This window comes from Rattus norvegicus, chromosome 11, assembly GCF_036323735.1.
Source record: "Rattus norvegicus strain BN/NHsdMcwi chromosome 11, GRCr8, whole genome shotgun sequence".
Lineage (NCBI taxonomy): Eukaryota > Metazoa > Chordata > Mammalia > Rodentia > Muridae > Rattus > Rattus norvegicus.
In genome coordinates this window covers 69,476,439-69,548,527 of record NC_086029.1, presented here as the reverse complement: position 1 = coordinate 69,548,527, position 72,089 = coordinate 69,476,439, and the positions used below count along the sequence as shown (strand labels likewise).

Here is a 72,089-nt window from a genome sequence, read left to right as displayed (position 1 = left end):
TATGGTTGAGGGTCACCACAACACGAGGAACTGTATTAAAATGACTGCAGCACTGGAAAAGTTGAGATCTAAGGGCTTCTTAGTACAAGCCTATTTCATTCTGCTCTGTTCTTGGTGGTTTTGCAGGTGTAATATATGGTGCTAAACATAGCCACTATCTAAAACTGTGGGTAATTTGAATTGTTAGTTTGTTATGTATGTGTATTTCTCTGTCACGAGTATGTATATACATATTTACTTGTACACATGTGAAACGGAGGGAGGGGGACCTCTTTCAGAAATCTTAGCAGGTCTCTGAAGAGAGCATATTTCTCCCTGTGCTGACTAGCAAAGGCTAGTCAGATAATTTAATAAAGAAAAGTTTAAGATGGTATATTTAAGCTTTGCCCATGGTTACCTATGTATTTTGATAGTTGACACCCACTTAGCCACACATCCTACATAAATACACAGACCAAGGAGTCCCTCGGGCTGCCTTCTCAGACGCTAGCTTTGAGTGTAGTCTGTACATCAGCTTGGCCGGGCTGTAGGAAAAATAAGCAGGCGCTCCCAGCCAGAGGAAGTCATTTGCAGCTCCTCCCACACTTACTGGTGGAATCTCCTTATTTAAAACAAACAGAGCTGGAAGCTGCAACTCCAGTGGCGGGCTATTAGCAAGTTCAGTTGTCAAAACACAGAGCTGGTCTTTAAACATATAAAATGGGACAGCCCAAAGCCAACTCCTGACCATTAGTGCCTGTGTAGCTGGAGCCTCCTCTGCTGTCTCTATGGGACCCATAACGGCCACATGTTCTGAACACCCATAAGCTATGTTCAGAGTTTACTTGACCCTCTCCTTTCTCTCCCTTCCTACCTGTCAGCATGAGCTCTTGCTGCAAAGACAATCCAGCTACCATCTTCTACTAGGTCCATGGCTAGTCAAGTGAGTTTTTGAGAGTCATAGGGAAACCAGGTTTGCTACCCAGCTTCACAGATAAGACAGTTCCTGTGGAGCCAGCTAAAATGGCCGAAAGAGGAAAGTGGACAGCTGCTTTTGGGGGATTGGGTTCATTTGCTGTTTCTTGTGTCCACAGCACGGCCCCATAGAACACAGGATGTGCAAGTACAGACCTGGTCACTTCCAAGCCGAGGAGGGAAGTGTCACTCAGTATCCTTTAGTTTGTCGTAGACATCTATCTTCACTTTGCTGCAGATGAAAACAGAATTTGTGGTAAACACAGATTGGATTCTGGTCATTAAGAGCACCAACTGCTCTTTCAGAAGACCCAAGTCCGGTTGGTTCCTAGCATGCACGTGTAGACTCACAACCATCTGTAACTCCAGTCCCAGGGTTGCTGATGTCCTCTTCAGGCCTCTCAAAGGCACTGCACACACAGGGTTCACAGACATACACGCAGGCAATATGTGTATATACAGAAACTAATTTTTTAATTAAAAGAATAAACTCGATCTCTCAACTTATTTGCTGTGGTTTACCTTCTCATAAGAAATAATATATTAAAGTAGAGTCTGTAGGGGCTGAAGAGAGGGCTCAGAGGTTAAGAGCATGTACTGCTCTTGCAGAAGACCTGAATTTGGTTCCCAGAACCCCACTAAACAGTTCATAACAACTTGTGACTCTAGTTCTAGGGGACCTTACGCCTCTGGCCTCTGAGAGCCGTGGGTAACTTTTTCCTTTTCTTTTACTCTTTGTTTTGAGCTTTTTAAAGAATATTATGCATCTATTTTGCTCATGATCCAAACAAAAGTAGGTATGCTTATCTTTTATAGCAACATATATACATATGCATGTTTCTGTACACATGTGTGTGTTCACATGTACACACATGTGATATATGTATGAATAGATTTTAGATATTGTGCTGTTTAGTGTAGAGGTTCTTTTCCACTTGACTTAACTCTCAGAAGATCTACCATTTTCTACCTATGTGATCTTGAGTAATTCACTGTGGTGGTTTGAATGAAAATGGTCCTCATAGTCTCATAGGGGTGACATTATTGAATGTGTGGCCTTGTTGGAGGAAATGTGTCACTGGAGGTGGGCTTTAGATTTCAGAAGCTCAAGCCAGTCCCTGTGCTTCTTTCTCTTCCTGCTCAGCCTGGTGATCCAGATGTAGAACTCTTAGGCCCTCTCCAGCATCACATCTGTCTGCATGCTGCTGCCTTGCTTTCCACTGTGATGATAATGGACTAAACCCCTCAATGTAAGCCAACCCCGATTAAATGCTTTCCTTTATGAGAGTTGCTGTGGTCATGGTGTCTCTTCATAGCTATAGAAACCCTAACTCAGAAACTCGCTCTTCAGATCTTAGTTTCCTCCTTATCAAAATGGGAACATTTAATATTTTCCTCTCTCAATGACTGTGTAAATGTAAAGTAGTGAATTCTCCCTGAAGAGCATCCAATATCAATACTCCAACATCTCTCACTACTCACAGGAGAGACATCCTAAGGATCCTGGTGGAACTGGTCTAGAGAAAGGGAGTAGCTTCATTTGCTGGAGGCCGCTGTCATAGTGGGCCACAGCATGATTTCTTGCTATTCTTCAATTATGCCTGAGAACTGCTTGACCCAAATTTGAGATTAATGCAGTCCTAAGGGCAGTAAACGAGTGTAAGTAATGGACCGATGTGGTAAAACACAAACACATGTGCTTTGGATTTGGAAAGACCAGAGTTTTGCTAATTACTAACCGTGCGACCTGAGGCAAGTGACTTAGGTTTCTGGAGTCTTGATTTCCTCATGTTTGATAATTCTAACATCCGTGGAGCCCTTATGACATGCCAAACTCGGGCTCAGGATTTTGTGTGTGTTGTTTATTTCAACAGCATAGCAATTCCATGGCGTGTAATTGTGTAATTACTGCCTCTTCACAGGTGAGGAAGGAGTGACGTTAGCTACAGTCCTACAGCCATGTACTAGGAGAACAAATTTCCTCCAGCCATCCCAGAGTGGGAGTGTACCCTCTTCTTCACTCTGCTGTCAAATAGCCATTCCTAGCTTTTCAGCTCAGTGGGCTTCTTGTTTTGTTTTGTCTTGTTTTACGACACATGGTTTTGTTATGTAGCCCAGGCTGACCTTAGAACCACGGTTGTTGACTCAGCCTCCCAAGTGCTGCAATTGCAAGCAGGTACTGCAGTGATATAAGCACTAGGAAGGTACTTTGGGATGGTTGTAGAGCTGCACATATGCTGGGGGTTGATCTAGTGCCACGATGTATTCAAATGCTAAATTCTATGTCCCAAGATCTGGTTGCCCCAAGGCGAGCAAATTCTCACATACACCATCTTTTTTGGGCAAACCTTCCTCCTCAATTTAAAACTATTGGTTAAAAAAACTGGCTACAGCCAATTACTAGAGGGAATAGAAGTAGGCTTTCAGTTACCTGGCTGGGGTTGCAGGTAGGGGAGAAAAGGGAAGGACAGAGGAGAGAAGAAACTCAGAGAGAATGGGAGGTCTCCATTAGTCTTGATGGACCAGCAGCACACACCAGAGTGAAATGCTTCTCCTGGACATCAGATTCCTGGAGCAGAAACAACCTGGGAAAACTCACGTGGCAAGTATTTGGGGAGCCCAGTTGGAGAAATAGCCATTAGAGAAATAGATTAGGGTTAATTCCCCAATAGTCGTTCAGGGTCCAATAAATAAATCACAGTAATACTAATTAATTTACACACATACACAGTGCCCCTAAAGGCTTATGTGGGGAAGCGTGTTCCAGTTGCACTTGCATTTGTGGTCTCCAGTGCACATTACCTGGTGTGATGGTTTGTATATCCTTGGCCCAGGGAGTGGCACTATTAGGAGGTGTGGCCTTGTTGGAGTAGGTGTGTCACTGTGGGTGTGGGCTTAAGGCCCTCCCATTAGCTGCCTGGAAGTCAGTCTTCCACTAGCAGCCTCAAATGAAGATGTAGAACTCTCAGCTCTGCCTTCCCCATGCCTGCCTAGATGCTGCCATGATCCTACCTTGACGATAATGGACTGAACCTCTGAACCTTTAAGCTAGCCCCAGTTAAATGTTGTCCTTTATAAAACTTGCCTCAGTCATGGTGTCTGTTTGCAGCAGTAAAACCATAACTAAGACATCTGGGTCCCCTCTTCCCTCCATCCTTTTTCCTTTGAGAAATTCAAAGAGAGGCAACAAGTTGCAAAAGGAAAAACCTTTTAATTTGCTACATGATGTCTTTTGGATAATTGCACTGATATTTTTTTATTCCAAAGTGTAATGGTTACAGTCTACGGAGTCCTTGTCAGTCAGTGGATACTGGGCTAAGGAATTTACACATGAAAATTTCAGTACGGCTCAACAATAAACTAAAAATTCTTCCTTGTTAGTATGGTTTTGCAAACTAGGAGACCAAGACTCGGATGCAGTGAGAACTAGCTGGAGTTCCCATGGGTGGCAACCCCAGGTGGCCCATTACTGACGTCTGCATTCAGCCATCACCTTACACTTGCGTCCTACTTTCTTTCTCGTTGTCTGCGTGCTGCCCGTGCTCACAGAGTGACGTGAAGGGTTACTCGCATGCTGCTTAGGACTATTTTCATTCTGGTCAGCTTGACGAGAGCCAGGGTCATCTAGGAAGAGGGAACCTCAGTTGAAGAACAGACTCTGTCAGGTTGGCCTGTAAGCAATTCTATGGGGACATTTTCTTGATTAACGGTTGATACAGAAAGGCTCGGATCCATCCACTGTGGGCAGCACCACCCCTGGGCAGGCGGCCCTGATTTGTATTTTTAAAATGCTGAGGGGCTAGAAAGATGGCTCAGCGGTTAAAAGTACTGACGGTTCTTCCAGAGGTCCTGAGTTCAATTCTCAGCAACCACATGGTGGCTCACAACCATCTGTAATGGGATCTGATGCCTTCTGCTGTGTCTGAAGACAGCTGCAGTGTACTCATATACACACACAGACATACATAAATCTTTAGCAAACAAACAAGTTGAGAAACCGTGGGAGGGAAGCCAGGAGACAGAGTCTCTACTTTAGATCTTGCCTTCAGCTTCCTGCTCTGACTTTCCCTGCTGATAGATGGGGACCCTTTCCAAACCAACCCTTCCCTCACTAAGTCGCTTTGGTCATGCTGATTGTCTCATGATGATTGTCTCAGTGATCACAGACAGAAAGTTAGGAAACTCTGGACTCAGATAGTTCTGGAAAGATAGCTGAGAATAGAACGTTTCTTTTTTCTTTCTTTCTTTTTTAAGCTAAGGAGGTAGAATTCACTTTGAAGAGGTTGGGGTCATCCAGGAACACCTGAGAGAGGATGTCACACTCTGGAATCTGCCACCTACCGCAGTAGTCACTGGATCTACTTACCAGCTACTTTCTTCCACTTACTTCTAAGCACAAGGTGTATGGAATGTCTTAGAGTCCTATGATTGGGCGGAATGGACTCTTGTGGCCAGTTAAAGTCTCTGATTATTTTTTAATTTAATTGATTAACTTATTTTTGGTGGTGCTCACATTATGCAAGTTCCCTACCGCTGAGCCAAACCTCCCTTGACATTTGATTCTTTTTAGAAATGACATGAAATGGGGCTAGAAAGATGACTCAGCCGTTAAGAGCACTGGCTGTTCTTCCAGAGGTGCTGAGTTCAGTTCCCAGCAATGACATGGGCTCACAAGCATCTGTAATGGGATCCGATGCTCGTTTCTGGTGTGTCTGAAGACAGTGACAGTGTACTAATATACATAAAATAAATAAATAAATCTTACAAAAGAAAGAAAAGGAAGGAAGAAAGAAAAAGAGAGAAAGAGAGAGAGAGAGAGAAATGACATGTGACACTTCCAGGTTGCATCTTAGAGCCTGAGAATTTCCAAAGCTGTATTTTTCCTTCAGTACAATAACCAGTAGCATTCAAGATGCCTAGTTTATTGGGCTGGGCCACCCAAAGACTGCAAAGAATAAAAATTCTGCCAACTTCTGGTGAATATGTGGGTGGCTTCAGTGAAAAGTAAATATTTGGGTTTTGTTGTTGTTGCTGCTTGTTTTGCTTTGCTTTTTTTTGAGACAGGGTCTCTGTGTAGCCTTGGCTGGCCTGGGACTCACTATGAAGACCAGGCTTGCTTCGAACTCACAGAGATCTGCCTGCTTCTGCCTCCTGAGTGCTGGGATTAAAGGTATGTGTCAGTAGGCTCAGTTCAAGTCTTTGTTCCCTCCTCTCTGCGAGAAGTTTATTGGGGGAGAAGGGAGAAGAGAAAAGGACGAAGGGGGCGATGAAGAAGAAGGGGCAAAGGGTTGAGGGTCTTTGCCTTTTATTTGGGCCATGACATAATTGCATGTACTGCTTCGCGCAGGTAAATTGAAGTGGACACAGGCAGGTGAAGTGAACTCTGGGAATGTATGGTGGTTTCCATGGCTATATCTTTGTTCTTTTAAGTCACTCAGTTTGGGGTCATTTGTTACTTAGACGATTCTGACTGATACACTCATAGAGTGTTTTATGGATCAAAGCTGCACAGATTTCCAACGTGTGGCTGGTGTGAGGTTAATGTGAGAAAAGGAATGAAGGAGGAGGAAGAGGGGACTGAGAGAGGAAGGAGGGGATGCTAAGGTTTGGTTCTGTAAAACCCTGCAGGAAACTCTTCTATTTTGAAGTAGCTCCAAGGATGAATGCCAGCTAAGAGAAGCATGCAGCCTCAAAGTGTCAGGTTTGGGGGCTGAAGAGACGGCTCAGAGGTTAGGTGCACTTGCTGGATATAGATAGAGAGATCCCAGCACGCATATGCTGGCTCTCTGGCATATGTAACACCAGTTCCTGGGGGATCTGATGCCCTCTGCTGACCTGGGTGAGCTCCTGCAACCTCATGGTGCATATACCCACACACAGGCAAAACTCCTTCACAAACAATAAAATTAAAAACATAAAAGAAAGTTAGGAGTGTGTTATTTAGTGCCACTGGTACTTAGTAAGGCAACTATCACTGAGTATTGTTGACTGTAAAATATGTTGGTCTATTATTTTCTGAACAATAAAACCTTTAGAGATACATACACTGGGGACGTCTTATTTACTTTTGGAATTTAGTTTAGCCGAAATAAATATGACTTTTCTGGTTAGCTTTTTAAACACTGCTGGATTAATTCTTTGCTTTTCTCATCAGTCAAAGTGTCTAGGGGTTGGGGAGGGTGTCTTAGGAAACTAGCATACATGCTTTTCAAAAAAGATTAATAAAATCCTTATGACTTAAAATAGAGCGTCAGAGCACATTCATATTCCAATAAGGGTTTTTCCCCACCTCTATCCCCTCTTAAAACAAGTAAATATTTCAGCCCACACTTGAACTTACTCTGAAGACATGTTTCTCTGGCAGAGTGGGATGTGTTGCTGTGTATGGAGATTGCCTGCAGTGAGTCATCCTGCAGATCAGTGGCCATGGGTCTTAGACGGGGCTTCCTTCCAGACTCCGTCAGCCCAGAGGAAGGAGTAGGAGGGCAATGAGGAGGAGGTTAGAAGAGGCCAGTTCTTCTCCTGAGAAACAGCCTACGTTTGCAGGAAGGATTGCATGGTTGAATGCCTTTCCAGCTAATTTCCAAATGTTCCCTCTCCTTCTTGCTAGGCGTTACTCCATGACTCCAGGCACCATTTGCCAGCAAGCCACCATTTCTGCCATTACCAGATAGTTTCTGGTGTGCAGGCACCATATCTTATTCACCCTTCTCTCCCTTCCCCAGCTGTTGTCATGCCCACACGGAACCTGGGCACATTGGAGTCTACCAACAGGGGTTTGGTAAGCAAGTGATGCTTCAGGACCCGTGTCCACCTTGCACACTGCAACCAATAAGCTGGTTCAGAGAGGAAGGCAATGTCCTCATGTCTGCTGTCACCTACAGGCAGAGATGCTGACTTCTCAGCTCCCGTCTTCATACGCACCTACTTTCCTCACCTCTTATTTGAGTCTGTGAACGTTGAACAACCTTCTGTGTTATTCAGCAAATAAGCTGTTGTGCTAGTCAGTCCTATGTCAGCTTGATATAAAGTGGAGTCACCTTAGAAGAGGGACACTTAACTGAGAAGATGCCTTGTCTTAGTCAGTGGTCTATTGCTCTGAAAGGATGCGGTGACTAGAGCAACTCTTATAAAAGAAAGCATTCAGAGGTTTTGTCCATTATCCTCATGGTGGGGAGTAAGCGAGCATGCAGGCAGATGTGGTGCTAGATTGGAATTGAGAGTTCTACATTAGGATCCAAAGACAGCAGGAAGTGGGAAACACTGGGCCTGGCTTGAGTATTTGAAACCCCAAAGCCCACCCCCAGTGACAGCTGTCATCCAACAAGTATGCCGCACCTACTCCAACAAGGCCACACCCCCTAATTCCTGTGAAGCACCACTCCCCAATGACCAACATTTCAAGTGTATGAGCCCATGGGGGCCATTCCTATTCAAACAACCACATTCCCCCACCAGATTAACTTGTGAGCAAGCCCGTGGTGCATTTTCTTGACTGATGACTGATGGCAGGACCCAGTTCATTGTGGATGCCACCCCTAGCCTGATGATCCGAGGTTCTACAAGAAAGCAGGCTGAGCAAGCCATGAAGAACAAGTCAGTAAGCAGCACTTCTTTATGGCTCCTCTGTTCCTGCCTTCCCTGAACTTGAAGGTATAAGATGAAGTCAACTCTTTCACCCCCAAGTTGCCTTTGATTGTGGTGTTTTATCATAGCAATAGAAAACAAACTAAGATGGCGGTCCTCACTCAGGCGCAACAACTTTGAAGACAACGGTTATTCCTTTGTTTTTGTGTTTAAAAAAAAATCTATGCTTTTATCCATGTTTTCAAATATTTTTGACTATGGGAGAGCTCCATGGTAGATAGACTCTCTTTCCCACATATGAAACCCCTTATAGCCTCCCTACAGGAGACTAGTGTCAGTCCTTTAAGGCTCACGAGGCAGACCTGACGGACTGTTTTGTGTCTTAGACCACCCTATGAGCATTGCCATCCTAGCCAATGGACATCTTCTGTTGGAGTTTTTAGTAGGAGGGTGCTATCCCTTCTTGGCAGTCAGTTCACCCTACCAACATGTCCTCTGTGCCCACTGTGTGCATCTCTGGTCCCTTTGGCTGGAGGGGGGCATGCTTTTAGAGATGAAGAGGGTCAGTTTGTGGTCGTTGAAGTCTACGGAAGCGCCATTTTCACTTGTAAAGTAGCTCACAGAGGAAGGGAAGATGGTTCTGAGGAAAGGGCTGGAGTTTTCTAGGTAATTTCCACTTGAAACAGAGTGGCAGAAACAATCAGGACACAGCGGAGCCTCTAGGGACCTATTCTTCACCAAGCATTTTCCACCAGTGGCGTAGCTGTGGCTACATCTTTTGCTTGGCTCTCAAGCCTAGCCACATGACTTTACTCTCCCTGTGACAGCAAGGAGGAGGATCGGTGAAGGCTGGACTCATACGCAAACCTTTCATGAAGATGAATGAGGAATGCTGTATAAAGCTTCTCTGATGGCAGAACTCTGTGTTTTGATGGCTGAAGCTACTTAACATGAACAAGTTTGCACCTGGACTGGAAAGTCAGGCCCTGAATGTATCAGAGGTTTCCTACCCCCAAACTCCCAAGTCAGTGGTACAGCTCAGGGCTAGAAATCAAGAACAGCGAGATGCAATGACAGAAGACACTTCACACATTTGGGAAAGGAACATGGAAAAGGAACAGAACAGAGCACGTAAGAAAGACACGTCTCCATGGCTTCTTTGTGTTGTGGCCACAGGTATTATATGTTTAAAAGAAAAATACAATGTGTCCCATCTACTGGTCATGGCAGCTCAACAATGGTTTTAAATACTCCTACCTATTCCTTGGGGAGGAATTACCCCAACACGAATAACTGCATGTTTTATTTACAGACCTCATCTTGTTTTTAGACAAGACTTCGAAGCCAAAACTATTTGCCCCAGAGCTATTTAGAAATGTCTTATTTGAAGACCTCAGAAAAGAGCCGACAGCTCCAGCCTCTTCTTTTATGACTGGGCCCATTAGTTGAAATGCTGCTAATATCTTGCTCCTCTGTGTGAACTCATGAAAGCTCGCCTTTGGGAAGATGCCATTTATGATTAGCACAGGGCAGCACAAGGTCACCCGAAGCCAAACATGCGAGTACAAAAGAAAACAAAAACAAGTCATTATCTAATTTTGTGAGTCATTCCCGTCTTCGCGGACGCTTCCAGATAGCGCGTCAGCATCTGACAAACACAAAAGCATGGAGTGTGTCTCAGCTCACAGAAGGGCGTCCCATGCCTGACTTTCCAGGTGAAAAGTCTAGTATAAAAACAAGATGTGAGCTGTAAATAACGCAAGGAGTTTGTTGTGTTCTGTTAATGTCTTCCCAAGAAATAGTTAAAATAAGAGGTAAAACCACTATTGGAACTTGGGTGCGCTGGTGCATGTCTTTTAGACCAGCACTTGGGAAGTAGTGGCAAGCAGAACTCTCAGTTCGATGCCACCCTGGTCACCAAATCGAGTTCTAGGACAAACAGGGCACAGACACAGAGAAACTCTTGTGGGTCTTGAAACAAAATGAAGGAAAAAAGTAGAAAAGAAGAAAGAAAAAGCTTGCAGAGCTGGTCAGTTGTGGTGTATACTTTTAGTCCTAACACCACAGAGACAGAGGCAGTCAGATCTCTGAGTTTGAGGCCAGCCAAATGAATGAATGAATGAATGAAAGAATGAATGAATGAAAACATTACTGTCGAGTTTTCATGCCCAATAGATGTTTCTTCTTTTAAAATATAAAGTCTTTGGCTACAACCCATGGAGCCCAGTGAGATGTGTCTTTTCCTTGAGTTCAGCCATCATTCTTTTCTGTGTTGATCTTCTGACTTGCGTTTTATTGTCACTTATGGATTACATGGCTTCTGTCATTGCATGTTGCTGCTGACTGCTCTCCTGTCGCTTACTCCCATCACTACCACCTCAAGGACATGGACCACGCTACTGTTGAAGCTGACCATGTTATTTGGGTGGTATGCTATAAGGATAAAAAGCATCCATGGAAAACACTCTGATAAAATAGGGTTGTCATCCCAGTTTACTTACAAGATTAATACCAGAATATGAAAATTTTAAGATAAACTCTGCCTGACTAGACATGTTGGATTAGTGTATGGCCCCAAGCACTACTATGCCCTGAGATACATAAATTTCTTCAGAGCTGGAAAAGGTTTCATGCAGAAGTCCATGCAAGATTTTCCTTTGGATTTTCTTTTTTTTTTTTTCTTTTTTTCGGAGCTGGGGACCGAACCCAGGGCCTTGCGCTTGCTAGGCAAGCGCTCTACCACTGAGCTAAATCCCCAACCCCTCCTTTGGATTTTCTTAAAAAGTTTCTGGCTATTGTGATGATTAATCTTCAGTGTCAACTTGACTAGATTTAGAATCATCATGGACTAATACTTCTGGGTTTATCTGTGAAAGTTTCCCAAAAGGGTAAAACTGAACTGGAAAGACCCATCCTTAATGTGGGTGGCACCATCCCCTAGGGTGGGATCCTGGACTGAATAAACAGAGAAAGTGAGCTGAGAAGCATTCCTCTCTCTGCTTCCTGACTATGGAGTCAACGAGACCAACCGCCCCACACTGCTGCCACCATGCCTTTCCCACCGTGATAGACTATACTCAAACTGAGAGACAATATAAACTCTTCCTCTCTTAAACCACTTTTCACCAGACATTTTGCCTCAACAAGAAGTGTGAAAAAGACCTTAATTGAAAAAGAAAAATATGAACATACCTAGAACCTGGCCCATAAAGCACTGTTAAATGAAGATCTTCTATGATCATATCAGCTCTAACTCTTCAGTGCTCTGTCATGTGTCTTCTTTCTGTTTTCCTCTGAAATATGTGACTTTACAGTCTTGTGTGTGTGTGTGTGTGTGTGTGTGTGTGTGTCTGAGAGAGAGAGAGAGAGAGAGAGAGAGAGAGAGAGAGAGAGAGAGAGAGAGTACAGCCTCCCCCTCTGCTGGGGTCCTAGTAGGCTCAGGCCTCCATAGCAGCTTGCCTGCTTTGCCAAGAGAAGCTTTGATTTTCTTTGTTCTTCCTGCTGGAACATCCCTGCCTGATTAAGTCAGAAGCCTGACCTAGGTTTTGTTGGCTGGTGAATGGAGCCTCTTCATTGCTCACTGGAGTGCAGTATCATTGATACTTCCTCCCCTGCCTCCCTCCCTCCCTCTCCCAGTGCAGCTGAGCTGATGGGTTAATCCTGTTGTGTACTTGGAATTCTTATAGGCACAAGTGCAAGCTGGGGTAGAAAAGAAGGCTAGGGCTGGAAAGGACTATGGAGACCTTTCTTCCTATAGTCTAATCTCTGCATTTTCCTTAATTGGGCTTAATTGGGGCCCAGGGCAGAACAGTTAAAAGGCCTAGCCCACATCTCGGAGGGGGTTAGAGTGAGCCTTGACTGGACTTTCTCATCTTCTTAGAGGAAAGGCTGCAAGAGCTCTGATTGCTTTGGTATAGAACAATAACACTGCACCTACTTTGAACAGTAGCCTGGGCTCTAACCACAGGGCACCGAGACTACATATCAGCACAGAGCAAGAAGATACTGTGTCTGGATGCACAGGGGGTAACTCCTGACTCCAATGCAGCAATAACACTGCATCTAGGTGCATTTTTCTCATTATTAAAACAAAATGCAAAACCGGAAGATAGAAATCCTGGGTCTTTCTCAGGGATCATCACAGAGATCTGGAGTCCTTTCTAGTAAGGGTCAGGAAGCTGTTGGCCCAGCATCCTCCAACCTCATACCCAGACCCCAAGCCCTTAGGTTTATGAACCATCTGAATCTTCTTCTTAGAGACAATTTGTAGCATTCCTTACTTCTTGAAGTCGTACCTGAGTCTGTTGCATCTCATTCTTTAGGGCAGAGAGCATTGATTCATTAATCTTTCCCTCTCCGATGCTGTCCACATCATGCTAAACATGCAAATAATACAAAGAGTGGATAAATAAAAACAACCTTCTTGTGTGTCAGCACTGAAGGGAAGAGTGTACTTTAGCTGCCATGGGATGGGAAGGACGCCCAGCCCAACTCAATTGATGCTGCACCTGCTGGCTTCCTGGTCTCTTTCTGATCTGTTCTCCTCCCTGGGACTCCCTAAAACTCTAGTTCTTGCTTTCCTTTCTTTCTCAAAACAGGTTCTTTCATCTTCTCGATGGTGTAGAAATAGCCAGTAGCCAGGACTGGACTTATAACCTCGAAAGCTCACAGCCTGAGAATTCCACATTTCTCAAAATGGAATTCCTGGGAAACTTTGACCTTGACTCTTGTATGATTAACAGAAAACAGCCAGAAGCAACAATAATGAAGCGAAAATAATAAAGGGTGTTAAGAAGAAATGAGGTAAAAGATAGAAAAAAGGCTCATGCTCAGGTTGACTTTAACCATTTAAATTAGCAATGCACTTTGAGATGTTATTTAATCACACATGGAGACTTAAGAACATTTTAACTACTAAATCCAAACATTTTATTATTATAAAATTTATTTTTAAGCAAAAATAAATATATCAAAATTTTTTTTTAGCATTTCACTTTTGGGAATAAAAGCCTTAAGAAAAAACCAGCATGAGGTACATACATACTGGTGTATAGCAAAACTGCTACATAGGTCCAAATTTTAACAACTCCAGTTTTCCAGTTCTTTTTCTGTAAAATTCTATTTCTTTCAAAAGAGCACCCACTTTCTTAGTCTGTAAAGACTAAAGATCATTGCAGAGAGAGCTCAGTGACACCATGGCTACCTCCTAATATTTCAATAGGAAACATTACACTTCAGTCTTGTTGCACAAATATTGGAAGCACCATGGAGAGGTACAAGGCCCAGTTACAAGTTCATATTTTCTCTCAGTATGGGTTTTGGATCTGATTCTAAACAAGCCCTTCCTGAAAGTCCTTTTTTTTGGCCTAGGGGTTGCTTCAGCTCTTCTTTCCCAATTAACCAAAAATTACTTGGCTTTGAAGAAAAGGGTGGCTAATCCCTTTCTTTCAACTGTTTTGTCTGGGTCCATTCTGTGGAGGGAGGAGAACTGTGGGTGGAGGGGAGAGTGAAGAGGTAAAGAGGGTCCAATTAATGAGACCATTTTCCTTCCCTCTGGCTTTTGAGTTATTTCTGAAGTTCTTTTTAACTGTGGAGCCTACAATGATTTTACCTGTTCCCTTTCTCTCTCAAGTCCTGACTCAATACTCTGGACCACAAAAGATTAGATATGATGCTCTCAAGTCATGCAGGTCTGGAACCCCTTAAATAGGGGTAGGGAGGGGTTTTTTGGGTGGGGGAAACAGTGCCTAATTGGAGCAAGTCTGAGCCATCATTAGCAAGTGCTCTGATCTGGGACCTTGAAAAATGAATGTATTGACTCTACTTGCCAGGCTTCACTCAGGCTCGCTCCTCTCTCCCTTCCCCCTCGCTCACCTACTGCAGACTGAATCTCAAATTTGGGGTTTTCCCCTCATTAACTGTTCATGGGATGGTAAGTTGACCCTGGCTCTTTATCTATTTGGTTGTATTGTTGGGAAAAGGGTGTGTGTGTGTGTGTGTGTGTGTGTGTGTGTGTGTGTGTGTGTCTTGCACACAGTCAGTGAAGTTCTTTGGGTTGTCCTTGATACTTTGCAATTCATACCCATAAAGAAGTTTACCCACATAATGCTAGGGCTACAGCTACTGTGTGTTGAATGTTTATTTGTTTTAGATACATTACAGCCACTTTTGTGTTAACTCAGGAGACCAGCCTTTGAAGAGAGGCTTATGTTTCTGTCCTAAGGGTTTCTAGAGTGCTATTTATTGCTCCACATATGAATGGAAGGAGAGGCTACCCTATGGAAGGATTGCAATTCCACCCTTACAGGGTCCAGACTATTTCAGAAAACACATTAGTACTTTCACAAGTATTGGGTTTTCCTCTGTGCTCTGCCCCGTCCTCCCTAAAAGCATTAAACATTACCCTTTACAGTTGATTGATATACATGATAGTCCTGTAAAAATTTAGGCAGGATGAATTCAAATGTTCCTAAGTCCTCAGGATTGTGAGCTCCTGCCTAAGGTGTTGGGACCTGGAGCTGGGATGTGGTTAGATATAGAGACCGTGGTGGTGAAGCTGCTCTAATATCCTTCCCACACGTGCTCCACAGTTGTGGCCTTCCACTTTCAGTATCCAAAAGAGTAGGGGGTTTTCATATGAACCACGGCTGCCATTTTTTTTTTTGTTACCAACAGGAAGAAAATCTATTGCTGTGGTTAGGAGCACAGTTTCTGCAGCCAATCAGTCTTGGAGATGGGTTCCAGCTCTGACACATACTTGCCGTATGACCCTGCCAGTGCTAGTCTCTGAGCCTCAGATTCCTCATGTTCACAAGGGGGAAGTAGCGCATGCCTCATAGAAGTAGACTGCAAGGTGATGATGGCATTAGCCCCATGCTTGCCACATTGAAAAGGCATACACCAAATAACAAGCATTTAGATGCGTTTTTGATTTTCTATATGGGCACTTTGGTGTAATATGAATTTTGCACTCAACTCAGAGTATAAATCTTGGCATATACACAGGAGAGTAAAAGGTGGATAGTTCTTCCAGGAAAACTCCCTTGTTCCTGTGAGACATGCTGACTGGTTCCTTACAAACTCAACAGGCAGCGCTATGCTGGCTCCCAGCCTTAGCTGGCTAAACTTCCTGTTCACCCCTTAGCTGTAATGTACCCTGCTTTTGTGATAGCTCGAGACTCATCCTTTATTTAGAGCCTCCATCCTTCCCTGGATCCCACTTCACCCAGCTCCTCATCCTCTGACTCTGTGGTCCTTGTTCCTTGCCTCTCCCAATCTGACTCTGTGGTCCTTGTTCCTGGACACTCTTTAGCATCCACCCTTACATTGCCTTAAATTTCTCTCATCTCCTTTTCCTAGCTCAGCCTTGCTTTGTTCCACATTATTCCCTCCAAGTAATAGACACAGTTTGTATTTGTGACTTCTCTTGTAGTTTGGACAAAATACCTCACATAAACATAAATGAAAATTAGGTAGGGTTCACTTATTTGGGCACATACCTTAAGGGGTAGAGTTCATGATGGCAAGGAGGGTGGCACCTGGGACTACCTTGTTCGCCAGCTATTGGAACTTGTGGCACAACTTTCTTACATCACTGAGGATGAGAAGCAGAGAGATCGGGGAACTATCCTGGAACTCTCAAGCCTTATAGCCCTAAATCTTCCAGTTCTTTCCCTTGTCCAAAAAGTCCCACGACCTCTCCAAATGGTACCACCAACCAGGATGCCCAGTTCAAATATACAGGCCATAGTCTGTGAGGGTAGTTCAGTGCTAGAACACTTGCCTGCCTCCCACAAGGCCCTACATTTAGTCTCCCAATACCATAAAACAAAACAAAAACAAAATACAAGGACTGAGGCAATAGCTCTGTCAGTCAAGTGTTTGCCTTGCAAGCGGATTCAGATTCAGATTCAGATTCAGATTCAGATTCAGATTCAGATTCAGATTCAGATTCAGATTCAGATTCAGGTTCAGTCCTCAGATTCCCATTAAAAGAAAGAAGATAAGTTGAATGCAATGTTGTATGTTTATAGTGCCAGTTACGGGGAGGTGGAGACATGTGGATTCCTAAGACTTGCAGGCCAGTCAGCCTAGCTTACTGGGCAAGATGGGCCAATGAGAAGCTCTGTCTCTACTTGACTGCTTTGAGGATTTATTTATGTGTACGGATGTTTTGACTACCTGTAAGTAAGGACGTTGCATGCATGTCTGATTTCCACAGAGATCAGGAGACGGTGCCGTACGCTCTGAAACTGGAGTTTTGGAATGTTGTAATCCACTGTTGGTTGTAATCCAACCTGCAAGAGTACCAGGTGCTCTTAAATACGGATGTATCTCTCCAGCCTAAAGAACGACACCTGACATTGTCCTCCGGCCTCTACATGAGTGTGCATACACATGTATGTGTGCACTAGCACCCACCCACACACATGCACCTGAACACACATATGCACATATATACATCCAATACATTTGCACGGACCATTCCAAATCCAAACCATTATAGCCTTCTCTTCACTTAGCTTTTGCCAGGGGCTGCAGTGCAGTGCCTCAGCCTCCTAAACAATGCTATGAACCAGTATTGACAATGGTGAGAGACTGAACATCAGAGAAGTTGATCAGACCAAATGGGTTTGAATTTCCATCTTCTCATGTGCAAATGACTTTTTATTAATTAACATCATGATCTTTGTAATTTCTAAATGTAAAATGATCCCCAAACATCACCTTTCCCCTCCACTCCAAACACTTTTGATGAAGTACTTAGACTGTGCTGATCTGAGGCTGGCTGAAATGCCCATCTATTTCATTAATGTAATCAACAAAGTTAAGACTCCTGAGGATCCTGCCTTTCCTTCTATGGATAGTTTTGACTGGAAAGCTCGAATAAGTAAGACCAGTTCACTCCCCTACCAGATGAACGGTGCAGGGCCTCATGCATTCTAGAAGTTACCTTGCAAGGTAACTGAAAATAACTGCATATTAGAGCAGTGAGCCACTGTCTTGAACCTCGGGTGGACAAAGATTCCATGTGTACTGTTACTGTAGTTTCCCATCCAGGCTGATACTAAATCTCCCATCTAGCTCCTATCAGGCTTGATACTAGCTAGCTATGCAGTAATTCACACTAATCAAAGTTGACTTATAGAGGAGAAAAATAAATCTCCCAACTTGGCTATTGAGGGAGAAGAGTGAGTCCTGCTGCTGGAAAGGGGCCTGATGAGGACCAACTTGTGCAGGTCAAGAGAGCCAAGTGTCGTTTGCTTATAACATTGAGATGTTGGAGTTATATCTGCCTGGGTGCCCCTCGGCAACAACTCCTCTGACTCCATACAATACTGACATAGACAGAGGTGTATTGGGTGCTCAAAATAGAACTCTATAAACCCAGGGAACAGAGGAGCCTGAGAGACATCAGCTCCACAAACCTGAACCCAGAATCTGAGACACTGGTGTCTTCATGATAAGTCAAAGCTGACACTCAGCCAAAAATACATCTTCCCCAGGTCTCTGAGGTTTGAAAATCTGACAAGAAGTTTGCAGAGGAAGGGGCTGATATCTGTATGTATGTACTCAGAGTGAATGAATCCCCCATGAGGTCATAGACATGAGCACCCACTGTTGGTTCTGACAGCTGGCTGTAAGTCAAGCCAGTAGAGAGAATGGCAAGGGGAACATGGACGCTTCATCTAGAGCAACTCTCTGCTTCACACATCAGCTTCCTTCTTCATGAACATGATCTTTAAGTTCTTGGTTGAGCTGGATCACTTCCATCTTGACTTTGCCTTGGCGGAATGACACAGTTCCTCTCTCACTAGAACACCCCTCAGACTGGAACAGAGCCAAGGTAGCATGCTTTCTGCTTTGCTGAACTACACAGCAGATAATACCTTGGCTTTAATTTTGGAGCATTTTCTCCATGTTGGGGTTAAAGACCAAAGGGGAGGCTGACATGAACGTGAGCCTTGGCTACATTCATGTGGGAGCTAAGAATTGAACCCGGGTTCTCTGAAAGGGAACTCTTCACCGTTGAGCCATCTCTCCAGCTCCATTTTCACTATCTTGAAGTCCATGGAGTACTTGGATGCCTCTAAAGCAACTGCTATTGTTTGACTAAAGAGTAACAACAGCTAGAGCGATGATTCTTGGTAAAACAAGAAAGACAAGGCTAGCAAGATAGCTCAGATAAAGGCACTTGCCAACAAGCTTGTTGGGCTGAGTGCAGTCCTTCAAGTCATTCACTAGAGCAGTGATTCTCAACCTTGCTAATGCTGTGACCCTTTAATACAGTTCCTCATGTTGTTGGTGACTCCCAACCATGAAATTATTTTCATAACTCTAACTTTTGCTCTGTTATGAGTAGTAATGGTAAATATCTGATCTAAAGATGTTCTTAGGTGACTGCTGTAGAAGAGTCCTTTGACCTCCAAAGGGTTTGTGACCCACAGATTAAAAGCCACTGAGCTAGAGAATTAGACATTGGAAATATGACTAATCAGCAAAAGCTACTTCTTCAGTTAAGAGATAAGAATACTAATACCCAGAGATGCCAAAGACATTCTAAATGACTAAAGATATGTAGATTAGATGATACAGCTCGTCTACCTGGTCACAAAGGCAACTCTTGATAAAAAGGGAGTGGACTGTACCCACAGAAGCATCTCTTTTCTTATATGTAAAATGAGGAATTTGGATAATACTAAATGTTGGCTGAGTTGGGGATGTATAGGACCTGCTGCTGGTGGGAACATAGGTAGTGGAACTATCCAGAAGGGCCATCTAGACCTACTTAGTTAAAGTACTATTGTAAAGCTTGTGGCTTACCGACTCTTCTCCAAGGCATCTATAACATGTTGATGCTTACAATGTTCTGTGGCACAGGGATTCTCATTCCAGCATGGTTTGTGGTGCTAGGGAGCAGAGTCCATCTTGGCAGTCTTTGGAAGTAGATTGTTTGATAAAGGTTCACTTTGGAGCAGTGATTGGAATTAAATGAATATGTAGCAGAACTGATGGTCTTAAACTGGTCTTTCAGGAGGAAGAACCAAAAAAATCAGTTGTGTTACACACCAGAGTTCATCAGATCTAAATACTCTCGGTAGAACCAAACATAGTGATTTTATGAACTATCAGGCAAAACAGCAACTCTGTTGATTAAACCATGGCAGACCATTGATGATATCTAATTTCAGAAATTAAAATGTTTTCTCAGAATCTATTTACACAAACATAAATGTATACAGAGTAATATAACTACACAAATATTTAAATACAGATTGAATATATTACCCATGGTATATGTCTGAAATGGAAGTGGTGGTTGCTGGTGCTAGAGAACAAACAGTTTAAAGAGTTTCTCTTGAACCGATGACGACAAAGGTAAGCACCTTTGAGCAACTGTGGGTTAAAGAGTAGAAGGCGTATAGTAACATTGCTCTCGGCGGTTTCTGATGAGAAAACTCAGGTCCCATCCTCAGCATGAAGTCAAGCTTAGAAGATGTTTCTTCTCTTCTTGCCTTGTTTGTTTTATAAAGTGATGCACTGGGTTGGAGTTGAAGGTGAAGGGAAAACGTCAATATTCCAACCGTCCTGATTCGCTTTCCACCAACTTACGTTTGCTTTCCATTCAGGTTGCTGAACATTACCAACACAAGAAGAAAGTGGCAGGCAGCCTTCTGTTGCATTTCTGATGCCAGAGATTCATTTGATTAGTATTTTTGTAGAGCAACAGGCTGTGGATGCAGCTGTGCTAGTGGGTTGCTTGCCTAGCATGCATGAAGCCCTGGGTTTGATCCCCAGAACTGAATAAACAAGGCATGATGCTGTACACCCAGACTCCTAGTACTCTGGAGGTGGAGGCAAAAGGGTCATAAGTTCAAGGTCTTCCTCAGCTCCTTAATGAGCTTGAGGTCAGTCTGGCCTACTTAAGACTGTGTTTACCCCTTCCCCAATGGTTGAGGGTCTTAGGGCGGTAAAACTCAAGGCCCAAGAACTAGATTTATCCTCACCTTGTAGGCTACTGCCTTCCTCACTGAGTTGTCTCAAGCTGGTGGTCATTTCAGTAGCTGCCGACTTTCCGTCCTCTGCTTTAAAGAAAGCCCTCAAATAACAGCAACTTGAACCCCCGGTATGCTTTAAGGCTCAAGACTGGATCTGGCTAAGTAGCATTTCACTTGTTCACAGTTCGATTCCTCTCCAATTGGTTCCTGGAAAAGGAGGACAAAACAGAGAAGACAGTCTGTTTGTCCCAGCTTGTCACAGAGACAGCACTGGGTAAAATCTCAGAAGGAGATGCAGACATAAATGTGTTTCTTCTTTGTTTTGTAAGAATAGAGCAGATGTCACTCCCCACCTCAAACCTGAGATCTTGTCTCTCTCTCTCTCTCTCTCTCTCTCTCTCTCTCTCTCTCTGTGTGTGTGTGTGTGTGTGTGTGTGTGTGTGTACCAGGGTGTGGGTGTCTGTGAAGATCAGGTGTCAGACCTGCTGTAGCTGGAGTTATAGGTGGTTGTGAAATGCTTGACATGGGTGCTGGGAGCCAAACTTAAGTCCTCCGTGAGGGTAGTGCTTGCTCTTAACCAATGGCTGTCATTGCTTCAGGTCCAAGCCCTGTTTGTCTCAACAGCCTATTTCTGGGGTCATAAATGCTGCTCACAGTTGAGGGCTTTATAAACCTGTTACAAAATTCTGCGAGAATTGTGCCACATATAAGTTAATCATGTGTTCTCACAAGATAGAATGGAAATATCTGCAGAAAACCATCATTTCTGATCCTGGGACATTGTCTGTGCTAGCAGGTCTGTGTGCAGAAGCAGGTTCAGACAGAGAAGAGCAGTCAGCGGTGAAGAAGGAACACATTGCTAGATGTTTGTCCATTTTCAATCATCTGGAAAGCTATTTCTGTCCATTTACATGCCCCGAGCTTTTAGGGAAGAGAAAGTGTCCCACAAAGGTATGGCAAGGTTAACAGACATTAAAATGAAGCTAGTCAGTGTCTCAGTTCTTCCTTGATCCCTTGAGCTTCAGTTAGCTGGTCATATCTTTCAAAAGAACTTTGATTGAGCACTTTGCAGGTTGAAAAGTTTATAGACTCCTCAGAGAAACACTCCAAAAGATCTGAGCCATTCTTACAAAGACACCTCATTTCTAGGCAATCTAACCATCCTTGCCTTTACTAAGATTTCTGGAGCACTGGAAAACAGGTGCTGAGCAAAAGTATGTGTCCATGGCTACAGTTTGTGCTTTCACATTTGTTTTTCTGAAATATAACTCATAAAAAATCCATCATTTTACAGTGTACAAGTCAATAAATTCTAGTGCGATCACAAAGCCCAGACACTCGCCATTACCATCTAATTCTAGAACGTTTCATTCCCCCAGAAGGAACGCTATATTCATTAGCAGTCTAGTTGACTTGGATGTGGCCTTGCCTCAGAGAGACCTTGTTATTCATCCATTCATTCGGCAAACATTTATTGCTCACTTGCCAAGGCTTCAGGCTTGGCATAATTTACCTCTCCCCTTCCCACAGAGGCGTGCACAGCACCAATATTGAGGATCACCTGAGGGGTTACATAAAGTCTGCAGGTGTGGCATGGTAGGAGGCAGGGGTGGGCCATTTATCAATGGCCCAGTGAGAGGAAGGAGGATTGGAGTTGACAGAAAGTATACAGTGTGGTTGTATGTTCTTTGGGAACGTTCTTTTTAGGAATTGTTACCTCCCTATAGGAGGTTTTGCCAGCAAACTAAACCCTGGGCATTTTTTAAACTCCCATGCTCCCTGCTTAGTCTGTGCCTAATTACACCCGTTCCTGCCGTTTTCATTTCCTTACCCATTCTCCTCACATAATTTTCTTTTCCAATTATTTCTCCACTTGGATCTTTGGGTTCTCTCTGTCTCTGTCTCTGTCTCTCTCTGTCTCTCTGTCACACACACAAACACACACACACACACACACACACACACACACACACACACACACACATTTCTTTTTCTTTCTTTTTTCCCTCCTCATTCCTCATGTCAAAGACGTATAGATTGGGATGAGAGAGAGAAGGCACCTTTCAGGGTCAAGAAAGAAAGCATTCCTCCTGCGCGCATGCGCTGAAGTTCAGAGCCGCGTTCCGCCATTCTTTTCATTATATTAGAATAAACTTGCATCTTTTAGGCTTTTACTGTGAACCACACACTGCGCAGAATTGTTTTTCACAGCCATCCAACAAGGTGACTGCTATCGCGGTCTCCAAATTACAAATTGCTCATTTAAGCCTTGGAGTGACTAAATCAGTTGCTGAACTCCGTACGCTAAATGGTAAGTCACCCCAAGCCAACCCAGTTTGATAGCAACACAAGAGGGTAACTTTATAAGGCTTTACTTTGCAGTGTGTCTGTGTGCGCATGCGCATGCGCGTGTGCGTGTGCGTGTGTGTCCCTCTTTCTGCCTGTCCACCTCCTTCTTTAGCTGGACTCTCTCCCCAGAGTCAGCCTGCAGCCTGGCTGGCTCTTTTCCAGGTTTAGCAAACAAGGATCCTTGGCCTGCCTCAGCACAGATCTCTATGGAGTATTGTAATTGCTGGTACGAGGCAATAAAATCTTAACAGTCTCCAGAAAGGAGGGCTGTAAATTCTTCTGAAGCCCGCTTGGGGTGTAAAGGTTCACGCCTCCTCCTCTTTTTCCTCTACCCCCATCTCCATTAACTGCCCCCAGATTTCATGAAAGAGGCCTTGCATTAACACAGGGCCTCACATCCCCGCAGCCTCCAGCTGTAGCCAGGTTTATGTTTCATACTTTATAAAAAGAGAGAGAAATCAACTTTGTTCAGGAATGTAGACACGTGGCCTATTCTTTGGGGTGTGTGGGAGAGCTGGGGGTGAGAGAAGAGGCTGAGGGAAATGGCTAAGTACAGAACTAAAGAACAACAGGGGGAAGTTTACAAAACTAATATTCATGGGGGTTCTGTGGTTTTCTTTCCCTTTTTCTCAAATATTCATATTTTTACCTAGCTCCTGATGAGTCAGCAGTAGTTCTTTTGCAAAATTTATTTGGTTGTTTGGAACAGAACTGGGAAAAAATAGTAGCAGAGGTTTGAGAAGACTAGGGCTCATCTCAGGGAGCAAGTGAGCATGTCTTTGGACACACGACAGGGTGACAGCTGGCGCCCTCTAGAATCCCCTGCTCTAGCAATAATTAGATGACATTTAGAAGGGATGCAACTGTCCAATTGGGGGAAATGACATTGGGACGGACAGGAGGGAGCCATGTGAACTAGATATAGCCATCACTTCACAGCAAAGAGGGAAGTCTACAGGGTGGGGGCTCAGATGGAGAATGGAGGGCCAGCCCAGGGTGGGTGTGTCCAAGTGGGACTGGGGCTTTGATAGGCAGAACAAAAGGGTTTTCTGTGTCCTGCAGATACAACGCAGTGTGTCTCTGTCCAATCTCACCTCTCTCACCAGATCCTACACCCTTGTGCATTTCTCAGGAAATGGGATCTCAGTCAGATTTCTTAACCCAAAGGAGGCTAGAGTGGAGTTGGCATAGACTCCAGAAATTGAAAAGATTTGTTTCTTTATTAACTTCTAATACCTGTGTGATCAAAACTGAAGTACCAGGAGAGCTGGCAGTAACTAGGCCTAGGCTTCACCAACTGATTGGGCCAGCATGTGCTTGCTGGGGTGTGTGTGTGTGTGTGTGTGTGTGTGTGTGTGTGTGTGTGTTCTGTATATATGTGTGTCAAGGAGAGGAAGTGAATAGTTTATACTCCATTGGTTTACTGAACCCCACATCTCAAATTTAAGTGAAGAGTTAGTTGAGAAAGGGGGTAAATCACACTTCCTTCTCACATGTCACTTGAGGCTGGGGTCTCTCTGTCTCTGTCTTGTCTTTCTGCTTGTCTGTCGTCTGTCTGTTTCCTGCTCTCTTTCCCTCTCTTCCTCTCTCCCTCCCCACTTTCCCCTCTTCAGAGTCTAGTCGAGTGCTTAGTGCCCAAGAGGTTTGTTGAAGGTGACAGACACTGCTGTAGGGTTCGCTAGAGTACACAGACAATTACAAAGACCGGGGATCCCTCTCGGGCCTTCTCTGTCTTGCTGCAGGAGAGGGAGTCATGAAAGGCTTCTCTCAGCTACCCTTCCTGAAAGTATCCATAAGACTTCCATGGGAGAGGTATCTTCTCTGTGCCTGGAAAGAAGGAATAGAAACTGGAAGCCACCGGAAGAACCAGAACAAGCAGGCCTGGCTGGCGTCACCCAGCTTGAACCATTAAATTATAATCCAGGCACATGCCTACAGGATTGCACATTCCACATTAAATACAAATATTTAGATGGTTTTCCATGACTGTTGAGTCTTAATTTCTGAAAGTCCGTAATGCCAAGTTTAATTTATTAGAATTTTCTTTTCAGTTTGCTTTTTGTTATACGGTATCAGCGATGGTTTTACTTCACCTCCCTCCCTTGTTTCCTTCCTTCCTCCCTTCCTCCCTTCCTTCTTTCCTTCCATGTTGGGTATTGAATCCATAAAAGCAAAACAGGGCAATGACTATACCTTCAGGCTCTCTCTAAATTACTTTTATACACATGATTTTCAGCCTTTTAAAAACTGTGTTTTTATTTATGTGCATGTGTGTCTGTGTGCATGAGTGCCATGTATGTTCAGGTGCCCATGGAGGAAAGAAAAGTGCATCAGATCCCCTGGCTGGAGTTACAGTTAGCCGTGAGCCTCCTGGTGTGCATGCTGGGAACAGAGCGTGGGTCCTCTGGGAGAGCAGTACATGCTCTAACCACTGAAGGATTGCACCAGCCCCAACCAACTCCGGGTGGTCTCTCTCCTCTGGTCCTTAGAAATCCTCCTTGCAAGAGAGGGGAAATGCCAGATTCCCTGCTGGCAACTCAAAGCAACACAGCTTGGTCTGCTCTGGTCTATGCTTTCCCTGACAAGGGGTTCGTCTACACAAAGCCTAAGTGAGGAGCTGCTGAGTCTCTGCTTTTGCTGACAGAGAGTGCAATGCATACGGCTGGAGTCTCATGTTCAAAAAGGATCAGAGGTTCCTCTGGGCCTTAGAGTCTGGGTATGTGAGGGGACGAGGGGCTAGAGGTAGGAGAGAAAAAAGTTGCCCTGGGTCCTGGGCTGTAGTGAGATGCTGTCTGTGACTAATGTAATGATGACTACCGGTTGCCCTTCACCAATGTAATGATGACTACCGGTTGCCCTTCATCCGCTGTGATTCCAGATTCAGTGCTTTCACATTTCCTTTCTTCCCAGACCCCACCCTGTACTCTAGTGACAGCGCAAGTACAACCTCTCTGGTTACCACAAACCGTTTGCATTCCGAGCAGATCCTTGCTGCTTTCCAAGGTGTTGGCCTCCTGTTCTTCACCTACCTCAGTGGTTCTATAATTGCTACATGGCTAGGAACCTCTCGGAAGCTTTAAGATACAGGCTTCTAGGTCCCAGCCTAGTCTCCAGAGGTTCACTAACTCTGGGGTTGGGGTGGGTTTGTGTAGTGGTTTACCCTGGAGTTATCTGTATTTTGATGCTAATTCCACTGCCCCAAGGACAGCTGCCTAGTCACTACTCAGGAATCAGGTGACTTCACCAGAACCTTCTCCCCATTGAATTTGTAAAATACAGGTGGGGGGCAGGTACAGGATAGAAGGAGGCCTGTCATTGGAGGAGAAGGAAGGATGGGTGGGAGAGAAGTTTGAAGGAAGAGGAGGAGACTAGAACAGAAAAGAAGAGACAGGAGAGAGGAGAGAGGGAGAAACCGTGGCAGGACGATGGAGCCTGACGTAAAGATTCCGCTCTGTGTATTTACAGGTTGTTATTAATGTTTCTAAGGGATGGATGGTACTGGGCTTTGTATGTTTAGCTGGGCAATTATATCTTACCAATTGGATCTAAGATTATTGTGTTGTGTGTTCTTTTATGTGAGGGTTCGAGTGTAGGAAAGTGTGCGGTTGCTGTAGACACTGGGCCGCTGAGGAGTTGGGATGTGTTTCTGCCAAGATACCTAGCAGATATCTTGGGGCACCGCGATGCTGGACCTAGTGAGGTGAAAGACACCAATACTTTTTTTTATTTTTTATATTTTTACAACAACAGGTTTGCATGTTTAGAGTTCTGAGAGGTTACTGGTTGCTATGGAAGGACCAAGTCAGATCCAATGGTCATCCTTGCTCCCTCATTGACATTTATTTGGCTTGGTTCCTGTCAAGCTTATTGGATGCTTGAAGTCAATGGATCTTCACAACATCCCCGGGATGAAGGCACTGCCGTTCCAAGAGGGCAAAAATGAGGCACAGACAGAGCTTATGTATCTTGTGGGATGACAATGATGGGGCTGAAGAGCACTGACTCCAAAGCTTGGGTTTTAAGGTCCCTAGCATGCCTGATTTAACTGCTAAAGCGATCCACTCCGTCCCCCAGCCCCACCCCGGTCAACGCATGTCTCAGATTATCTACTTTGGAATCCTTGGATTTTGTGAACCTGGTGTACTTTCCTTCTGCATCGACCTCTCCCAAATTTCTCTTGGCTGCTGGCTAAATGTCTGAAGAGGAAACAGGTATTTCATATCCACCAAGACTTTCAGACCTTTGCAGAGAAAGCCTAGTCTGACTTGGGAAAGAAACCCGAAGACTGAAGATGGGAAATGTTTAAAGAAAGGCAGTTCTAGTGCATCCAATAATGGACGGTAATACAAATGAATCCAAGAGCTCCTCTCAGACTTCACGAGTAAACAAACGCGGCCTCATCTACTTATAAGCAACCAAGTCTCAGATCAGAGGCAGATCATACAAAAGAACTTTGCGGCTGATTCTTAGGGGTCTGAGAAGGGTTACAGTCCTGTGTTTGGATTCTACAAGTATTGGGAGCATCCTGCCTCCCTGACTCACAGTCCTTGACTTCTAGACCCAGACTTTGGTCTCTCAGGAGAGACTTGAAAGCCAAAACCCAAAGTAATAGGTGGGAACAAAATTCAGTGCATACCAGGCAACCTAAGGTTTGCTTTCTTTTCTTTTCTTTTCTCTTCTCTTCTTTCTTTCTTTCTTTCTTTCTTTCTTTCTTTCTTTCTTTCTTCCTGCCTTTCTTCCTGTCTGTCTGCCTTTCTCTCTCTCTCCCCCTTCCTTTCTTTCTTTCTTTCTTTCTTTCTTTCTTTCTTTCTTTCTTCCTTCCTTCCTTCCTTCCTTCCTTCCTTCCTTCCTTTCTTTCTTCTATTTGTTTGTTTTTGAGACAAGGTTTCTCTGCATACCCTGGCTGTCCAGGAACTCAATCTGTAGACCAGGCTGGTCTCAACTTCAGAAATTCTCCTACCTCTGCCACCTGAATTCTAGGATTAAAAGCATGTGCTTCTACTGACCGGCTAAGGTTTGATTTTCAATAAAATCAGCATATTGATCCGGTGATTTCTCTCTGCAAGAGTTGCTACACTCACTGGAAGTTTGCATAAGGTAGTTTGGTTTTTATTATTGTTGTTGTTGCTTTGTTTTATTTTGTTGCCCTCCAGAAACTTTAGAAAGAGTTGACTTGTAGAATCCAGTGGATCTCAAACATAAAAATGTTCTTGTTCTTAAGCTGAGGCCCCTCTCTCTTTCTCAGACCAATGTTTTGTTTCTGACCTTAATTCTATGTTTTAGGGTTTAGGAAGCTCTGGCGGCTGTGGGGAGGGAACGGGGCTTTTGGAAGTGAGGCTGATCTTTGAGAATTTGCCTACGAGAGGCCTTAGACACTCCAATAATTCCTACACTAGTTCAATGTCAGAGTCGCTTGTACTCTAGTCCAAAATGCTTATTTCCCAGGTTCTTTTAGAGACCACTTAAGAACCAGACATCAGCATGCAAAACAGAGTCAAACAAAACCGGGCTGTTTTTCCTGCGGCAGGGTGGTGCAGAAAACCACTACCATGATGATAGCTCTGACAAGCAACCCAGTGAAGAGTATATTTAGCTAAGGGAAAAAAAAAAGCGGAGGAAACGTAGAGGTCAGGACACATCAAATACGTGGGCGTATGTCCTTTCCTAATTGGGGTGAAGTGTGGGTAGACAGCCCTAGGACTTAGAGAACAAGTGTTAACCAGCTAACACAGCCCAGGCCAGCCTATAATGGCCTGACTTCACCCTCTCTCCACCTTGTGTGAAGGGTCACTGCCAGGCCATCCCTTTGGCTGTTGGCCTAAGAAACCCCAGACAAGGGAGTCCCGTTCACTTCCCCTGGGCCCTTCCAGGCAGAGTAGCTGGCCTTCTGTCCCAGGCTACTTCTTGGCTGCTAGACCCAAGCAACCTCACTAACCCCTGCAGCGAAGTTTCCTTCGGCTCTGTTTTCCTTTCAGGGCCTCCGGCTTTTCTCTTTCCTTTGGTTTTTTCTTTTTTCTTTAAGAAGCTTCGAGGGAACTTAAAAGCCGATCCTTAAAAGTTAGGCATTTCTAATCGTATAAAGGTGTCTCTGCGGGGCCTGAGTTGAAGTTTGTCTGGAACCTTTCATCTTTCAGTGTCTCTTCTTTCTTCAAACTGTCTTTCTGGACTCTTATCCACTCCCCCTCTTGCCTGATGCTCCCCCCGCCCCCGCGCCCCTGCACGCCCTATGGTCTCCATACTTGGAGCCCACGAGTAAAGGAGAAGGGCTTGGTCAGAGGGCCAGAGAGGGGGAGGGGGAAAGTCCTGGGCTCCCATGCTGAGCCCAAGGAGACTGTGAGAAAGCCCCCCTCCATGTGCAGCTCAGCCCGGTGGGAGTCAATTAATTCTGAATAACCTAAAACGACAGAGGTATTTGCATTCGCAACCTGACTGATGACCGTATAAAATTGATTTATGAATTAAAGTGCTTCCCCTCCCTTTATCCCCGATTCAGTCTGTAATTGATTATACGTGCTGCAGCGAAATTAAATAAAAGAAAAATAAAAAGAAAAGAAAAGGAGAAGTGAAAAAGAGAGAGAGAGAGAGAGAGAGAGGCCGTTGCTTGGCAGTCCAGCCTTCTCAGGGCTCCCCGCGACCGACCAGCGAGTCTAGTCTCCACTTACCAGTTTTTTATTTAAAAAGTTATTTCCAACTTTGTTTCTATCCCTCCCGCCCCCGCCGGTTCCCCGGTCGGCCTGGCTTCACCATGGTTAGCATTCTCTCTCTTTCCCAGTTTCTTCCTCTCTGAACGTTTAGGATAGAGCAAGGCGTCTCCTTGGTAGAAATTCACCTAGAAAAAGTGAGGTGAGCAAAGGCGGCTTCAGCGTCTGCCTCCCTGCTCTGCATTGGTCTTTCACTTTGTCCCTTGTTTTAGTGGCTCCTTCCTTTCTTCGCTTTTGACTGCTCTCCTCTCTCACTGGACATCATCAGAATTCCCTTGTAGCAAGTTCTAGTATGTGTTCTTAGCAAGAATCACATCTGTGATAAACATTTTAATGGCTAACCCCTTACTTCAGAATTTTCCCACAGGAAATCAAGTGTTTGTATGAAGGATAAACGTCTAATTATAAAATCTCAAGGTGTTTTCAACCAAAGGTGGGGGTGTTTTCTTAATAAGAGGAGGGTATTAAGCAAGGGAGAAGATGAGTCCAGTTCAAACCACGTAGAGAGAGGCTTTGAAACAGGGATCTGAATGTTACTACCTTTGTGTCCGTGGCCTGTCACTTTTTGTTTCACAGAGATGACTGTTAACCAGAGGTGACATATATGAATCTCCTTCAATTACAACTCACTAAAAATCATAATGGAGCTGGCTTCCTTTCTTATTCTACTTTGAAAACATGGCAGTTCTGATTCGAGTGTGCTGGGAATAAAGTGATTAGTGGCTGTTACCTACCCCAAACTCAGTATTGCTGTTTGAGCGATGCATGGGGAGCTGTCTGTCATCGCAAGCTAGATTGGGAGAGCATGCCGTCTCTGCCTCAGTCTTCTCAGAGGCCCTGGTATTTAGAATGGGCTCACTCATTACCCATAATGCTCTTTCATGTTTCCTTCTCCCTCCTCTGAGATGTTTTCCTAGTTCTCCATACTCCTTTCTCTGCCTTGGCTCTTCCTTCTACAGCCTTTACTGTCCTTGGTGGGTACAATATTGACTCTGTTCTGCTAAAGTCTGATAAGCAGACTAGTGGGAAATCCCATACTAAGTGCTTTTAGCCACATTTCACAGAAAGCTCAACAAAGCAGGAGGTGGCTGCTCAGGCCTGGCTGGAGGAAGGCCTCTTCGTTGATATCTAGCATAAAGGCTATCTCTTCAACAAGGAGCTCTTCTGAGAAGAGATCCTCGAGCAGGCACGTGAGGAGGTAATTCTGTGAGAACTGTAAAAACTGAGATCCCTTCAGAGGAAGGTTCAAGAAGGGAGTGTGTGCTGAGAAAATTCCCTGTAGGTATTGGGGCAGCCCTGGCAGAAGGTTAGCCTGTGGAAAAGGTGTCTCCGTGCTTTGGGAGCCTTTACCCATCTCAGCAGAGCTGAGGTGCTGCCTACTCGAAATAAGGTTAGACCACACGAAAATTCATGCAGCCTAGTTCACCCAAGTGAGAGCTTTGTGGAAATGCAGAAGAGAAAGGAAGCTTCAAGCTTTGCCTTTGCCGTTTGTGATCACTGAAGAGAACAGAAAACCCGAGAGCAATCTGTGGGCGTATCTGTACACTGAGGCTCCATGTAATGAGTACTAGGTCCTGCAGTGTTGAAGTACTGGGTACTGAGTACTGAACTACTGGGTACTGAGTACTGAAGTACTGGGTACTGAGTACTGAACTACTGGGTACTGAGTACTGAACTGCAAGCAGAAACGCAAGGCCATAGCAAGCTGAGAAGGAATCCCCCTTTGTGCCTTTGTTAGAGACCCCACACTTATAGACAAGAAACACACACACACACACACACACACATATGCACGCACGCCCGCACGCATACACGCATGCACTCACAAATGTTCTGTGTTTACAGAGGTCAAAAACATGAAATTAACAGAGGGAACTAGGGCAAGAATCATAAAATGGCTGGCTCTTATTTCTAAGAATCTTCCTTTTCAAAGGAAATAAGTTGGTTGGCTAGCTCCTTAAGGCTGAGTGTTTCGAAACGTGGGTGTCGAGATGATAATGGTAGGCTCTAAGGGTGCTTCCTAGATGTCTGATTGTATGGATGGTCAGTTGGTGTTCCTTCCCCCAAATTCAGAGGATGAGTCTTAACCTCCAGTATGATTTTATGAGGGGGCGATTAGGCGATGAGGCTGGTCTGCCATGATGAATTAGTGTCATGAAAACTAACCATCTCTCCTGGCCACAGCAGGAATAACCAGAAGAGAGCCATTCGCAATCCGGAAGCAGCTCAGACACAGACACTTGATAACAACCCTGACCTTGATCTTTCCAACCTCTGAAGCCATAAGAAATAAGCAAGTGTTGTTGAAGTCATTCTGGGTGTGCCGTTGGGATGATTGGAGCTGGAACACCATGAGGATGCCTCTGGAAGGTGAAAGCTGTCTGCGAGATGTACCTGGAAATGTCATGTTCAAGAAGTATAAATTCCACAGTCTCTAGGGGGCTTGGCTCATTGGTGACACAGTGCTTGGTTAACTTGTGTGAGACCCTGGGTTCAGTCCTTAGCACCGTGGTGAAAGTCCAACAAGTTGGGACTTTGAGAGCCCTTTTGATGTTGCGCCCTTTTGGAGGCAGAATTTTATCTTCAACATTTTATTTTATTTTATTTTTATTCAACATTGGGAATCAAACCCTGGGCTTCATGAAGGCAAGAACTCTAGGTAGTTTCTATCCCAACTCCCTGCATTGATCTTCCATTTTGCTCCTTTTCTTACTTGTCCTTTCCTTTCCAACTGATCTAACTGTATCTGCATTATTGGCCTTTGAGTTTCTTGTTGGAAAGATCTTACATAAATGATGGTGTTTTCTTTTATGCTTCTAAACATGAGGGTAGAAATGATTTTTGAAGATAGGAAGTAATTTCCTAATTTCTAGGGAAAGATCCAACATGAACAGCAACATTGTTGGGCTGAATGGTGTCGTTGTAACCATACCTGTCAAAAGCTTAGCACAGTTTCATGTGGATGCTGTCAACGAATCCAATCTTCCTTAAGCAATGGCTTCCTTAAAGATGTCAGAGCCAATGAGAACAAAGACCAAAACCTTACATTAACAGTAAGAGGCAGGCTGTAGAGAATGGCTAAAGAAGTGTTGAAACACGCATCTGAGGTTCTGGGATTGGTTTTGTCATAATGGCCCATTCAAACATTCCTGGCAAATCATGTAGCTATGTGGGTGCTTTTCTAGAAACATCTTCCCCTTTGGCATCCCAGGATATTTCATGCTGTTTGCAGTGCAGATGTTTCTCCTGGGCTTTTCCCTAGAGTTGCTACAGGAATCATTCTCTGCTTTGGTGCGGAGGGAACTCTGAGCTGAGACTATGATCTTCCAAAATGCCAGTAGGTCTTTTATGGTCCCTCTACCACAAGGGCTCTCATTTTCAGGTTCTCAACTCTGTTGCTATCTGGACTCCTGCCACACCTAAGATTGTCTTTCTATGAGCCTTGCCTGGTCCTGAATAACTTTTCCTCTTTCCTGACCCAGTTCCCCCAACAAATTCAGTGTTCAGCCTCACTCCATAGCCGAGGTTGGTCCAGAACTCACCATGTATCCCACACCATCTCTGAACTGCTGGCAATCTTTCTGTCTTGGCCTCTTAAGTCCTGGATTCTTAGCTGTGCGTTGCCACTTACGATTTTAGTTCTCTGTTCTTGTACTCAGCTGAAAGGAAATACGTTATTGATTGATCGATCGATTGATTATTAGCAATGCTAGGGATCAAACCCAGGATTTCACACATGCAAGGCAAAGCACCCTAGCACTGAGCTCTACTCACAGACTTGTCATCTGTACAACATTCTTCCTAACTCAGCTCAAAAAGTTTGTTCCACCCCCAACAAGGTTCTGCAGATTCTGCAAAGGAACACAATAGCCCTTTTCCTTGGATCCTGGCTCCAAAGATAATATGCCCATAAGGTAAATGGACAGAGAACAAATCCCAGTCAAGATAATAAACAAGAGCTTGGCAGCAAGGCCCTGTCTGTGTATGTGAATGCCAAGAACATTCAAAGAAATGAATAGATACCTGTGGGAAAGGCCAACAGAGACTTTCAGGGAAAATAAAACCGAAGAGTAAATGGATTCCTGAGAAAGATCTAGGAGAAAATGTGTCAGGTTAATGCCTGCAGCTGCTTCTTTGGCCCAACAAAGGCATTAAAGCAATCATGGCTTCGAGTCTTGGGGGAAAGATAGGAAAAAACAAAACAAAACAAAACAAAACAATAACAACAACAACCAAACTTTCCAATTGAATTAGTCAGTGCATTTGTCCCATTTTCCCCAATTAAGACATTTGTCAGGTGCCTTTAGAAGATCTCTAGTAGTTTTCCTTTCCACCTTTTTGTTCAGGTGGTGCTGGGATCTGAGATAAATAGAATAAGAAGGGAAACAGATGACTGGAATTAAAGTTGTCAACCCAAACCAGGAAGTCTCAGACAAGAGGTTGCAAACACTGCAGCCTTAGGGCTGTCTGGAAAAAGGCTGACTGTGTTCCAGAAGGTAAGTTTCAATTCTGCAGATGAACAGGCCACCAGAAAACCTGTCACCTGTCACCTAGCAGTAACCACTGATGGGTGAGGAACAAGCGGGTCCTCAGAGCTGATTACAACATTAATAGTCTCTCGTTGGTCAAGGAAGATAATCCTGCAGATCGCTGTGATGATTAGGAAATGTACGTACAGAAAACATTGAGAGTAATACCTGGGACATAGCACTGTGGGAAAACCGCCTTATTGTCCATCTATCATAAACAGGGACTTGTAACATTTGATTGGTATGCCATTTGTCAGGAGCCATGTTTGTTGTTCCAGAGTAAACGCTGTCTAAGGTAGGAATGACACAAGCTGAGAGAACATTGGTCTGGGTTTAATAACAAATCAGTGTTTTTGCTCGGATGAAGAAATAAACTTAATAACTAGTTCAAGATGGTGTTTGATGGCCTGATATTGATATATATAAAGCAAAGAATATGCACAAAGCAAGAAAACTTGAAAACATCATATTCATTTCCGATTAAAAACTAGCTTAAGAAGGATAGACTAGGGGTTGGGGATTTAGCCCAGTGGTAGAGCGCTTGCCTAGGAAGCGCAAGGCCCTGGGTTCAGTCCCCAGCTCCGAAAAAAAGAACCCCCCCCCAAAAAAAAGAAGGATAGACTAATCTCGGTAGAAATAGGAAGACTTATTTCATCAAAAATTATCTCCCAACTTTTGACTGGAAGCTCCATACCTACTCAAAAGAATGAGTCTCCCTAGTCCTCTGGTGGCCCCACTCCTTGCAAGGTATCAGCCTCTATGCGCTAGAGAGGTATTGGGCCTCGTGGTTCAGATGAGCAGTGATGGGTAGAGGATAAAGGTGAGGACAGTGGACGGTGGGGCTCCTGGTAGTCTGTGGACTGGGCAGAACAAAAGAAGAACTGACCAGAGAGGTCCTGTGTTCTGTCATGGTGAAGAGGAACAGTCCAGCGAGCACCTGTGTCCACAATTCTCCAGGAACAACAGGCAAGGAACTTGGCTGCCTCAGGAGTGGATATTCACACCCCTGCCAGCTCACCACGTCTATGAGTCTAGTAAAGGCTAGCTCAGGGACAGACGCTGTTCCCAGTTCCTCATGGTAATCTTGGAGCCAGACAGAAACCCCCCATCACTTTCATTAGTAATCTTTCCGAAGGACATGTTTCAGTTCTATGATTCTGTTTTGCTTGTTTTGCTTCAGGAGTCTTGCTTATCTGATTTCCAAGAGTTATCCCCTAAAAGTCCAGAGGCAAACCTCGAAGAAGATGCTACGTGAGGTAGGTTACAGCCTGGTGAGTAACGTCCCAAATGCGGCATGAGAAAACCTCATCTTTGCAGAAAAACTGAAATGCAATGTTAGGAAAAAGTCTTTTAGGAAAAAAAAGTGGGCATAAAATTATTCCTCTAGTATTTAAAAAACCCAAATTATTCATTTATTTTTGTATCTGAGATGTTTGACATTTGTGTGGATATTATTTTTGAAACAAGGAATGAATGCAGACAGTTGGGGGCCAATAATGAACAATTGGACTAAAAGCCATAACCGTGAGCTTAGGGGTACCCCAGGAATGGTGCTGTTATTGTGAAAAATAAGTGTTTTGAAAAATAACTTGAAATTCTTAAGATAGATCTACCATTTACAATTCCACGTGACTGCCGTGGTCGAAGTAGGATTGACTCGTTAGTCTCCATGGCTCCAGTCTCTGAAGGTATGGGTATTTAGTGTATGGAAAGCCTTTGGAAGATAATTCTCTACCAGTGTGCAGTGAGTCCCCAGTTAAAGTGCTATAATAGTGTAGGCTTTCTCAATTTCCTGTCTGGCATGAGAGCAGCTTCATTCCATAAACATCATCATTAGTAGAAGAGGGGAAAAAATAAATGGAGAAACTTGAGACTGTCCAGTGAGTGAGCTCTGCTGTAGGATGCGGACTGGATATCTACCCTGAGGATGAAGTAGCAGAAAGTTTGCCACGTCTGATTATAAAGTGGGCTCTTTTGTAGCCGTTTTCCTGAACCCCTGGAATAAAGAGGGTTGATTTGTGATGGAATCTCCAGTGCCTGCAGGCATATATTACAGTATGTTGTAAATCCAGAGGGTACAATTTAGATTTCACGGGGGCCTGGGGGGTAATTGAAATTCCATCTGTTTCTTCCCTGTGGGTTAGAATCCTAAGACACGCACTCAGGAGAAGATATAGGATTTGCAGTTTTTAATTTTTAGGTTTAAGTAGAAGCTCACCTAAATCTGTTCCTCCCTCCTTTTACATCCTACGTTCAGTTTAAAAAAGAAGAAAAAGAAGAAAGGAAAAAAACTCAGTTTTAAAAGCAGCCAGCCTTTATTTTCTTCACAGCTGCCCCTAGGCAGCCCCCCTTCCTTGCAGTGCATGCTGGGTAATGCCATGTATTCTTAGGTTTCCAATGGCTCCCATTACTGTCAATTAGTTACGGAATGCTACAGAGATTCATGCCTGACAGCTCGGGTAAAGGCAGGAGAAATGGGCTCAGTAGGGAGCGAGGGGCCTGATTCTTTTTTGTCCACAAGAAATACCTTTCTCAGCAAGGCTTTTAATGGCTTTCTCTTCTTTCTTTTCCTCTGCCTGGGCACTCCCCATGATCCTAACACACACCATATACACATACACTCATATATTCATATGTCAATGTGTTTGTGTGAATATCACAGAAGACTGTGAAAGCTCTTGGGGCAGAAGGCTCTGAAGTAGTTATACAACCCCTTAGAGCGAGCTTTACATTCCTACTTAGATCTTGCTCTGACCAGATTCCTAACTCGGGTCCCTTCAGGTGACTTGTTCCTAAGTGCTGTCCCAGCCTCTGTTTCACTTGATATCATTTTCTTTGGCATCTCTCTGACTTCTAAAGGAGAAGCACGTTCAGGCCACAGATCATGGGCAGAGCACTGGGCTTCAATTCCTGGAGTTTAGGCAGCGAATTCTGCCTGACCATCCCCACCACTCCCATGACCTTTAACTTCTTTTTCTCCCTCTTCTTTTTTCTCTTCTTTTGTGACATCTCCTTTCCCTCCTTGGAATCACAGAGGACATTGTTACTCAGGAGATTTTTCTTTGACTCCTGTATCATCTTTTCCTCCCTTCCTGACTTGCCTAATATTTATCCTAACACATTTTCTGTCACTTTAGCATTCACTCTCTCACCATGAGCTTGGAACACCTGACCTGGGTATTTGAATAGATTCCTCCCTCTCCTCAAATATATTTGAGCTTAAATGCGACCAACACGGAGAGTTCTTCCTGTGTGAATGGGAGCTGATGGTGCTAGGAGCCACAATTCCTGCTCTGTTGTCCCTCCCATGGCCCCATGTTCTCTCCAGAGCCCAACGTATTGTCTAAAGCTGTATTCCTCATCTATATATTCCAATCTCATTTATTATAGCGAGACTTCTTTAAGACAAATGATTGTCTTGTTCAACAAACAAACCACATCTAGGAATACCACCATCCGCAAGCAGGAGTTCAATAATGCGGCTTAAAAACAGATTGAAATGTGTTTTCAGAATTATGGAAAACCTGCATTAGACCAGAAGACTTTTCTTCTTCTGAGTCTGCTGCCATTGCTCTTTTATACGAGCCACCAGACCTTCCTCATGATTCAAAACAAAGAAAGGTTTAGGAAAGACCTGATAGGAAAATACCAGATGCTAATAAAACACAATGAGCACAATGCTTAAAGTCGTCTGTTCACCCAGATGGATACGAAAGCAAGGATGGGCTAAAAATAGCAGGAGATGACACACTGGAGAAGACACGGCCTGCAGCCATGTGTGCCTGGGTTATTCATAGTCTCAGCTCCTTCCTTCCTGGAACCTGGCCTAGTGAGGGACTCACCAAAGGCTGGCAGAGGGAGACAGTCCTATTCTGTCTCATCCAGCCATCTGTGGAAGGCAGAGTAGGGAGGCCCAAGAAAAGGGTATTGTGGTAGAAGAAATTAGGGCCAGGTTCTTGGGCCTTAGAGCCCAAGAGTTAGGCTGCAAGCTTTTATTTCCTGGGTATTGTAGTCAGGGAACTACTGAGAAGACCCTATTCAGAAGGGTTTGACAGAAAACTGTCGAGGCTTTACACTGTCAACACATTTGAGTTCTTACTAATGATACCATCTGAAGTAAGTAGCCAATGCTACCTCAAAAGCAAATCTGCTGTAGTTCTCTGTCCTTCAAACTCTAATATGCCAACAGCTGACATGGCAGCTCACTAAAAAGGCGATTCTGAGAAGGATCTTGAGGCTCCACATTTGGAAGACATTCTCCAGAGATACCCTTGTTGCCAGTCCACTGACTCTCAAGTCGTAAGATATCACTTTACCATCCTGTCACACATTAAAAAGTGATTTGTAATGATAAATTGTCTTTAACCCGAATTAAATAAGCAATAGTCATTATCATATCTGTAATTCTACAGATCAAAAAAAGAAGATGTATTTGTATCTACGGTCCATGCATTTTTTTAAGATAAGCTAATCTAGGAAGAGCTATGAAATAATAACACACAGCCTAGATGTACTAATGTGGTTTATCCAGTGGATTTTATGTATAGACGAGGCAGAAATTATTAAATGAGTTTTCCTCTCCAATGGATTTGTTTTCACATGAAAAACACCAATGGCACTGAGTGGTGAATGAGGTCGGTTGGAGAACAGTCTTGCTGTCTACCCAGCTCCTACTTTCTTGAAGGTGAGGTGTGATGTCACTAGTGAGGTAGGTACATGCCCTTTCTTAGTTGTATGGACTAAATAGTCATTCGTTCCTTGCAGCCTTTGTGCGGCATTTACATTGTAATGGCATTAAGGGGTAGAATGTGGAAGAGGTGACTGGGCCATATGAGCTCTTACTTTGTTGGTGGGATTAAGGCTGCTATGAGAGGATTGAGTTTGGCCTCCTCTCTTTGACTTCTGCTGCGTTATGACCTAACAAGAAGGCCTTCAATAGGGGGTAGCACCTTGATATTGGACTGTTTGCCTTCCAGAACTGTGAGCTGATACATTTCTGCTCATTACCAATTACCTCATTTGTAATACAGTGTTATAACAACACAGTTGGACTAAGATACGTAGGGAACTGTATCAGTTATTTCTCTATTGCTGTGATAAAACACCATGACCAAGACTTAAAAAATAAAGTGTTTAACTGTGCTTTTGGTACCAGAGGATTAGAGTCCAAAGTGATGGCAGAACAAAGGCATGGTGGCAGGAACAGTCGAGAGTTTACATCTTAAACTGCTAAGAGGAGGCCGAGAACACACTGGAAATAGCAGGAGTCTTTTGAAACCTCAAAGTCTGCCCCCAGTGACACACCTTCTCCAACAAGGTCACACTTCTTTTTTTTTTTCTTTTTTTCTTTTTTCCAGAGCTGGGGACCGAACCCAGGGCCTTGTGCTTGCTAGGCAAGCGCTCTACCACTGAGCTAAATCCCCAAACCCTAAGGTCACACTTCTTAATCCTTCCCAAACAGTTCTATCAACTGGGAAGCAAATGTCCAAACATATGAGCCTATGAGGCTAATTTCATTCAAGCCACCACAGGAACCTATACACAGTATTTGCTTGGGAAGTACAATAGACTATTCATTTACACTTGCGCAGAGTTAAACCTGTTTGTGGCGTGTGCTCTCATGAACATGCAGGTGTGAGATTCAATTTATGGAGGCAAGTGACATTTATAACTCCATGAAACCCCCCAAGGGCACAGGCAACATTTATGAACCATTGGCTCGGTGCCAATTGGGGTGGAGGGTGTCCAGATTCAAAATACAAAGAAACAACAAAAAAACCAAATATTTTAACACAAAATGATAATTTTGATAACCTGCATAATTTGAAAAACTATTAGATGTTTTTGGGCATTAAAGGGACTTTATGGAGAAATATTACTTTAGATTAAGAAAGTCCAAGACATTTCATCTAATAGATTTTGAATTAGAATTGGAAGGAAATTCAGGCTGAGAGGGTAATGGTTGTGCCAGGCAGGTAGAAGGACAGGAACAATTAATTGTGCGGATATAAAAAAAAACATTTAAGTGTTTGGGAATTTATGTGAATAACATGTTCACTAGAGCGATTTATTTGTTTGAAGCAAATAGGATAGAGGGACCACGAAGTTGGGGTTCAGTTAAGGAAGGCTTTGAACACTACGTGAGCTAACTGAGGCTTCATTTGGTAAATAGTGGATAATGCTTTGAGTAGAACAGTGCACCTTAAGAAAATTATCTGAATTGATTAATTGCAATAGTTTGTGTATAAGAGAGAGGACAGACTGGATCTGATGGAATCATAAAGTTCAGGGCTGATGTGGGGTGATACTGGCAGGGTGCAGAGCAGGCTTAAAATCAGTTAAAGAAAATGAGTGTTTGGGGAAAGAGACAAATTCAATTTGAGGTACTTTAATGACTAGTAAGACAGAAATGTGGGAAAACCCATTAGACTGTTGTGAGCAGGGCCCTGATGTAAGACCCTAGCGGATGCTACGGGCAATGAAAGTCATTTCCAAGGAAAATTAATGCAGAGGCTGATCTTGAGATTCAGACAAGAAATGTCCAAATGGAGAAATAGCAGTTCCAGGGAAATGGAATCACACAGAATAAAAATGGGGAAATACTGGAGTGAGGGCTGGGGAGGTGGGGGGAGGGGCAGGCGGTGACCACAGCACTAAAGGCTGCAGAGAGAGTGGGGAAGGCGAGGTCAAGGAGTAGCTCATTCAGGCCAAGAGTGTGGACAAGCCTGTGCAGAGGAGGGTTCCACACAACTAGATTTTAAGTGGCGAGCAGGTCGTAATCAACTTGGGAATCTGAGTTTTCTTTTCCTTTGGGAAGAAGAAAGTGGGAACTGGAATAAAAGTGGGTGGATGGAGGGCTTTTAGACTGACCATAATCTTGGGAAATTGCCAAAAGCTTGGTAAACAGCAGTTAAGACAAGCTTGAGTTTGCCAAATTAGCACAAACACGGACCTAAAATACAACAGCATAAGGTATGCCCTGGGAGTAGAAAACCAGCTCCGCAGAGCGGCTGGTAAAAATCTGTCAGTTGCCAAGGAAGATGTAGGTAGCCTAGCATGGCTGTCCAGTGAGTGAGTCTAAGCTCTGAAGCTGGGGAAATCCGGAAACCAGAGTCTCACAAGAGGAGGGGAGGATAGGAAATGGCGATCAAGAAAAATTGAGACTGCAAACCCCAAAGATTCTGATCTCAGTCACTGAGCACATCACACGGGGCTTCAGCTGGTTGCGGGTGGAAACGATTCAGGAAGGTCTGCCTCTGCCCTTGAAGACCTTCACTGAAGTCAGGAGACAGAGGTAGTAATTCTGACTCTGAGGGGAGAATACACATCATGCAGCAGAGGTGGGACATTAAACATTGACGACGTGACTGACATAGCTCCCCAAGGAGCTATCAGGAACCACCCCTCGCCCCTGCCTTTATGTCTTTTATATCCTTATATCTTCCTCAGTTATCGAAGGAAGGTCACACGGGCTGCACCCTGGACATGGAGACGTGGAACAGAGAGAAGTTGAACTGATTCTCTCACATTGTAAGACTTGAAAGTTAACGCTCATTACCCTGCCCAGAATGAGACAGGAAGGCGATACCTATCTACCTTCTGGGCCAGCGGTGGAACACTGTGCTGGGCGTGGCAAGCTGGGCTAGGAGGCAGAGACAAGATGCTCTGTGAGAGATGAAAGTTACAGCCCTCAAGGAGAAGGCACCCAACGAGATGCCAGCCCCACAGCTCATTGACTGCGAATGCAGGAAGAAGTCTGAGGAGTGCCTTCTGTGACTGACAGGGGGGTCTCTCATTCTGGACTGATCTCTCCCTTTCATCCTCATACTCAAGATGCCATGCCACCTCAGGCCACTCAACCCTGGGAGAAGGGCTGGCTCTGCCATTTTTTGGTGTGTGACTTGACCAAGTTGCTTGGGACAGAGGAACCTCATTTCCCTCATGCAACAGAGTGAGATGCTCATAGGGAGAGCGCCTGGAATAAGCAACTGCAGGGTATGATTTCAGTTTCGCTCGCCTTGTTTTTCATTTCTTGGTAACAAGAGGTTGAGATTTATCTCACTTTCAACCATGGCTTCACTATCAGGAATGGATCTGGTCACAACCCATTTGCCCCAGAGAATGATTTTTTTTTTTTGGACTAATATCACTTTAATCCATCAGAAGGGAAATTTGTAGTCTTAAATAGTTGAATCAGTCTCTCTCTCTCTCTCTCTCTCTCTCTCTCTCTCTCTCTCTCTCTCTCTTTCTCTCTCTCTCATACACACACACACACACAGCCCCATTCCAAGCTACCGAATCCAAATCTGCATACAGTTTTAAAAGCCTTTACCCTTGTTTAAGAATGTTTCACTCTTTTAGATGCAAGCACCCAATGGGAATCCATGTAATAATGTTGTTGGGAAAATAGGTAAATTATAAATCTGTTCGACTGAAGGCTCAGAGCCTATGGCTTGCTTCAATCACACGAACACATGGAAAAGGGATTTGTTCCTTTGAGTATTAATTATTTTAGGGAAGCCCACCTTCAAGCGTATTTATTTGTAGGCTAGAGATGCTCAGTGGTCAAGACCACTTGCTGCTCTTGCAGGGGACCAGATTCAGTTTGTAGCATCCACATGGTGGCTCATAACCATCCAAATTCTAGTTACAGGGGTTCTGGTGCCCTCTTCTGACCTCTACAGACACAGGCATGCAAGTAGTAGTACATATGCTTCCATACAGGCAAAACACCCATATACATAGAACCATAAAATATAAAATATATATATATGTATATATATATATCATAATGTTTAAGCGTGGGTTGGTTCTAATCTTTTATTTTTAACCTTGTTGATTGAAAATAATTCTATTATGATGTTTTTACTTTTCAAAGATTCAAGAACCTTCTTACAGAAGGACATGGTGATGTACATGTATACTATACTATACCTCATTCAAGAGGCTGAGGCAGGAGGATTGTGAGTTTGAGGATAGCCTTACCTACATATTGAGATTCTGTCACAAATAAACAAGGCCTTCAGCTTCTCTTGACTTTGTGGGGCATCTACGAAGGTGGGAGATGGAAGGATGTATTCTGGAGAAAGGGATGAGACAGGCTGGAAGGGAGGGGCAGAGAGAAGTGTCAAATAGTGTGGAGTGAGTGCCCCTGAAGCATGGGACCGATGAAAAACCAAGCAGTGCTGTCCGACAGGAACAACTTTTCAGATGTTTTTAAAATGTCGGTAACTATCTCACACTTACTTCTAGGTTTGCGTGCGTGCGTGCGTGCGTGCGTGAGTGTGTGTGTGGTTAAGCTGTGTGAGATGAGGAGGTGGGGTAGCTATATAGTTAGAGTTGAAAATAAAAAGCCCCCTGTATTGACCCCTGAAAGGCTGAGATAAAGAGACCACATGGGACACATTGTGAGCTGTGAGAGCTCAGAGCTGGCCTCCTTTCCCCACCATTGTACTCCGCTCCTCCTTCCCCTACCCCTCCCACTTCAAAATCTTCTCCCCCAGCCTCCACCCAGTTCCTCCTCCCCCTTTCCTTCTCACTGCCCGAAGGCCCTCTTTTCAAGCTCTCTCTCTGCTGAAGCCCGGTCAACTGAGCCCAAGGCTTCCATTCAGAGTCACTGGTTTGGTTAAAATCCCTTATTCACCCACTAGCCACCCCTGCCCCATCAGCTGAGCCTCAGTTCAGACCTCACAAAACAAAACAAAACCAGCCCATATAATTGATGGTGGCTGCTAGAGGGCCCCCCTTCTGCGTTCCCCCTAGGGGCTCCTACCCAGTCAGCTTCTATTCTCAAGTTTCCCTCTCTCCCAGCCCCCACCTCCTGCTGGATTTTCCTGGTTAACAAGTGTGCACTGTTATAATCATGCCCCTATCATATTTATCCCCTTTCAGAACTGATGTGTGCTTTTGTAGCAGGCGACCTGCACATCTTTTGGTGGTTCAGTCTGATGGGGATGGGGGTGGAGGTGGGGATGGGGTGAGGGGGTGGAAGTGGTGCTTGTAGGGGGTGGGGGCTGGGGGCAACTCATGTTTTTGAGATGGAGCAAGAGACAGTAGCAACGAGGAAGAAGAGAACAAAACCCCCCCAAAAAAGGGGAATAGGAGGCTAGAGAAAAACAGTGTAACTTGTTCGTGACCCAATGAGAAGGAAGCAGGGGAGATGGGGGCGGGGCTTGTGACCATGATGGGGGTGGTGGTGGTGCTGGGTGCTATAGAGCCTGACAGAGCCTTTATTTAAAGATTTTTTTTATAACTTTCCGGAGAGGGTGCAAGGTGACTTACTTTATTACCTCTCTGCTAAATGAACTTCATTTTCACAAGTTCAGGATGCCTGAGGGAAATGAGGTAGAGAACCAGAAAAGGCCAAAGTGAGAACCAAAGAATCACAGAGCAAAAGTATCACAGATTGAAAGAGGAAGGTGGAAAGTGTGTGTGTGTGTGTGTGTGTGTGTGTGTGTGTGTGTGTGTGTGTGATACAAAGCTTCAAGAATGCTCCCAGAATCTCCAAACCTTAGTGATCTGTAAACTTTTGAGATCTTTTTTTGTATTCATTTCCGTTGGGAAAGTGTTAAGGTCATGGGATAGAAAGATGTAAGGTCCAGAAGTGTCCAGCCAATCCCTGCAGAAACTCTGGAGTGCCAGTGGAGAACTCCAAGAAAGCACAGTTCATTAATTTTCACTCGACCTCCCAGAGAGCGGCATTTTCCTCCTGGTTGTGCTGGGGAGGAAGCAGAGTGGGTCTGTGATTTGCAAGAAGTCCAAGGTAGAACAAGAGATAGAAGCGCATCTGCTTGCCAGACCTGCAACCAACTCCCCAAACCCCAGCCTTTCTTCTTCCCCAGTCACGTTTCTAGGGAAGGATGTGAACTGAGGGAGGGACCTGAGACATCGAATTCCAGCCTCCTCCTTTGGAAGAGTGACTGTGAAAGAGGACTTAAAGACTGGAGAGCAATTTTCTGCCTTGCTTTTCTTCCTTTATAAGACAAAAGAGAGATCTCACAAAGGGCTAGAGAGACATTCCAATTCTCTGATGGTTCCTTGACTTTTCTAAGTAGTGTGCTGGAGCCATAAACCCTTGACCTTCCCAATTGCCCTGAGCATTTGTAAACATTAATTCAGCCCCTGGACAGTGGCGGGTGGTTTTTATTATTACCTTAGGCTCTCAGATGGAGAAACAGGTTTAGGGAATTATATCTCTAGATCAAAGTTTGTTGGCATGGTAGGACATTCCTAGGCAGCTAGCCACAACTTTCTGTAGGATCAATGTCATCCAACACCCTATTCCACATTTCCAAAGCTTATTCCCAAACTTTCCCTGTGTTCCCTCCTTAGGTAAACTTTCAATTGTGGCAGTTATACCTTTTATAATCTGCCCTGGCACATGAAATCAAATATTCTTACCGATTTTATTTCACAATAAACTTTCCAACTTGTATTCTTGTATTTTTCTATTATATAGTTTCAACTCACAAAATGTTTGGCTGACTTGTATTTGTAATCAGAAGCGGGGTACTGGTCCCAAACGCCTTTTCTTAGGAATACAGTGCAAACACTAGCAAATTAAAAAACACTTAAATTAAAAATTTCTCAATAGTGCTTCATAGTTTTGATAAACATTTTTTAGTCAAACAATTGTTTCAGTCAAACACTGTAACCCTGGGAGTGTCCAGATAAGGAAAGTGACTCACAGAGACAGATCAGGAAAGTGGAGCTACTGGATAAGAAGTCAAGACCCAGGTCTTCATGTCTCAAGGACAGAATGTCTTGTAGTTGGGTAGAGAAAGTCATTAGGCGATGAATTTTCTCTGTTCTCTATTTCCAGCAGTACCATTAACATTAGCAGCACAGAACCTCAGTACAATTCAATCACAAAGAAAATCTGTAGGTTTGACAGAGGGAGCATTTCCCAAGCCTTGTAAAGAAAACCTAGAATCTGTACTTAAAACCAGAACAATTTGTCACAGAAGCAAGTGAACTATAATGTGATCTTGACATGAGAACCTGAGACAGGAGGAACACTTTATAACATCATTTAATTAAGGCAAAATGTACATGATTTAGGGCTAGAGAATCACCCATTCTCTAAAAGGTCATGTATTCTGAAGAGGCTGGGTAAATAGTATATTTATTTGGCCAATGTGCTCAATATATTTTTCAAACCACTTCTGTCTCTACTAATTTTTTGGCAAGCTTCATCAGTGCTGAGAAAAGTTAAAATCTCTGACTTTGATTATGGATTTACCCATTTCTCCTTTTATTCCTGTCCACGTTTGCTTTGTGTACTCTGAAGTTCTGCTCTTAAAAATGGCTTACTCACCATTTTCTCTTCCTGACATTTTCCTTTACTGATAAAGTCTCATTATCTACTGAAATACCTTTATTTCTGTCTAGAATCTATACTGTATCACACTAAGACAACTGGTCTACCTCTTAATGGTCAATGCTTATATGACCTATTTTTTTATCCCCTTCATTTGTTGTTGTTATTGGTGGTTTTTCTTTAAGCACAGTCTAATGTAGCCCAGGCTGACATCAAACTTTCTATATAACCGAGTCTGGTCCTGAACTGATTCTCCTGCCTCCATTTCCTGTGCACTGAGATTACAGGTGTGTGCCACTATGCCTGACCTTACCCTGTTATTGTCAACCACTGGATCACTACATCTAAATCCCTGTTTCTATTCAGCATCTTGTGAAATTTATTTGTTTGAGTAAGAGATTGAAAGTATGGGTCTCTGAGTAAACTGGTAAGAGAATATTTCTAACCCAAAATGGCAAGGTCAGGAGCAGAGCTCAATAGAAGTGGCCAGGACCTTGATCTTGATGTTAAAAATCTCATCACTGTGGGGTTGGAGAGATGGTTTGATGGTTAACAGCCTTTGCTATTCTTCTAGAGGACATGAGTTCAGCACCCACCTTAGGTATCTCCCAGAACCCATCTTAGGCAGCTCACAAATGCTGGCAGTTCTATCTCTGGAGAACCCAATACCCTTTTCTGGACTTTTAGGGTTGTATGTATGTGTTGTACATAATTGGTACACACATACACACACACACACACAGAGACACAGAGAGACACACACAGAGAGAGAGAGAGAGAGAGAGAGAGAGAGAGAGAGAGAGAGATGAATCTTAATAAACTCTCATCTCCTGAGCTTTCCACTTTTCTCATAGAATGTTTCTGAGTCTTCTCAGTTTAATCAAATCTTTTCTTTCTTATCCAGAAGTCAACACTAGTCTTTGACCTTGTCACCTTCATTCATAACCTTTAATATTATTTTCCAGACATTCCTGTCTTTCATCTCTCCAATCTAAAGACAAAACCTGGGTCAATGAAATGGCTCAGCAGGTAAGGACATCTGCTGACAACTACTAAGCCAGCAAGCTGGACAGCAGGAATTTGATCCTTGGAACCCATGTAAGTGGAAGAAGAGAACCAATTACTGGATGTTGTCCTCTGACTGCCAGATTCCTGCTGTGGCATATGCATGCGCACACATATGCACAAAAAGGAAGTAAATATAGGCACTAAAAGAGGAAATCCAATCCCAGTACAGATAGCTGTGAGTCACCATGTGAATGCTGGGAATTGAACTCAGGACCTTGGGGAAGAGCAGTCAGTGTTGTTCACCACTGAGCCATCTGCAATATATATAAAATGAAATCTCTGTTTTTCTTTTTCCTGTGACTCTCCCCCACTGTGCCCTCTATTTCCTTCTTAACACCCTGGGTTGGAATCCTCTTCTCTGTATTTCTTGGAATAGCCCACATTCTCATGTTCCTTTTCCCTCCTTCAAATCCCTCTGTAAAACTTCTTTTTCTTGGCCTTCCAATTTTTCCCTTGCTCCTCAGCATCGTCAAAGGGAGGTGGCGACGGCTCACCATTCACTCAGTGCTTTGTTTATGTCTAAATCAGACAGTCAAAGCCTCAAGGCCGAGGTTTCGTTCTCCCAGGTCCACGCTTTGCAAAATGCCATCTGCGCTTACCACACTGTATAAATAATAAATAATCAGAGCAAAGAATCAGTAAACGGGTGCCAGATTGCTGATTAGCACAAGCACTCAACACATTCAGAGTTGCTGCTGCCGCTGCTGAGACAAAACTGGTTTCTCCAGGAAAAACAGAGCAGTGAAAAGGAGCCTTGGATGAGATTCTTGGTCACAGTTCAATTTGGATGAGGCGGAGGACAAACTGTGGATGGAAGGGCTCCCAAGGGCAGCTTTCCTTCCTGTCTTTTAAAGGAATTTTCATGAGGACCAAAAGCTCTCTCTGGTTATTTCTTCTGTACCTTGGCCCAGGGCCTGACAGGAAGGAGGCATATCACAGACATATCTCTTAATCTATGCCTCTAAACACAAGAATGAACTTTTAGCTCATCTCAGTGCCTAGCTTTGGAGGCAGACCCCTCCTCCCATCTTTTACTTTATTCTTGTTTTCTATTAATAGTGTTTTGCCTGTGTGTGTGTGTGTGTGTGTGTGTGTGTGTGTGTGTGTGTGTGTGTGTGTATACCTCTGCAAGTCAGAGAAAAATCTTAGAATTTCTTTGAAATAGAGTTAGAGATGGTTGTGAGCCACCATGTGGGTGCTGGGAGGCCACCCCTAGCCAGTGATATTAACCATTGAACGACCTCGCCACCTCCTAATTCTTGATTCTTGATTCACTTTGAGACATTTCTAATCACCTAAGGAACTATACTTTTATATTAAACCACATTAGGTATTAATAATTTAGTACTCAAACTAATAGTCAATTTTATGTGACTTTTTGGTTAACAAGGCAGATGGATAGCTCTAACATACAATGCATATTTTTATTGTGTGTGGTTTAACTGTTATTTGTTATAGGGCATGTGTCAGGAAGGAAGGTTAGAGACATGATAAGTAATCTACAGTGCTTACTGCATTCTGGGTACTTCCTCAAGATGCTGAGGCTTCTCTTCCTTTAAGGTCCCGAATCTATGAACTACTGAAGAGTGGGAAATTGGTTGAATGGCCACATATCTCTATTGTACAGATTCCACTCAGTTTGGTTGAACAAACCTGAAACTCCTCTGAATTTACAAGGTGAGACCCCAGTAGACTGTACTGTCCATCTCTTAAGCTTTAGGGCCACTGCAGTGGTGACTAATAAAGCCACCGAAGTGAGCTACCAGACAATAGTAGATTCTTTCTTTCCCACCATTACGCTTACTGCCTTGGTCCTATTGCCTGTGACTGAGACTATATCCCCTTTGGTTTTGGTGATTAATTCTGCCTCTTGAATTCTTCCACTCCAAGATCCAATCATTCACACTGAATTCATAAGGAATTAACACTTAGCTCAACTCACTGCCTTACTCTGGAATTATTTGGACCAGTTAGACGGCACATAAGAAGAGGTGTTTCATAAAAACACCCCTTAGGCATGTTTTTCTTATAGACTAGGTAACACGAATGTCCTCTGAATCCTCTTGGGGGACAAGCTAGGAAGGAACAGTATTACAAGATAAATCCATGTTCAGATTTCATGAAACCTTCATATACCTTCCTCTTAAGTATTCTAACCCAAATGTTTTAGTCTCAGACTCTTTTGCAGTTTCAAAAATTGCAGAGAACTCTAAAGAGATTTGATTTGGGTGATATCTACAACTACCTTATATGTTTTTAAAAATTTAAAGCTGAGATGTTCAATAAACAGTCCATTGATGAAATACCAAAATGTACTAAGCGTTTGAAAGGTTAATTACAATGTGAAATGGATAGTACATTGATTCTTCCTTCTGTTGAGATCCATTGGTTAATCTTGAACTTGGAAAGATCCTTTTATTGATTTGTATTTATTTGTAACATTATATTGTGGTCACTTGCAAAATACTAGTTCACCGAGTTATCCAGCTATCTGAATTGCCAACTTCTTTCATCATTAAAGACGAATATTATTCAAGGTTAAAAGTCCCATTTGCTAATATCAAAAATTATAATGATCTCAAAGCTTATGATGGTGGATATGTGTTTTCCAAATCCCATTTTCAGTCTGCTGGTCCAGAGGGACACAGGTTCAATTTCCAGGACCTACATTGAAGCCCAACTGTTGTCTTTTTCTCCAGTTCCAGGGGTTCTGACACCCTCTTCTGGCCTCTGAGAGTATCAGGCATGCACATGGGTAGACATACATGCAGGCAGAACACAAGAGAAAACAATAGCACTGATAAAGATGTGCTTCCGTTATCAAGGCCATGCCAGTCACTCTTTGCTGCTCAGGCATGTGCCTTGTTGTCAACATCACTCTCTGGATGCTGTACCTATCCAAGTCTGCCCAGCAATCTCCGTCTTCCTTCCCTGTCCCATCACCTTCAGTACACATTCTGCTATATTGTCGAAGTTTTCTGTCTGTAAAAATGGGTAAATTTGTGAGATCCTTTTTATATTCGTGTACCAACTCTCTGATGTTAGTCTCTGATCCAACAACAGCCTGAGTCTTGTGATGGTTTTAAAGTCAACCAAGAAAATTTTTGAGAATGAAAATGAACACACAATTATACAACAGAAGAAGCAGGACAGGAGGATGAAAATGTACACTCTCCCTATTTGCGACCTCATCCTCAGAATCCTGAAGGGATGTAGAAAAATCATTCTAACCCACGGAGGTTAGGGTTGTCTCCTTGTTAAATAGGCTCTCAATGCAGAAGAATACAGAGAAACAGCTGCCCGCCTACCACATCACATCTTCTTCTGTCCATAGATGAGGTTGCATTATAACTTTCTGAGATGGCCATTCTCCATTATCAGTTAATTGGATTTAGCGGCTGGAGAGATGGCTCAGAGGTTGGGAGCACTGGCTGCTCTTCTGGAGATCCTGAGTTCAATTCCCAGCAACCACATGGTGACTCACTACCATCTGTAATGGGATTTTCTGGTGTGTCTGAAGACTGTGATACTGTACTCACATACATTAAATAAATAAACAAATAAATCTTAAAAAAACAGTTAAATGGATTTAGAATAGATATATCTCTCGGGGGAGGGGAGTTCCTGAGACGTTTAACTGGGGAAGGAAGACATTCCTGAACTGTGGGTAGTACAATCCCATGGACTAGGGCTCTCACTGAGTAAAAGGGAAAAGGGAGAACTCCAGGTGAAACTAGGACTTAGCTCTGCTTGATTCTTGACTACAGATACAATGTGACCAGTTGCTTCCTGTTCCCACCACCATGCCTTGCTACTGGAAAGAACTTAATCCCGTAAAACCAGGAGCCCAAAACGAAATAAAACCAAACAGAAAAAAAAAACCCATATTTTTTTTCTTTTAGTTGCTTCAGTCAGGTACTTTGAAAAGTAACTAATGCAGTCACTAAAGTAAAATCCTATGACTAGAGTCAGGCTGGAGGAGACATTCAAACTCTACCATCCAATAGCAATGGATTTGAGCAATTTCTTAATTTCGTGGGGTTTCAGTTTCTTAGTAAGTTGGAATGCAGAGGGAATTCAGGCTCAGTCGATACTATACTGATTTTAAAACTAAAACTTTGGGCTGTGCATAGTAACACATCCCTTTGATCCCAGCATTAGGGAGGCAGAGGCAGGAGTTCTAGCCTGGTCTACATTGCTCCAGGACAATTAGGGCTGCACACAGAGAGACCTTGTCTCACAAAACCACCCGGCAGAGCTGTGAAGCTTGCATATCAGGAAGGAGCTGCTGTCCAGGGGCGAGTGAGTGAGTGGTTACAGGCTAACCGTCTAGAAAATGTGTTCAGTATTGATTTCTTCTAGGTCTCTATGGTTCCTGTCATTTTCCCGAGTATGGGGAAAGCACCATCTGGACGTATCTATGGGTGATGAACTGGCCCATGGCATCTGTTTTATAACTAGAAGAAACAAAGTAAGATCTTGAGAGCTGACCTGGAATGATACACCCTCTCTTCCACTGACTAGGACCTCGGGAATGTCCCTTCAAAGGAAACGCCCGTCGTTCTGTTGCCAAGGAAAGGCCTGGTTGACCAGGTAGACTTGCTATTCCCCTGTTGCAATCAGAGCTGCAATCAGACAGGCAACAGGACAATAAACTATACATTCCAGCCATGCCTCCGGGGACCAGCATGGAGCTGTTCTCTCACTAAGGTCCTATTTACTTTGGCTTAATAAGAATCTCTCATCTTAAAACATAATGTGAGTTTAATGTTGATGACAAGGGTTGGATGGCCAGTATGAAACCCAGTCGTCTAGTCCCTGAGAAGACACAGCTGCTGCAGCCTCAGCACAAGTTTCTTTTCTCAGTGTGAGAGGTGCAACCCTGTCATGGAGGGAACAGCTCCAGAGGGGCCTGTTTGGTCTCAGGGACTCATTCCAACTCTGACACCTCCGACTAGGCTGCCCCTTTATATGAGGCAGAATAAAACAACTCTCACAGAGGCCGGGGCTCAGGATGACATCAACATTTTTTTTCCATCTGGAAGGAATTGAAATCACCAGTTAATTTCTTTGGTAGTCTCCTGGGGAGGAAAGGTTGCGAGTGAAATATCAGAGCTTGGAACTCAATTTAGGAAAAATAGCACTTTCCCCTCCATGCGTGCTGGATGGGAGAAGGGGATTAATCAGCTTCAATTCTTCCCTGCTTCCTGTCTCTGTAATCACCCTGGAGGTAGCACAGGAGGAATGGCCAGGATCAAGAAAAACACAGCATGTGCCACATGTAGGGGAAATGGGCGAGACACTAGCCGAGTCCCACTGGCGGTATAGCTTTGGAGTCATCTTATGTTTTGAAAGTAAGGGGTGGTGTTGCCTAATCTTCCAGACCTTTCCATCTCTGAAAGCCAGACTTTTGTGTCAGGAGCTTCTCTCATTTCCTTTGCCTTTTCCGAGAAAGTGAGCAGGGAGATGGGGTGGTCCCAGTTGGTGGGAACCTCAGCATGGCGTCCACAGATAGCTAAATGAGACACCGAAGCTAGTTTTACTTCCCTTTCCTCAAGTCCTGATCTCAGCCGCAGCCTTCTCATGACTCTAAGGGACTTTGCTTGCTTCCAGAGACTGGCCTTAAGCCAACGTGTTGTCCGTTCTCCTTCCTTCCCTTCCTTTTCTTTTTTCTTCCTTCCTTCCTTCCTTCCTTCCTTCCTTCCTTCCTTCCTTCCCTTCTTCCTTTCCTCCTCCTCCTCCTCTTCCTCCTCCTCCTCCTCCTCCTCCTCCTCCTCCTCCTCCTCCTCCTCCTCCTTTTCTTTTCTGTTTTTTTAAGACAAAGTTTCTCTGTGTAGTCCTGGCTGCCCTGAAACTTGCTCTGTAGACCAGGCTGGCCTTGAACTCACAGAGATCCTACCTCTCGAGTGCTGGGATTAGAGGTGTGCACCTGTCTTATTTGTCCTGCCTTATGTTATTCATTACATTCCTTCTAAACCCATCATTTCCTCCTTGAGAAGTGTTTCTGTATACTGGAAGGGGTCTGAGAAACAAAGTCCCAGTTCGTAGTGTTTATCTAACGTCATGGCTTCCACACCCCTTTCACACTCAGTCTCTAGCTGACAACAGTTTAGCAGTCTGCTTGAGAATTTTCTGAATATTTAATGATCTACTCTTGTGGACCAGTGTGGACCAATTGGCACACTGCTGTCTGGGCATCCTTTGTAAGTGGGAATTATATCTTCTGCTCTTTTCTTGAGCATGGTGTCTACACAATGCAGGGCCACAGTGGATATCTAGGCCTAAGTGGAGTCCTTTTTTTTTTTTTTTGTTTCTTCTCCCTTGAATAGCATAATCTTCAGTACTTTTATAAGCTTTATTAGTGCAATTCTAATAATGCACTGCCAACTCAATCTAAGTTGTGGAATTAAGGGTTAGGAGATCTCAAAGGCCAACCTCTTGCCACTGACAAACTAAACACTTACTAGATCTTCTGTGGGGCTCTTCCCAAACTTTACCAACTGAAAGAGCCCCCAGCTCTGCTGGGCTCTTTCTTGACCTGGTCCTCAGTGTTTAACTTTTAGCCTTCCTTTATTGTGCAAGTTTGCTCTGCAGGGCTGGGCCAGTTATGGCTCTGGAACAAAGCACTCCTTTTCCAGGCAGAGAGATGTTTCATCTGGAGCCAGCCTTGACTTTTCTTTTGGCTTTAATGTAAGCATGAATATTTGAAAATGACCAGCACGAATAAAGTCTAATGGCTCTCTCCAAGCAACAGAGGGAGCCAGGAAAGGCAATAACAAAATTCAATCATCCCCTCTCCTTTCCTATTAGCTTAATTTTAATTTTGCTTCCAGAATAAATATTTCACAGGTCTCCTTATTCATGTGGAGCTGGAGGAAATAGAATAACTTTGGCCCAGGTGGATGGATGTGGCTCTACCTGCCAGGTCTGGTCTGGGGACTTTAGAGTTGGATTTATGATTCTTACCTAGCCATGTGGTAAAGACTAAATAAAGACAGTCATGAGGTTACTGAGTAAGGGTCCAAGAGCAGATTATTGACCAAGGGTGGGTTGAGACAAAACTGGGCCTGCTAATCCCCGGAATGCAGTTCTTTCTTCAAAATGGAAAAAGTACAAGAATACCATTGAATTTGGAGGGAAGCCTTCAATAAAGTGGGAAAGTAGTTGTGTTCTTCAGAGACTAGAAGTCTAATAAAGTTGGCTGTAGGTTAGGCTGGGGAGCAGTAACTCACATACACACTTCAAAGGGGGCATATGAATGAGACTGCTGAAAAGGCACAGCCAGAGCCAGCCTCAAGCAAAATTATGCAATTTCTCTCAGCATCCTCTATTTCTGCTCTTTTGCCATTTACTGTGGAGTGAATGTTTGTGTCCTCCTTAAATTTGTATGTTGAGGGTTGGGGATTTAGCTCAGTGGTAGAGCGCTTGCCTATCAGGCGCAGGGCCCTGGGTTCGGTCCCCAGCTCCAAAAAATAGAAAAGAAAAAAAAAACACACAAATTTGTATGTTGAGATTTTAAGCCCTGATTCGATGGCACATGAAGTAAAAGCCTTCAGAAAGCAATGAGGTCATGAGTGTGGGTTCCTACTCCTAAGGGTGAGGTTAGCACCCTTAGGAGAAAAGATCTAAAAGTTTTCCTTTCTAGTCATCTCCCTCTCCTTCTTGTCCCTCTCTGGACTCTGTCATGTGAGGAAACAACATGAAGACGATCTCCCACATGCTTTGGTGCAAGACAGGGAAACTTCTTCCTATTTCTACTGGCTCTCCTAGTGCTGGAAGATGCCATGCAGGCTGCTGAGAGGAAAATATTGACCTAAGCCATGGGCCCCGTGTGCAACGAAACCATCTGGCCAGGCAAGGTGTGCTCACTGGTGTAATAATTGCAGGACTATTTTGGGGACCAATTGATTTCCGATTGTATTTGGCACCTGATCTACAGGAAGAAATTCTTATCTGCTATTGTAAATCTGGTTGACCTGTCAAATTGTCTTCAAGATATGCATACTTATGCTCATACTCTAGTGGTGCTGTTAACTTTGGATGGGAAAACTTATTTTTCCCATTGGAAAGTGATTTTAACTCATTAAAGTCCTGAGAATTAGTGACTGTTGAATGCTTATCCCTAAATAAGGCAGAAAAGGGGATGGAAAGAATATGTAAGAATTGGAGGGAGGAATGGAGTGTTGTGGATCACTGTCTTCCAGACAGGACACAACAGTTATAGTCTTTAATATTGTAGCTGTGACTATCTGCACTATATTTGCACAAAAGTTGGGGATTCGTGTGGTCTTATTTATCTGTATTTATAGGCAGTTGATGGCTGCTGGGGGAGGGGGAGACATCATCAGTGATGTAGCCACTGGTGCACTGATCATGGTCCTGTAACAACCTCCTCTTCAAGTTTCTGTTAACTAGGTCACAAGCAAACAGGCAAACAAACATGGACATGAAAGTGGAAGACATATACATGTGTGAAAATGTCCTGATAAACCCATTACTGTGCATAATCAGTATAGAAAATAAAAACTTAAAATACAAAAAAGGGGCTTTTCTAAAAACCAGGAATCCAGTCCTCAGTAGACACTGGATCTGCCTGCACCACGTTCTGGGCTTTCTAGTATTCAAAGTTGTGAAAACTAAAGGTATATTCTCTAAACATCCTTAATAGACAGTAATTAACCAATACATTTATGGGTTTTTTTTTTTCCTGAAGAATATGACTCTCTACCATTTCCAGGAGTCTTCCAACCACAGGATCTTTGAAATAACAACTAAAGATGCTTCAAGAGAATGTCATATAGTGAGTTTGATGGTTTGGACCTCAGGCTTACCTGTAGATAGATAGCATCCAGTCCAGCCATGTATAAATTTACCTGCATACATAGAGCCACTTGGGAAAAGTTACCAAACTACAGGTCCTTGAAGGGTTCTGTGGAGTGGGAAATGCTGCAAGGATGATGGATGAGAGGCAGGAGGATGGTGAAGATACAGAGTACAGAGAGAATCTCTTGTGTACGATGTGGAAGCACACCTATCAGTAAAAAGCTGTTGGCCTATTAGCAAAAGGCAGGAAATAGAAGATGGGATTTCCAGTAGAGACACTGGAACTATGGGAGATTTGCCACCTGGAATCTGAGGAAATGAACATATGAAACTGAGGAGAGGTAACAGTCATGTGGTACACATAGATTAGAATAAATGGGTTAGATAAGTTACTAGCTAGTTGGAGAACAAGTCCAAGCTTATGGTTTAGGCATTTATTCATAAATAATTGTTTCAAGAGTTGTTAGTTGGGAGCTGGGGCACAGGTAAGAAAATCCCAAGGTTACAAACTGGCATCAAGGAGGAGAAGGATTTAGAGGAATTTTAATCCACATTCAAAGACCTTGTAGGTCTATATGATCCAGTCAGAATGTAGACATGCCCTGGATAATAGTATGATCTGGCTGGAATACAAACATATCCTTAGTACACAAGGTAAGGTTAGTTTGTAGAAGGAAGCAGCCATATTTGAAAGTGATGCTTAATTGATGAGCAGACAAAGTGAAAGAGAAAGATTTGACAGAATGAGTCAGAGATAGGATATGCCCAACTCACATAAGAACAACACAGGAGCGGGGGGTGCTAGAGAGAGGTTGTGATGGTGGTGTGTGGTATATGACATGTGATGTGTGTATATGGCAGTTTTACAGAGACAGGATGTACAGAGAACAAGCTAGACACAGGTGAAGACACAAAAAGTGAGAGATGAAAAGGGCTAGAAGATTAGAACAAATTGCCAAAGTTAGTATGCGGCTAAGCAGAACAATTCAGTGAGAAGCCAAGAGAAGATGGATTGAATCAGTCAGCTTGGAAGATCAGATTGTGAGGAGGCTAGGTCTGGGGATGGTTAGAACTGAGAAGGAAATGCTCTGGACTCAGTTTAAGCTATGTATCCACACAGCTTGGGTCTGGTACTCATCACTTCATCTGAGGAAATCAAAGCAACATTTACACTTGGAGATTGGCTGTGTTCATAAAATAAGTCAGTCAATTGAGGAAATAGGTAGATGTAGTGGGGACCGGAAGGTCAATGCTTTTTTACCATTTGAAATAGTATTTACAAAGGTGACAAGAGAACACATGAAAGTTTGCAGCAAGAGTGGGAATTAAAGCATGAGCAATGATAGGCACAGAAATCACTATAGATTGACACAACACTAAACATGTTCAGTCCCCAGATGTTAGTTTTTACATTTGTTCTCCATTAAAGTTTCCTCATTACTGTCTGCAGGGCAAGGGTGGGGAATGAACAAGCTGAGCCTGAACTATTTTGTGACAGGAAATAAGGAAGCCTCAAAGAATAACAGGTCCACCTTCAAAGAAAATAGAAATCACTTAGAGGATCTCCTGCTGGCCAAATTTAGGGCCCCAAACAGTCATCAAAATAATGAAAATACTGGACGAAAGTTCAGAAGATGCTTATGATGTCTGTGATAGTCCCCCACACAAGTCACTGATGAAACATTTACTGGGATTCCTACAGTTAAGCAATGTGTGACTGTACAGAGATATTTATCTTTGTAAATTAAAACAGTTTTAACATTTATTTTGTGTACGCATTGTGGGCAGTAGAACATGTGCCACAGCACTCCTACAGAGTTCAGAGGACAGCTCAGTGAGTGTCGGTTCTCTCCTTCTACCGTCTGGCTCCTGGAGATCAAACTTAGCTTGTCAACCTTTAATTCCCACTCTTGCTGCAAACTTTCATGTGTTCTCTTGTCAAGCACTTTTAGCCACTGAGCCATCTCTCAGGCACTGAGATATTTGTTATTAACGCAAATGCATTATTTGCAATCCTTGTGATCAAGCATGGCAGTCACAGGAATCACATGGTAGAAGGGAAAAATGGACCCCTGTGAGTTGTCCTCTGTCTTTCCCAACCAGGTCTGTCTGTCTGTCTCTCTCTCTCTTACACACACACACACACACACACACACACACACACACACACACACACACACACACACACAGACACACAATTAAATAAAACAAATCGTGGAAGTGTTTTTCCCCTTTTGTATAGAGCTGAGAACAGGTGACACAGTTGGGGGCGGGGTTTTTGCTAATTTTTCGCCTTTCAGCTATTCTGTTAATGTGTGCTGCCTGCTCCCAATGCTGAACCAACACAGTCTAGAAAGGAGCCGATTGTGTCTGCCTTCAGCTATAGTTTCTTCAAACTTCTCTCCCAGAGTCCGAGGAGCTGTTGATTTTAACTTTCCCTCACATTTCACAGTGTGGCTTTTATTGTCACAGGTGGTTACACAGTCTGGGTTAGTTATTGAACTCATACCCTCCTCCCTTAATCTCATTTCTACTCATTTCCTCTATTCACCAAAGTCTTTGCTGTCTACAGCTGCTCCGTATGCTGCCATGTTTTCTGCCATGATGATAAATGGACTAAACTGTAAGCCAGCCCCAGTGAAATGTTTTCCTTTTATAAGAGTTGCTGTGGTTATGGTGTCTCTTCACAGCAATGGAAGCCCTACCTAAGAGAACCAGGGTGGGCTGGGGATATAGCTTAGTTGGTAGAGTAGTTGCCTTCAGTATTCTGACGTGAACAAAGCCAAGGTCATCCTTGGCTATGTATTAAGGTTGGAGTGAACTTGGACTATATGAGACCTTGACTTTAAAAGAAAACAAAATCTTTACCCAGTGCAGTAATCTTAGGCTATTCCCTTTGAACCCCTTGCCTCAGTTTCCTTTGTGTTGAGCAGGACTAACTCTACCCACCCCTAGCGAGTTGAGAGGGAAGAGTAGACACTCAAGAGAACAGAGTGGAGTGTTATTAAACTGGATCCCTGGTGTCGTTGCTATTATTTACTTATGGAAAGTTCCCTGAGTTTCACCTGAAACAGGACTTCACAGAGTTGTGTTTTTTTTTTTAAGGCAAGACTATTCAAAGACAGATTCAAAACATTCTTTTTAAAAACAGTCAAGAGGAGTCTTTAAAATAAGTGCATTTGCAGGGTGCTGCCTGCTGGACCGCACACTCTCTCATTTAGGAAATCGGTGCAGACACGGTTCAAAATCGTATTGGGGCCTGCTACTTTCCCCCCTCTCCCCTGGCCTCCCACTCTTCCTGCAGCTCTTCAGGACAGCTCATAGCTCTGGAGGAAACCATCTGTGTCTCAGGATAGATGCCTGGTTGTGTTTGCTGCCCTCTGCACTCCTCTCTGCCTATGTGTACTGCCTTCCTCTGTTTAGTGTTGCCAGAGAAGAGGCCCAGCCTCTCTCCCGGACTCTCTCTGTTCCAGTGAATGGCTCTATCAGTAGAAATCATCTTCCACCAGCAGGGAATACCATCACTCATGAGTTTGTTCTTTCATTCACTCACTAACTTTTTGAGTCACTAAATGCATGTTAACTGCAGAGCCAGATGCTGGAAATTTGGAGAAACTCAGGAACTGTGGGAGAATTGGTAGTCAAAAAGCAATGTCAACCTTTAAAAATGTTATAAAAGTGTGTGTACAGGGGGTGATGGGAAATGATTCCTATGGTACTTGCCTGGATAGTCAGAGGAAGGGATATTTGTGTCTGGTGCAAAAGGATGAGTGGGTGTGTTTTGATTTGTTTTGTTTCTGTGTTTTCAGGGGGAAGAAAAAATGAGTCACCTGAAGGGAATCCTGGAGTCTCACTGTAGTTCCCAGGTCCTTTAAGTCATCCCTGATCAGTTCCCTGACATATTGGCTTCAAGATCAGCTTGGTGGAGAGCCAGCTTGACCAACACTGTGGCTTCCGCACACACAGAGAAACAAACCCTAACCTCTTGTTCAAGGGTGTGATCACATTTAGAGGTGAGGCACCCCATCTTCATTTTAGTTACACCATTCCTCACTCCTAACCCTTTTTCCTCTTCTCTCACAGAGGAAGATGCCCTCACCTAAACAAAGCCCTTCCTCAGGGAGCCCCATCCTACCTCACCTTCTAGAGGCTTCCCTCATTACGATTTCTGTTCCATAGCTTCAAGCTCTTCTGCTTTCCAACTCCTTTCCTTGTGTCAACAAACAACTTCCAGTCTTGCACAAACTCAAAACAAACACAAGCTTCCCATCCCAACCCTTCCCTGAAGCTACAGAGGTGCCCACAGGCTTCCTATTCAGACACTGGGGAACTGGTCCCTGCTTCTGTTGGAGCCATTGTAGTTTCCTTGATCCTTAACTGCTGATCTTCTAACAACCGATGCCCACCCCATGGAATCTCAACTCCCCCCAAAACTTCCACGTCAACAAGTCTGTGACTCATCTCCGGCTTTCATCCCCATCCATGGCATTTAAATCTCAAAGCTCACAGTTCTTGAACGGAGGTTCCTCCGTGTTGTGGGCCCAGCTCCTCCGGCCTCATCAGCTCCTATTCAGTTCAAGTTGACAATACCCCAGGATCATCCTGTGCTGTGCCCTGACCTAAGTCTAGACTCTCAAGCCCTGGCTCTACTTTCTTCAGCTTCTCCGAGCACTGCATCCAACCTGCAGCTGTTACTGTGGTCTTCCAGGGAGGCGGTCCACAGACTCCGCAAGTGCAGGACTCAGTATGTTCTGCCTCAGACCCCTTACACTTTGATGGTTGATAAGCTTCGATCTGGCCCTCAGACTCAGGATCCAATGACGTTCCTTACTCCTGTTCCTCTTTTTCTCACCTTTGACCTTTTCCCAATTACGTCCTGAATCCTGTTTTGGGTTACTTAACGGTTCCTGCTTTGTTGGTGTTGCAAAAATAATGGTTTCTTCTGCCTATTGGCTACTGAGAAACACCTGATGGTACATGTTCATTTTTCCTATAAATTCCTACATAAATCCGCAGAACTTTCCAAAGATTCTGGACCTTTCTGTATTTACCTACACTTGCCCTGAGTACTAACTGAGTCTTTTAAGGCAACCTCTGCTCTTTCTACAACTCAGCCAATTCTCCCTCTACCCTTAGGCCATTCTAAAGACCTGCAGGTCTAAGAGGAAAGAGAACAAATCTTTGAGGCAAAAAAGCAGAACCAAAATTGAAGATAAAAACAATGGAGACTTGGCAGAGATAAAACCAAAATGCTTTCAGAAGAAAGAGAAGGTGTGTGTCTGTGTCCGAGTGTGTGTGTGTGTGTGTGTGTGTGTGTGTGTGTGTGTGTGTGTGGTATTGTAGGTATTGTAAGGAATGGAGTTAGCATTTGAGGTGAATATGAATAGGGCGAAACTATTTCCACAGTGGTATAAAGATGGGCTACACCAGGCATGTTTGGAAAAATAGGAAGGAATCTAGAATTGCTGGAGAAAAAAAAAAGTACAGTCTAAACTGATTAAACTTGGTTTACTTGATGAATTCTAAAATCCCCATATTCCATAGAAAACACAGTCAGTAGCAGAAAGTAAGGCTTTGGCTTATGCTTCAACAAAAACATTTACTTCAGACGAGTACTGTGTATATTTGTTAGAACAAACACAGACACACAGACAAACACACACACACACACACACACACACACACACACACACACACACACACACACGAATCCATTCTTGACCGGGTAGGAATGCACAGGCTCTAGGGGAGGGTGAACTCATTCTCAATTAGAACATTATATGTGAGTATTACTAACACAAGTAAAGTCATATACAGTGCCGTACATGTTGTATAGAGTATACAGCTGTATATATGTTGTATACAGTGTTGTATAGAGCTGGCAGCAGTTATCAATGGAGGAAGGTTTGTACTACTGTGGCTCTTCATGGGAAGTCAACTGTCCCTTAGGGGACTTCTGACAGTGTCTCCACATGTTTCTAAATGGCCACGGCTAGGGTAAAAGCCAGAAAGACTGTTATATGTCCTTCAATGAATAGGACAAACCATCAAAACAAAGACTTATTCCATCAAAATGTGAAAGTTACCAGGGTTTCGAAACCCTAAAAAGAAAGTGAGAAACCAGTAAGAAAAAGAAAGAAGACAGGCAGACAAACTAGATAGCTAGATAGATGATAGCTAGATGTTAAATTGAAGGAAAAATAATATAAGGGAGCTTTGTAGAAAGGTAAAAATATTTTAATTAACTTAATTGGTCTCATTGATTTATTAAGGATAATAATTTTAGCAGATGGCAAAAGAACATTTCTTTATAAGATTCTTACAGCTTAAGCATTGGGGGTAGGGTGGGGGGCAGAGAGATGACTCAGTGATTAAGATCACTTACAGCTCATACAGAGGACCTGGATTCAGTTCCCAGCACCCATGTTGGGCAGTTTGCCACTTACCATAACTGTAGCTTTAGTTGATATGACAGCTTCTTCTGGCCTTTGCGGGTACATGCAAATATTTGCTACACACATACACAGGTAAAAACAATTGAAGCATTGAGATCCATGGAACAGAGCTTGCCTAATAGAAAGGTACCTCCTCCTGGCTCCTAGCTAGCTCTCTCTGCCCTAGCTCTCCTCCATCTTTATACTCCTCCCAAGGCACCAGGGTTCCTGTTCACAAAGGCTCTGGCAAAACTGGCTGTGGAAAAAAGGGCTGAACTCAATGTGAAGGGACTGTAATCAGGATCACTTGCGTTGAGCCCCAGCTTCCTGGGGCCTAGGAAGGACAGGCTTTGGATATTTGTGGGCAGAAGGCCGTGGGTCATGATTGCTAGGTCACATTTATGTAGGAGAAGCTGAGTCCTCACTGTCTCTTCCATTATGAACCCTGCCTGACAAGACCACAGCTGCCTTCCCTCTTCGTGTTAGAAATCTCTGTGATAAAAGTGGTGGATTGACTGGAAGTTACCTAGGAGACACAAAGCCTCCTAAGCCCATTTTAACCTTTTAAACAATGAAATCTACATAACAACGAATTCCTAAATGTAGGAGGGGGTGTACTATGTTCAAATTAAAAACAAAACCCAAAACAGCAACAAAAGAAATTTCTATGAAAGGTTGTCACTGTGTCCTCAAAAATGCAAACTTAGGACATGACATCTAACCCAGCAATGTGCCAGAAATAAATGTACCAACCTCCTTCAAAGGAGCCAGAGAAGGTGAAAAAGAATAAATTCTTGGCCTGAATTTCCAGGAGCTGGGTCTTGCGGTCCATGCTCCATAGACAAGTACTAGAGTTTTTAAGATTAGAAAGTCCCTGTGTCTCCAGAAAAGAGACAGGAGCTCTCAGATTTTGGTGCAGTTACCAGTTCCTTGCCAGCCAGATGGGTCTGGATTCATAGCCCCTCTACCTCCATAGCACCGACAGCATTTTATTCTGGCCCATTGGGGCTCATCTACCCAGCTTCTAGGAGGCCAAGTGCATAGTCTTAGAAATGCCATAGAGGCAGTCCAGATAGGGCAACCCCAAATAGAAAGCCAACACTGCAGGTGAGCTGGTTAAACTCTAGATTTGGGTAACTACAATGCCAGCCAACCCCAGGAACCTGTCTCTAACCCAGTGTTCCTACACATCCCCCAGGTGCCCCTAGTGTGCATCCTTTCCTAGTCAAAGCCAGATGATCATGTATACACAAGTAGAGAAAGAGGACCTGGCATTGAGCATCAATGATATACACAGTGGGCATCAAGAGATTCAACACAGATGCTGCCTCCTTTAGCTAGGAGCCCTGGGATCGCTTGCTCCGGAGAGCCTGAGTACCAGGGGCCACTCAAATCACCAGGACTTGCCACTGGCATCAGTTGAGCTTTTAAAGCAAATGTAGCAAGCTGGGTGTGATGGCACCCAACACTTGAACTGAGGACTAGCCTGGGAGAGATCCTCCTCTCTGCACCAACACAAGCGAATAACATAAACACACCAGTTGTTTTCAACACACACTCTTGGAAAGAAAAGAAAAACCAATTCCAAACTTTGAATGTGAGGAACTTTTTCAGATATCAGAGTTCTTCATGTTATAATTAAAGGGATGTAATGCAATTTACTCTTACACTACAGTGCTACGGAGACTATGAAGTTGAAACCATGTAGCCTCAGAGCCACAGAGGAAGAGAGACTATGGCTGAAAAGTAAAGAGAAAAAAAAAGCCCTCCCACCCTTCTGCTTAGAAAGTGTATATCCTAGTTAAGCTGGCCAGTTAAAATACAGGATGCAGTTCAGTTCTGAATTTCAGAAACATAATATTTTCGTGGTATAAGTTTATTTTAGGCTACTTCCAACTATTTGGAATTCAAATTTAACTGAATACCCTGTAGTTTTTTTTTGTTGAATCTGGCGGCCATGTCCCAGAAAAAATGTAAGGTGGGAGTTGGGGGTTTCAGTCAGTGGTGGTCCACATATGCTCCTTTAGGGTTAGTGTCTTGCTATGGTGACTGTGGAACTACACACATCATGTCTCATGCCCGTTGCTCACTTCAGCTGGTGTTCATCTGAAGAAACCATCATCTAGTACAATCATCTCTGAGAGAGGAGAGAGGGGGGGGGGGGATACATGAGTCTCCGACACGTTTTTGAAAAAGGGTTTGTTTATATTTTATGTGTATGGGTGTTTTATATGTATACACACCACACGCATGCAGGGCCCCTGGAGGCCAGAAGAGGGTATCAGATCCTCAGGTAATTGAGGTTCACTGACATGGGTGCTGGGAATTGAACCCGAGTTTTCTGCAAGAGGACCCAGTTCTTGCATGACTAAACTAGATTTTCAATGCTAATTTTAATATTCTCGGTTTTTTGTAATGCCAGAGCTGACCTGAGTTGGATGTAACTCCGTGTGTTGTCTTTATCACACGATAGCACCTTGCCACTGTTTGAATATGTGTGCCTACTGCCCTGATCCTATGTTTTCAGTACTCCCAAGGCAAAGCTTTTGCTAAGGTGATTGTTTTTTCATAATAGATTTTCTGAGAATTATCAGTCATAAATACTGACATAATAAGAGAAAGATTTTAGTACCGTGATTCTACTGAAATCTGTTTTCTGGTGTGTGTACACACACACACACACACACACACACACATACACATATACAGATGGTCTCTTGGGAATGAAAGTACAGAGTCACGTCTCTCTTAACTGACTTGCATCCTCACACAAGCACTTTAAAGATTCCAGTGCCAGCTGCTTGGGCAGAAAAGATGGGTCCTGGGCTCAGCGTGGATATGGAATACGTGCTTTGGCTCTGTCCCTGGTTTGGTTCTAGGGTGTTATGTTCCACTAGAGGCCCTAGTGAGAGGAAGTCTTGGTACCTCTCAGAAACCTGCCAAATCAGGCACAGACTTGCTGGCAGCCCCAGTGGAGGGATCTTACTGATCCGTGCCCAGCTCTCAGGAGGAAACTGGCAATGGAGAAGAAAGCAAAACAAGCCACCCAATGCCTTTGCACCTTGGAAATTTGACTTGGAAATTCTGCCTCAAGGCTGTGAAAGAGTAGAAATAATGATTCCACTTTCTTCAGGTCCAGTTTCTGGGCATTTAGACTTTAATGTTGAGAAAATACATCCAATTATCTGATTATTAATGTCCCCCACCCCACCCCCATCTAGTCTAGTGATTTTTAGGTCAGGTGGTTCTGCTCCTTGAAAACACATTTAGATTAAGGCACTCCTATTCAAAACTAGACTTTTGGTCTCAAGACCTCTTCTTTTTCCAGGCCAAACTTTGAAATCTAGTTTGCCTGTGGGACCCTCCTTTGCCTGCCTGGCTTTTCTCTGGCAGAGGCGAGTGGACTCTTCTTTATTCTGTCTCAGGTCTCCAAGTGAGAATTGTTAAGTTCCTCTTTCTGGCTTCTGAGGCCACAGTGACCCAATTTATATGGTAATCCAGTCACAGCTTCATGCTGCCCCCTAGAGGAAAAGACGGTCCTGAGCAAGCCAGAACAGAACTGATTTTTAGGCTCATGGGGATAACCACTTTTAAAGCTATTTTCTTACGCTAAAACGAGAATCTAAATATTATGAAAGATGGCTATATTAAATTAATGGGGTTTGAGCAGTTGGTTATCCTACAAGTCTAATGTCTCAGCATTGTTTCTCATTTATCTGTTTCTGCTTCTTTCCCTTTCACTCTGCTTCTCTGCCCTCCCTCCCTTCTTCCTTTCCATCTAAAGGTTTTATTTCATGTGTGTGTGTGTGTGTGTGTGTGTGTGTGTGTGTGTGTGTGTGTGTCTGTCTGTCTGTCTGTCTGTCTGTCTGTCTTTAGGGCCCTGGGGCATCTGGCTCTCTGGAGCTAAGTGCCACAGGAGTGAGGGGAACGGAGCCATGTTGTTCTCCAAGAGTAGTTCAGACTCTTAACTGCTGAATCACCACTCCAGACCCTGCTTCCTTTACTTTAGTAATCATCTGATCTATCTTGGGTTAATTATAAGAGTCTTGTGTCTTCCATTACTATCAAAGAGTGAAATTCATTTGACTCAGGAAACAATCTAGGAGTCCCAGTCAGGGCATGTTTGAAAGCACCCTACTACTAGGCTACATCCTTGGCATTATACTTTGGGTCAAATTCTAAACCAAAATTCACTTCAAGAATTTGATGAAACATTATACATGCAAGAGTCCCTCTATTTAAGAAAGAAGCTGTCTTAGTGATTTGGAATGTAAATTATATTTTAAAAGAAAAGTTTTTAAAGTGTGTGTGTTTTTTAAGGGTTTTGAAAATGACAAAATTTTCAAAAAGTACATAGCAGCAAGCATTTTCAATTAATGTCTGTAATGGAATCTGATGCCCTCTTCTGGTGTGTCTGAAGATAGCATGTTCATAAACATAAAATCTTTATGTTCATATTCATAAAAATAAAAACAAAAAACCAAAAACTTGTGTTTTGAAATGACATCTTTGTGGTTTGACCATGATTAACCCAAGACAAGGCAGAGACAGCAACCCAGCTTTGCACCCAGGGGTGGAGGAACAGTGGTCAGGTCTATAAGGGAGACCTTGAGAAGAGGAACTGAAGAGTAGGAGGTGTTGTCAGCAAGGAAACTGTCTAAATTAACAACTCCAGAGTCATGTTTGCTACGAGCTGTCAGTGTTTGAGACAAAAGTGGATTAGAAGGTCACTGGAGTGACAGATGACATGAACTGTGACAGAGGAACTCCTGTGAGAGAGAAAGTGAATAACTTTCTCTTCCCTGTCATCTTCTATATTGGTCTTAGATCTGTTTGTTAAATATCCCTTTGGATTCTGGGAAAACCATGTGATCAGGGACTATGGGAACTCCTGCCTCAGACCTGGACCCCAGATTTCTCTTCCATCTTCTTCCTCTGAGACAAAGTTGTTACCTATAAGATTCACATGAAAACCCCACAATCAAGTTAAACATAAGTACAATAAAAATAAAATTCACAAAATATCTCACAAATGTTTTAAGCAAGTTTATAGTTAGATGTTTGGGCCACATATAATGAAGTGCATATGGCACATGGGCCACAGGTTTACGTCTGAAATGAATTGTCTCCTATTAGGCTACAGTAACTTGTTAAAAATGGCCTTCAACGAAGTGATCCCATCATCCTGAGCACACGCTGCCTAGTGATACTTCTTTACTTCTCTCTCCAAAAAGAGATAGATTCTATTTCCTCGTTCCTGGAAACTGCCCATACAACTTGTTTGTCCAGTAGAGTCCATCACTGAGCCCCAAGAGGACTTGCAGCATCAGCTTTTGCTGATACTGAATTCCAGCTCCCAGGGAAAAGTCTGGGCAATCCTATTGGAGAGATTGTGTGGAGAAAAAGGTCACAGAGAGCTGGACTTCTTGCTTCCACTGTTTTCTCCACTACCATGGTGCCATATTTGCGGGTGGCAAGTACCAGACACCAACAAAGTTTATAATCCTCAATTTCTTGTTACTGTACACGGTGGTGATGAACAAAATTGCCCTTTGTTCACTGTTCATCAAAGATTCTATCTTGTTCAACTTAAATTTCTCTACCTTGGTGCTAAAATCCCAATTTCCTGGTCCCTATAACATAGAGAAAATAATGCTTTAATAGGCTGTTATCTATTAGTTCTTCCAGACACCTTAATCAATCAGTTACTAGTGGTCAAAACAATGCAGCAATTTTGTTTCATAAAGTCAACCATTGCCTATTACCCTTTGTCTCTATGGGACCCTACTATTCTCACTGAAACCCGGGAGCTAAGTTCTGTAGCAATAACATTTACTACCACTTGACCTACTGAAGACAGCCATCACAGAAGACACTGTTACCCTCTCATTGACACATTTCTCAGTGCCTCAGCATGGGGAGTTGTGTCTGAACTCTCTTGAAGGCTACAACATTGGGGTTGAAACTCAGACCACATTCCAATTCCCTACTCCTTTGGATCTTACTCTCTGAATTACCCCAATTCTGGCAGTTCGCCTGACTGAATATAGGTTCCAGGTGGGTCACTTCAACCAGCAAAGAGCATAGTTAGACAACATTTGGCTTCCAGATCCTTTCATATCAGCACATTTTATCCAGTTCACTACCTTGTATATATTTTCTCTGGTCTAATACATCTCAGTGTTACTTGAGTTTGTCACTAAAAATGAGCAACATTCTGTAATTATTTTGGAGTTTAAACTATTTCCTTTTGTGCCAGACTTTGTACCTAGTCCCTCAGAACAAACCCTAACCTGCATCTTGAGAGAGTCCTAGAGGTAAGAAGCAGCTGGGGTGGGTCTTGCGCTTGTAGCGTTTTCCTATCAGTCTTCAGACACAGGCAGATAGGCAGTCCCAAGATCTCAGCTTTTCCTGAGTCCTAGTACTTGGTCCCCATACCAAGGTGCAAAGTCTTTCTTGTAACTAATCATATTTACAGATGAAGCTTATGAGCACACAAATGCTATTTAAGTTGCACTTCTGCAACCCACAAAGTTATGTTTTGACTCCAGGTCTGCTGGGAATTCTAACAAGCTGGGGAAGCATTTGAAGTTACAACAGAATCTCTGGTTTTGAGCTGAGAGCAAGACACCTAGTCTTGTCATTCCAGTTGATTCAGAAGCATCACTGCTACTATTTCTGGTTCCCAGTGGACTTCAAGTTCTTCATCCCAGTCAACTTTATATGATTAAGCATGATGACAGATCATGTCTCAGACTTATATTCCATTGCTTTAGTGAGAAAGATTGGTATTACATTAAAAGGTAATATGATCTTATCAATCACTGAATTCAATATTGAGGAGGCTAATCCCTGGGACCACCTCTGGTTCCAAATATCTTACCTGCTAGAGCCCTTTGGTAAAAAGGAACACATTTTAAAAGATTGTAGGTTAAGCCGACATTTGAGAGCCGAAATGCAAAACTACAGAAGTGCACTAAGTAACTTTCAGTTACCATTCTTGGAGCTGGGGGACCAGGAATTTGGGCTATGAGGAGGTAGACTTTCAGAGGAAGACGCCTGCAGAACTGGGACACAGGCCACCAAGGAGGTACTCCTAGCACTACTGTGGGTGCTACTGGGATCTGTTAAAGAGTCAGGGACCAACTGCCGTACAATGAAGAACGTTAACTAAAAATAAGTAGAAGGGTGGTCTCTTTTGAAGTTATCCTCCCTCTAGTGGGCCAAAGTGACAGTGGTTAAACAGTGACCTGTCAGAAACAAGCATGTTTGAGGCACGGGATTAGATCTGAAAGACCTTAATGAGTCTTAAAGTATGTGCCTCTGAATAAACTGCCTCATAATAACATTTTCTCTGTCGCTCTCTCTCTGTCTCTGTCACACACACAGACACATAGTCTTCGGACTTTTTTTTTAGTACTAAAGCATTTTTTCCTTAACACTATAGTAATTTCTAGGTTTTTAAATGGAAAATACAGTCATTGAAGAAAAGAGTCTGTATTACTGATGAAAACTCATCACTGTTACTACTTTTCCAGGATTTTCCCGGAGCATTCCACATGTATTAGTGTATAGTCTCAACACATACGTTTTCTAAGCTGTCTTTGAAAATACCTTAGGGGACTGGAAGTCAATAGTTGGGAATACTTGCTGCTCTTGCAGAGGGCCTGGGTACAGTGGCCAGCACACATACGGTGGCTCACAACCATCTGCAACTTCAGTTCCAGAGGATCCAATACCCTCTTCTCACTGCCGTGGGCATCAGGCAGCACGTAATGAGTATATATTTCTTCTATTTAATAGCACCTCAAAATTATTCTAATATGCATTTCTTGGATTACTAAGGTATGTAAGGTTTTACATATTTGATGGTCATCTGTGTCAGTGATAGTCTTTCTCTAGAGTCTACAAGTTTCCAAGTATGACTTAAAAACTTAAAGCTTCTTCCAAGTGCCCAGTTCCTAGAAGCTTCAATTCCAATATGCACTGCTCATAGAACAGAGAACACCATTTCCTTGTCTCTATTCTTCATTGACCTTGGATCTTCCTTTGTCAAAACACAGAGCTCTCACTCTTGGCTTCTCTTATCTCTTTCTATCCCTGGTCGAACTGGAGCTGGGGAGATGTTTCAGAGGGTAAAGTACTTGCTGTATAAATATAAGAAACTGAGTTCAGATCCTCATTCCCCTGTTAATTGGGATGGGGAAAGGATGACTCTGGGGACTGACCACCAAACACTGAGGTCCAGGATCAGTGGGAGAACCTAACTTAAAAGCAAAGGTGGACAGTGGCAGAGGAAGACCCTAACCACTAACCCAGCCTCCGACATGTATGCACCATACATCTCCAACTAAAAAAATGTCTTCCACAAATCCAGAAACTTGGTGTTGATTCTTTTAAGTCTGTGGTAATTTATTTCAGCCCAAATAGTAAACTAATGTACAGGCCATTTGGTAGTGCATTAAAGGGCATCTAAGTAGTTATCGAGTGAGGATAGTTGTTTAGTTAGAATTATCAAAGATAGTGGTCCCAGAGCTGAATGAGGAAGTGAGATTGTTTCAAGGAGATGGTCCAGATGAAAGAAAAATTATCTGCAAGGAACACATAGGACAGAAAGCGTCTCAGTAGGGCAAGATTACTTGCATTAAATGCAAATCTGGTAAGGGTAAAAATTCGTATAGCAGGCTCAGTTCTAATAAGTCTCACAAACATGCTGAGGTCCGAGAAAATTAACTTTTTGCGATCACGTTGCTAGTATATGGTAATGGGCAGACATAATGAAGTAACTTAGCATTCTCTAATACCCAACAACTGCTCCTCTCCACATTGTTAAAGGAACATAAGCAAGAAGGCACCAATAGCTTAGAACGAAAATCATTTATCAGCGATAAGACCCAGCAGAGCCTGGAATATTTTGTCCAAAAAAATGACGGTGATAATAGATTGTCAAGACAACCTCCGGGTTTTTTGTAATTATCGAAAGTTGGGTTATATCTAAACTATGTAGTTTTCCTTGACTACTCAAAATAAATCGTTACTACGTGACAAATGCCACATTTGATATGATCCGAGTTTTTCTTTTCAAAATATCCGAGTAAGAGCTAAGGGCTGGGCCTCACTCGAACTCATCTGTAAAATATATAGCTTCGAAGTTGCTCCAAACTAGTAAGTGCCTCAGAATGCTCTTCAAGGAACTCAAAAATAACTACTTTCTCCTTTCCCAGAGGTCCTAACCCACCGAGACTCCGCCCCAAGGCCCGGGCAGCACACCTCCGGCTCGCCCCGCCCCTCACTTCCTCCTCCCTTCCTCTCCCGCCAGGGCCGCT

The 72,089-nt window shown here is 43.5% G+C and overlaps 2 long non-coding RNA genes across 2 annotated transcripts; one reads left to right on the top strand and one right to left on the bottom strand.

The window, feature by feature from the left end:
* Positions 1-31,836: 31,836 nt before the first annotated feature.
* Positions 31,837-32,824, bottom strand: LOC134481000 (uncharacterized). The gene is made up of 2 exons (XR_010056141.1): positions 32,523-32,824; positions 31,837-31,984 (listed from the first exon to the last, which is right to left on the bottom strand). It is a non-coding gene; the product is annotated as an uncharacterized LOC134481000 (long non-coding RNA).
* LOC103693572 (uncharacterized) lies at positions 32,650-51,781 on the top strand. The gene is made up of 3 exons (XR_010056140.1): positions 32,650-32,927; positions 35,300-42,114; positions 47,404-51,781. It is a non-coding gene; the product is annotated as an uncharacterized LOC103693572 (long non-coding RNA).
* The last annotated feature ends 20,308 nt before the right edge of the window (positions 51,782-72,089 follow it).